Source organism: Rana temporaria, chromosome 12 (assembly GCF_905171775.1).
Source record: "Rana temporaria chromosome 12, aRanTem1.1, whole genome shotgun sequence".
Classification (NCBI taxonomy): Eukaryota; Metazoa; Chordata; class Amphibia; order Anura; family Ranidae; genus Rana; species Rana temporaria.
The window spans coordinates 57,170,558-57,242,646 of NC_053500.1; positions in this window are offsets into that span (position 1 = coordinate 57,170,558).

Sequence of the window (72,089 nt, forward strand, 5' to 3'; positions counted from 1 at the left end):
ACACTTTTTCTGGTGAATGTGTAGGGGTACAATGTACCCGATACCCTTTCACAGATGGGGGACTATGTTAAAGGGGGCTTCCAGATTCCGATAAGCCCCCCGCCCACAGACCCCCACAACCATGAGCAAGGGTTGTGGGGAAGAGGCCCCTGTCCCCATCAACATGGGGACAAGGTGTTTTGGGAGGCCTTGTACGGTTCAGGAGGGGTGGGCGCTCTCTCCCTTTTCCTGTGGCCTACCAGGTTGAGTGCTCGGATAAGGGTCTGGTATGGATTTTGGTGGGGACCCCCACATTTTTTTTTTATTAATTTTGGCGTGAGGTTCCCCTTAAAATCCATACCGGACCTGAAGGGCCTGGTGTTGATTTTTTTTTTTGGGGGGGGGACTCACACCGTTTTTTTCAATGATTTTTATCTATATTGCTGGGGTCTGGCAATACATTACAGCCGCAAGCAGTTTTAAATAAAAAAAATCCTTTACAAATGCCATTTGCAAAGGCTCCTGGTATGAGGTCGGCGGAGGAGGCGGGCACAGCTGGGGAGTTGGCGCCGGGCATTTGGTCGGCGGAGGCAGACACAGCTGGGGAGGTGGAGGAGTCGTTGGGCATGAGGTCAGTGGAGAAGGATGGCACAGCTGGGGAGGCAGAGGAGGAGGAGACATAGCTGCAGTCTAGTAAATCAACTCTCTGATCCTGTCACCAGAGTAGCCATAGGCAAGTCTAATGACACCCTTGCCTAGGGCACAAAATCGTTAAGCACCGGCCCTGGTCACTGGTCCTGGGTGGGTGTTTGTGCAGGCTAAAAGAAAGGCCTGCACAGTGGAGAGTGCCCAGTTATGGATGGTGGCAATGGGCCCTCTTGGGGATTGGTCTGCTGCCTTTTCTGTGTAACCTTACAGTCATTTGGATAAAAAGGAAGGAGTGCCCGGTGTCCAGAGAGTTGAAACTTATAAAGTATGGTTCATAGATGTTTATTAAAAAGTAGCAACATGTACATCAAGCCAACGCATTTTGAGGGAATAGACACTCCCTTCTTCAGGGCTGTTTCTGCGTACTAAAGACAGAATCCTGCCATCCTGGTTTTTAAAATCTCCATCAAATAGTATGCATGACAGCCCTGAAGAAGAGGGAGCCTTCTAAACGCATTAGCTTGATGTAAATGTTGCTTCTTTTAACCACTTAACCCCCGGACCATATTGCTGGTCAAAGACCAGAGCACTTTTTGCGATTCGGCACTGCGTCTCTTTAACTGACAATTGCGTGGTCGTGCAACATGGCTCCCAAACAAAATTGGCGTCCTTTTTTTCCCACATATAGAGCTTTCTTTTGGTGGTATTTGATAACCTCTGCGGTTTTTCGTTTTTGCGCTATAAACAAAAATAGAGCGACAGTTTTGAAAAAAATGAATATTTTTAACTTTTTGCTATGATAAATATCCCCCAAAAATATATAAAAAAACATTTTTTTTTCCTCAGTTTAGGCCGATACGTATTCTTCTACATATTTTTCATAAAAAAATCGCAAAAGGGTTTATTGATTGGTTTGCGCAAAAGTTATAGCGTTTACAAAATAGGGGGTATTTTTATGGCATTTTTAATAATATTTTTTTTTACTAGTAATGGCGGCGATCAGCGATTTTTTTTTCGGTACTGCGACATTATGGCGGACACTTCGGACACTTTTGACACATTTTTGGGACCATTGGCATTTTTATAGCGATCAGTGCTATACAAATGCATTGGATTACTATAAAAATGCCACTGGCAGTGAAGGGGTTAACACTAGGGGGCGGGGAAGGGGTTAAGTATGTTCCCTGGGTGTGTTCTAACTGAAGGAGGGTGGCCTCACTAGGGGAAATGACTGATCTTCTGTTCATCTTCTGTTCATCAGCATTTCTCAACCTGACAGGACCGGGAGCTGTGTGTTTACACACACAGCTCCCGGTCCTCGCTCTGTAACGAGTGATCGCGTGTGCCCGGTGGCGATCGCGCCCACCGGGCACGCGCATGGGAGTCGGGGGCGTGGCCTGCGCGAGAGCTGACGTATAGCTACGGGCTCTCGCACAGGGGAGCCGACCTGCTGCCGTAAAACTGCGGCGGCTGGTCGGCAAGCAGTTAATAAACATTTATGAACTATATTTTAGAAGTTACAATTCTCTGGACACATAGGGCTAGAATCAGGTAGATTGGCGCATCTTTACACGGGCGTAGCGCATCTCATTTGCTCTACGCCAACGTAACTCAGAGAGGCAAGTACAGTATTCACAATGCACTTGCTCCTAACGTTGCGCCGGCGTAACTTAATTTCGTCGGCGTAAGCCAGCGTAAGTGTAAGTGGGTGTGAAGTCCAGAGCGAGTGACGGGGTCAATTCCCAACCCCAGGATAAAGGATTTATTCTCATTGACCTTGTAATAAGAGATTCGGTTAAATAATGTTAGTGCCTCAGAGGTTGCGGCTAGGGAGGAACCCACCTTGGTCATGATCATGATAATGTCATCTGCGAAGAGACTGATTGCATGCTTCTGAGTGCCCACCTCAAATCCTGTTATGTCAGGATGTGATCTCACGTGTATAGCAAATGGCTCCATTACTAAATTAAAAATTAGGGGGGACAGGGGACAGCCCTGCCTTGTGCCGTTGGAGATTGTGAAGGGGGTGGAGAGAATACCTGATATAAAAACCCTGGCAGAGGGATTGGAGTAAAGAGCTAAGATAGAAGACAGAATCTCACCCCTAAAGCCAAAAGCCTCCAATGTCCTGGTTAGATACAACCAGTGGACTCTATCAAAGGCCTTCTCTGCATCCAAGGATAGGAGCAGAGAAGGCCTTTGTCGCACCTGAGCCAGGTGAATAAGATTTATCATGCGTCTAGTAGCGTCTGACGTTTGCCTATGCTTTGTGAAGCCTGTTTGATCTGGGTGTATTAGTAGCGGTAGTATATTCACCAAGCGCAATGCTAATAATTTTGCATAGATCTTGATATCTATGTTTAATAAGGAAATTGGTCTAAAATTTGCAGGACAGGTGGGCTCCTTCCCGGGCTTTGGCAAAGTGACAATCAGGGCCTCCAACATCTCTCGTGGGAAAGAGGCCGAAGCAGCAGCAGAACGGAACACTTGTAATAAGTGCGGAGATATGACTGATTTGAACGTTTTGTAGTACTCACTACCAAAACCATCTGGTCCTGGGGATTTGTTTAGGGGGAGTGAATCTATTACTTTAGATAGTTCTTGGTCATCAAAGGGTGAATTTAAAGTTAGTAGGTGCTCAGGTGACAATTTAGGTATATTTAGTTTATTAAGGAACTGATCAATGATGTTCGGAGTGGGCTGAAAGGTGGATGGGTCATCCTTTAAATTATATAAGGTGCTGTAATAATGACTGAATGCGTCTGCAATTTTCTGGGGATGATATTCTTTCTGATTGGATTGTGGGTGGATAATGTACGGAATTTTAAGCTTATATCTATGTCCCCTGAGGGTTTGTGCTAATAATTTCCCTGCTTTATTACCTGTGGAGTAGTATGTCATCTTAAGTTTTTTTGTTGCACGCTCGAAATTTTCTAGGAGTAGGAGTCTAAGGTCATACCTAAGTTTCATCAGCTGATCAGAGACGGTAGGGGATGTATTCTGTTTGTTCATTAATTCTAGTTGGGTTATTTGATCAGTCAGTTCAGTGACCCGCTGCTGCCTCTGCCTCCTAAACCGTGCCCCCAACTGAATCCCAATACCACGCATGTATGCCTTATGGGCATTCCACAATACAAAAGGACTGTCAACAGAACCAGCATTATCAGAAAAATAAGAAGTTATGTGTGACTCAAACACCTCCTTCGCATCACGTTGCTGTAAAAGAAAGGTGTTGAGCCTCCACACAGGGCTCCTCTGGGGAGGAATTGAGTCCTCAACAGTTAAGACAATAGACGCATGATCAGACCATGTTATGGTATTAATGTCCACTGATATGGTCTTCAACAACACTTGTTGGTCCACCACAAACAAATCGATCCTGGTGTAGACCCTATGAGGTGGAGAAAAATAGGTGTAGTCCCTTTCGGATCCATGTAAACAGCGCCAGGCATCATACACACCCTGGCTCTGCATACACGGAAGCAAGGTAGGCTGATAGCGGGTAGAATGGGAAGTAGAGTCCATCCCGGGGTCGGGTGCAATATTAAAGTCCCCGCATATAATCAAATGACCTCTTTTCAGTTTGAGAACCTTCTTCATCAAGTTGTTGAAAAAACGGATTTGGTGGGTGTTTGGCGAATATGCCGTCACTATAGTATAAGGAACAGAGTCTATTTCACACAGTAGTATGAGAAATCTTCCCAGCGGATCCTGAACTTGGGATTGTAAAGAGAAGGCCACTGAATCCCTTACAGCAATCAGTACTCCCTTCGTTTTTGAGTCTGCATTCGCCGTGAACACATGGGGAAAACATTTATGGGAACACTTAGGAGGAGCCTTGCTACTAAAGTGAGTTTCCTGGGCGCATAATATGTCCCCATTATGTGAAATGGCTTCGCTCCACATTGACTTCCTTTTCACCGGGTGGTTTAAACCCTTAACGTTCATAGATATTATTTTAAGTGGCATATTTTGTAGGTGGGGTTAATGCTTGGGAAGATGAGAGATGACATAACAATCCAGTGTAGAGGGTGCCAAGTGTGGTTATTTGGTAACAATACAGACCAAGGGCCAGCAAATAATACTCACAGCCAGAAGGCCAGCAGTCCACAGGATAAGCATGGGTGCATTTTCGGGTCAGTTGGCATCCTGGGCCATCCTTGATAATATTCCGGGTACAGTAGTGCACTCCGATCCGTCGACATCCATAAGGGCGAGGTATAGGTGAAGTGAGAATATCATGAAGAAGAAAAATAAAATAAAATGTGAAAAAGGATGTAAGAAAAAAAAGAACAACATGAACATAGCAACGTAGTAATGACCCTGAGCCCAGGGTCATATCCCTAGAAAGCGACAAGTCACTTGGGGCAGCTATCTGCTGCAACAGAATTGGGGTAACAATGTCAATGGCGACAACTTAGTGGCATGTGGGAGACAAAGTAGAAATTGAGAGACCCACCATGGACAGTATCAGGTATGGGTTTTTGCATTCCTGGAGGTGACTTGTTTCCAGCCTGACTCCACATGAAGCGGAGTGCTGGTCAAGGCCTGCTTCACAGCCTCAGCAGGGAGAAGCCCCCACTCCCTGAGGAGGGCAAGGCCCTTCTCCAATGCTGATATTGTGTAGGTGCGGTTATCCTTGGTTACAGAAAGCTTTGTCGGGTATCCCCACCTGTATATTATTTTGTGGTTACGTAAGATTTTCGTGACAGACGTTAGATTTTTCCTTTTCTGCAGCGTGTACTGGGACAGATCTGCGTAGAACTGTATGTTCTGGTACTGCTCTGGGATTTGTTCCCTTTTCCTCATCGTAGTCATAAGCCGTTCTTTGACATGGTAGAAATGTAGACGTAGTAACACATCTCTAGGAACTTGCTCCGACAGGTGTGGCGGCTTTGGCAGGCGATGTATGCGATCAATAGTGACATCTAAGTCAGAAAGTTCTGGCAGCATATCTTTAAACATGGATGCAGCATATTGGTTCAGGTCATGTTGTTGAACCGATTCAGGGATCCCCCTAATTTTAAGATTGTTCCTTCTGGACCTATCTTCCATATCTGCCAACTTTGCTTTAATCCACTCATTATCTGCTTCTCTATCTTCATTAGCGTCAACTAGTTCATTTATAGTAGTAGCATATTCCTCCATTTTGGATTCAATATGACTCACTCTGGTACCAACCTCCTGTATATCTCCTGTTAAGCGATGCATACAGGCTGCCAAATCCGACTGCAGTGTACTCCTCAAGGATATCAGCATATCCTTGAGGACAGTATCAATTACAGGCTGATTTTGTGTGGGGAACGAGATAATGGATTCCGGCAGGTCCCTGGTATCCTCCCCCGAGTCAGAGGCCTGGCTGGCTGCCGGACTCGTGGACCGGCCCAATCCCTGTCCATCCAGCCTGGGCTTAGACTTTACCAGGCTGCAGGATGATGGCGTGGGTGGAGGGGAAGAGGATGCATCATCCGATGCTCTTTGTGTGGTGCGAGTACCTTGATGAGAGGTCCGGGCTCCGTTGGAGGTCGGCTGCGGGGAGTAGGCCTCGGCGCCATCTTGCCTGGTGTTACCTCCGGCCGGAGCGAAAAAGTCCGTCAAACGGTGAGGATGCTTAGCCATCTGCCGTTTCCCGGTCATGGCTGGAGTGCTGCGGGGTGTAGGTGGTGGATGATCCGTCAAAATTTGCTGTGTGCGGGTCGGGTTGTGCCGCTGGTCTCCTCGTTAGTCCGGAGCTCCGGGCTTAGACGTCCATCCGGCTCACGCGCCAAGCCACGCCCCCACCCACTGTAACTTTAACTGACTAGCCTGCCTGCTCTATCTACCTAGAAAAAATTACACTGTCTCTCTCTCTCTGTCTGTCTTTAACCACCGCCGCAACACACTACACAAGGCCGACCTGCAGGCGGCCTTTTATAGTGTGGGGCGTGTACTAAACCCCCTGAGCCATAATTGGCCAAAGCCACCCTGGCTTTGGCCAATTATGGCTCTCTGTTTTTTGCGCGCTGTGATTGGCCAAGGATGCGGATCATAGTGCATGCTTGGCCAATAATAAGCCAGCAATGCACTGCAATGCCGCAGTGAATTATTGGCCATGACGCGCCACTCGATTTTGGCACGAACGGCCCGTAACGTTCGTATTTCGACAAACGGTCGTACATATGATGTTCGAGTTGAACATGGGTTCGACTCGAACACAAAGCTCATCCCTACCTGAAGCTCTACATGCTTGTCAAAGCACACTGTATTCTACTTCTAGCAACAATCATTTTGTGGCGATTTTATGTTTACCTCAGACTTCTCCATCATTTAGACTTTTTTATTTGTGTCCTCACTCATTATATACAGTACATGAGGTTAGATTTGAGATTGTTTTTCAAGTTATTATTTGTTTATTAATAATTGGTACATTGCAACATTGTAAACTACTCTGGCACTACATTTACAACTATCCTTTACTGTATAAATAGGCTACACGGAATGCAGAGTAGATATATATGTGTATATATATATAAATATTTATATATACATAAATATACACACAACACCACTGAATTTATTATATAGTATACACTACAAATGCAATGTATATATGGCTAGATTCAGAAAGACTTACGACGGGCGTATCAGTAGATTACACCGTCGTAAGTCCGAATCCCCGCGCAGTCGCAACTTTAAGCATATGCTCAAACTGAGATACGCTAAATGTTGCTAAGATATGGGACCGGCGTAACTCTCCTACGCCGTTGTATCTTAACTGCATATTTACGCTGGCCGCTAGGGGCGTGTACGCTGATTTACGTCTAGAATATGTAAATCAGCTATATACGCCTATTCACGAATGTACGCCCGGCCGTTCGCAGTAAAGATACGCCGTTTATCGTAAGGGATTTTCAGGCGTAAAGATAAACCACCAAAAAGATGGCGCAGCCAATGTTAAGTATTGGACCTCGGAACCGCGTCAAATTTTCAAATTTTTACGTCGTTTGCGTAACTCGTTCGTGAATGGGGGCTTTCCGTAATTTACGTTCACGTCGAAGCATTGACGATTTGCCGATGTCATTTGGAGCATGCGCCACTGGGATACGTCCACGGACGGCGCATTCCGCCGTTCGTTAGAAACGTCAAATACGTAGGGGTCACTAGTATTTTGCATAGAACAACGCCCCCAACCAGCGTATTTTGAATTAGGCGGGCTTACGCCGGTCCAGTTACACTGCGTCCGCCGTAAGTTACAGCGCAAGTTCTTTGTGAATACAGGACCTGGTGCTCTAACTTACGGCGGCGTAGTGTATCTGAGATATGCTACGCCCGCCAAAATCTACCTGAATCTACCCCATAGTCTACACTCAATGCGGAGTATACAGTGCTGTGAAAAAGTATTTGCCCCCTTCCTGATTTTAATTCTTTTGCAAATTTCTCACACTTAAATGATTCAGATCACCAAACTAATTTTAATATTACACAAAGATAGGAGTAAATCCAAGATGCAGTTTTTAATTTAATTTATTAAGGGAAAAAAAGCTATTCAAACCTGCGGGCCTATGTGAAAAAGTAATTGCCCCTCCAAGCTGAATCATGAATGAACTATGATTAACCACAATTTTTTGTAAGCAATAAGAGTTTAAATTTCACTTGACACACCCAGGCCTGATTACTGCCAGACCTGTTGAATCAAGGAATCACATAAATAGAAGCTGTCTGACAAAGTGAAGCACACTAACAGATCACAAAAAGCCACACATCAGGCCACAATCTAAAAAAAAATCAAGAACAGATTAGAAACAAAGTAATGTGCATGTATCTGTCTAGGAAGGGTTTAAAGTACATTTCTAAGGCTTTGGAACTCCAGTGATCCATGGGAAGAGCCATTATGCACAAATGGAGATAACTTGGAACAGTGGCGAACCTTCCCAGGAGTGGCTGGCCTACAAAAATTACATAAAAGAACCCAGAACAACATCTAAAGAACTGCAGGCCTCACTTGCCTCAGGTAAGATTAGTGTTCATGATTCAACAATAAGAAAGAGACTGGGCAAAAATGGCATCCATGGGAGGGTTCCAAGGCCAAAGCCACTGCTGATCAAAAAGAACACAAAGGCTCATCTCAGATTTACCAAAAAAACATCTTGATTATCCTCAAGACTTTTATGCAGCGTACACACAGTTGGAATTTTTGACAAGAAAAGTTTGATGTGAGCTTTTGGTCAGAAATTCTGACCGTGTGTAGGCTCCATCGGACTTTTTCTGTTTGGAAATTTGAGAGCTGGGAAAATGGGAAAAGTTGTTGTCGGAAATTCCAATCGTCTGTATGCAATTCGGACGCGCAAAAAAACACGCATTCTCGGAATCAATTTGACGCATGCTCGGAATCATTGAACTTCATTTTTCTCCGCTCGTTGTAGTGTTGTACTTTACCGTGTTCTTGACGGTCAGAATGTTATGTGACCGTGTGTATGAAACACAAGTTTGAGCCAAAATTCAGTAGGAAAAAAATCCAAGTTTTTCTTGTCAGAATTTCCGATCATGTGTATACAAATCATAATCATAAAGCAAATATTCTGTGGACTGATGAGACGAAAAATTAGCTTTTTGAAAGATGTGCGTCCCGTTAAATCTAGCATAAAACAAATACAGCATTTCATAATGCTCCCAATTGATGGTGGCTTCACATGTGGACTCTCTGATCAGAAGTGCATTCTTTGATCAAAAGTGCGAGTTAAAAACCAGGAGTTTGAAACAGGAGGTAAGACAGGAGTCTTCATTATTTTTTTTTCAATCACTGATTCAGAACAGCTTGCAGCTAATAAAGTTGAAACTCTTGCTATATAGATTCAGCGGTGCAGCAGACGCTCTCATCTTAGTCTGCTCACCCCAGGGATAGTGAGAGCAGGACGCTCTCAAACGAGTCGGCTCTCCCCAGGGATAGTGCAGCCAGGCAGGGTCCTCCCAGCTCTCGGCTGCTGCAGACACAGCACAAAAAAAACAGGACTAAGACACCCCCCCCCCACACCCCCCTAGCCAATTGATCCAGGGTTGCACCGATCGCCGTTAAGGGGTCAGGAAGGAATTTTTTCCCCCGATCGCTGCAGATTGGCACAGCACGCCTGGGGTTTTTCGCCTTCCTCTGGACCAATCGGGGAGAGAAGACTCAACGAGTGACGGCTCACTTGGACAGTCTTCACCCATCACGTCCGGCGTCTCGCGGCTCTTCCCGCATCCGCGCCAGACCAGGCCTCATTCGCGGCCGCCGCAATTAGGAAAGACTGACGACAATGTGACAGGCGACAATGGCTAATCTGCGATACTCTGCGGACTCTATTCGGGGTCTGAGACAATTCGCAACAGCATTACCAGCCGTCACCAAAAAGGCCTTAAAAATAGAGCAACTTTTGAGATTCGATCGACGATCGACCATCAAAAATGTAAACTATTTAACCCAGCTCAAGCACATATCATGTGCTTTGATCAACACAAGATCGGCAGTAAAACACCGATTAGAAATCCACGATTTCTTACTACAAAACGATCTAGACTGCCTCTTTATTACAGAAAGCTGGCTCTCAGACGACTGCAACACCATTCTCGGATGAATTGGTGCCAGAAAACTATCGCATTATAACGGAAAACAGAATAGGGCAAAGAGGAGGAGGCCTGGCGGTGATCCATAAGTTTCACCTTGCAATCACTAAGCCGGTCCTTCAAAATCCTCTTCCATTCATGGAAACCCTTACTCTTCAACTTCAAACTTCCCCCCAGGAGACTGTTCACATTCTCCTCTGCTATAGGCCACCTGGGCCAAAAATCGCAGTTTTTGCCATCTTAACGGAGTTTATATCCACTTATACCCTTAACAGCAAACACCTTTTGCTGCTCGGGGACTTTAATCTGTGGGCCAACTCCGCACAGGATCCCATTGCGGACGCCTGCATCGATCACCTGGAGGGATTAGGGCTACAGCAACTTATATGCGGGCCAACACATGCTTCAAGTCACACACTCGACCTAATTTTCAGACAAAATCTGAAAATAAGCATTTTAGAAAATGAACCATTGCCATGGACAGACCACCATGCAATTAATTTCATAATCTCCAAAATTCCCCCAGTGATAAAAGCACCCAAGCCGGTGACAATACACTGGGCTAGATCTCAGAAGAAGCTCCATTCGGAACTCTTCAAATCTACCTTGGGAAACAGAATCAAAACAATCCATCCACATCAAACAGCCGCAGATACACTGGAGGCCATAAACGCAGCCCTGCTACAGTCAGCCGATTTAGTAGCACCGAAACGCAAAGCCTGCATCCGAAAAAGAAAGTCCGGCTGGTTCAACAACCAGCTGTCGCTTCTGAAGCAAGAGCGCAGAAGGGCGGAAGCCGCCTGGAAAAGAAGCCCTGCAGAGGATAACCTCATCATCTACAAGGCAATAACAACACGATATCATAAAGAAATCTTCAAAGCCAAGAAACATCATTTTTCTATGGCGATTAACAGCGCCCTAAACCGTCCCCGCAAACTCTTCAAGATGGTCACCCAGACCATGAATCCAGGATGTCTTGAAGTCCCCAACTCAGACACCCAAGAGTTCTGTAATGAACTATCGGATTTCTTCATCAACAAAATTGAAAGAATCCGGGAAAGCATCTAGCAAAACAATACCCCCCTCAACCCCACCGTCAATCAACCACAAAACACCCACAGAAACGCTCTACAATCAACTAAGTTCACTCTGGAACCGATCTCCATCGATACCACAAAAAATATCATTGGTGCTTTGCGGAACAGCACATCGCCCAATGATATCATCCCCACCAAACTGCTGAAGGAATGTGCCGACATCCTGGCACCACCCATTACACAGCTTATAAACCAGTCATTTAAGGAAGGCACAGTGCCATCCCCGTTGAAAGAGGGCACAATCCAGCTTGAAAAAACCTAACCTGGATCCCAAGGACCCAACTCACCGCCGTCCCATAACAGGCCTAAATGTTCTCTCCAAGATAATGGAGAAAGTAGTGGTACAACAGCTGCAACAGCATCTAGATACCCATAATCTACTGGATCCATTACAATCAGGCTTCCGTCCCGGACACGGGACAGAAACGGCCTTACTCAAAATATGGGACGATGCCCTCGAGGCCGCAGACGAAGGAGAATCTTGTCTCCTGGTTCTGCTGGACCTAAGCGCAGCCTTTGACACGGTAGACCACAAACTGTTACTGATGCGACTAGCCAAGGTAGCAGGAGTCGCAGAAGGTGATTTACCATGGTTTTCTTCCTTTCTTGAAAACCGATCACAAACAGTTAAACAGGGTTCTTTCACATCGGAAAAGCGCGCGATGTCATGTGGAGTCCCCCAAGGATCCCCCCTGTCACCGGTGCTTTTCAACATCTATCTTCGCCCTCTCTTTGATATTATCAGTATCACTCTTATGCAGACGATACGCAACTGTATTTTCGCATCTGCAACAAAAAGGATCATCATGCCAGTTTAGAGAAATGTCTCTCTTTGATAGAAAACTGGATGACAAAGAGTTATCTTAAACTCAACAGTTCAAAAACAGAACTCCTTATGTTTCACGCCAGCCGAAAGAGTCAACTGGCAACAACCTGGACACCCCCGCCCATTCTGGGCCAAATCATCACCCCTAGCTCCAAAGTCAAAAGTCTCGGGGTCATCTTCGACACCTTCATGACAATGGAGGCACAAATAGGGTCAGTAGTCAGCGGAGCGCACCATTTGTTGCGCCTACTACGCAGACTTATTCCATTTATTCCCAAAGAAGACGTAGCAGTCGTGGTGGGAACAATCGTGAATTCCAGACTGGACTATGCTAACGCCCTTTACCAAAGTACCAAATCTCCCATCTGCAAGTCGTTCAGAATACGGCCGCCAGACTGGTGACTGGGAAAAAAAAATGGGAATCAATCTCACCTTCGCTGAGAACCCTTCACTGGTTGCCAGTAAAAGACAGAATTGCATTCAAAGCACTCTGCCTGACACATAAGTGCATCCATGGGAAGGCTCCGCAATATCTTTGCGACAAGATAGAACCTCACAATTCGAATCGCGTTCTGCGATCCACCGACCAAAATCTGGTCAGGGTACCAAAAACCAAATACAAGTCCAAAGGAGAAAGAAGGTTTGCTTTTCAGGGTCCTAGACTATGGAACGCTTTGCCAACCAGCATTCGGTTGGAGGAAAACCACCTGACTTTCAGAAGACAGATCAAAACTCTGCTCTTCTGATGTCATGAGACACGAACAACTAGCGCCCAGAAGCGATTCAGTTCGCATGCGCCGCGCTTTATAAGTTTTTCATTCATTCATTCATTCATTCATTCATTCATTCATAACAAGAACATTATACCAACAGTCAGACATGGTGGTCTGGACAACTTACCATAATTGATGAAACACAACAGCCACCTCCAAATGGTTCAAACAAAGCAAAATGTAGGTATTGGAGTAGCCTAGTCCAAGCCCAGACTTAAATCCAATTAAGATGCTGTATCATGACCTTACACAGGCTGTTTATGCTCGAAAACCCTCCAATGTGTCTGAATTAAAACAATTCTGCAAATAGGAGTGGGCCAAAATTGCTCCACAGCAATGTGAAAGACTGATTGCCAGTTATTGCAAATGCTTGATTGCAGTTGTTGCTGCCAAGGGTGGCACAACCATTATTAGGTTTAGGGGGCAACTACTTTTTCACAGAATTCTATATATGAATACACTGCCTGCACTGACTGAGTATAGAGTCTACACTGAATATATAGGCCCGGATCCACAAAGTACTTACGCCGACATATCTCGAGATATGCAGCGTAAGTGTAACTATGCGCCGTTGTATCTGTGCGCCGTGCCCACAAAACTAGATACGCCTGAAAATAGGCTTCCTACGACTGACGTAACTTGCCTACGCCGTCGTATCGTGGGCGCATATTTACGCCGGGCGCATTTGCCGCTCCCATAGATTTCTATGCACATATGCAAATTAGGGGAGATACGCCAATTCACAAACGTAGTTGCGCCGGAAGCATCATATACGCGGTTTGCGTAAGTCGTACGTCCGGCGTAAAGTTATTCCCTATATAGGAGGCGCAACTCATGCAAAGGTATGGACCAGGGAACACAAGCCGTCGTATCTTTTGTAGTTTACGTTGTACGTGAATATGACTAGGCGTAGGTTACGTTCACGTCGTAGGCAGTGATTCGACGTATCTTAGGCAGTTGTCTTGACGTGATTCTGAGCATGCGCACTGGGATGCGCCCACGGGACGGCGCATGCGCCGTTCGTTTTAAGTACTTCTATGACGCTTGGCCCATCATTTGCATGGGGTCACGCCTCATTAGCATGGCTCACGCCCACTTCCACCTACACTGGCTTACCCAGGAAACACAGCGTATCTTTAAGAGCGAGTGGGAGCAAGTGCTTTGTGAATCCAGTGCTTGCCTCTGTGCGCTGCGCCAGCATAGCGTAAAAGAGATACGCTACGGCGGCATAAATATGCTCCGATGTCTGTGAATCCGGGCCATAGTCTACACTGAATGCTGAGTATGTGTGTGTGTGTGTGTGTGTGTGTATATATATATATATATATATATATATATATATATACTGCCTGCACTGACTGAATATAGAGTCCACACTGAGACCCCCTCCTTAAGAAGGCACAGTACAGTCATGCCAATGAACATCTAAATGATTCAGAGAAGGATTGGGAGAAAGTGCTGTGGTCAGATGAGACCAAAATTAAGCTCTTTGGCATTAACTCGTCTCAAAGTGTTTGGAGGAAGATGCTGACTATAACCTTAAGAACACCATCCCTACAGTTAAACACGGAGGTGGAAACATTATGCATTGGGGTGGTTTCTCTGCTAAAAATACAGGCTGGCTTTGCCGCATTGAGGGGCCAATGGACATGGCCATGTATTGCAAAATCTTGGATGAGAACCTTCTTCCCTCAGCTAGAACACTGAAGATCGGTCGTGGATTGGTCTTCAACATGACAATGACCCAAAACATACCGCCAAGGCAACAAAGAAGTGGCTCAAGAAGAAGCACATTAAGGTCATGGAGTGGCCCAGCCAGTCTCCAGAACTTAATCCTATAGAAAATTTAGGGAGGGAGTTGAAACTTCGAGTTGCCAAGCGCCAGCTAAGAAACCTTAAGGATTTAGAGAAGATCTGTACAGAAGAGTGGACCAAAATTCCTCCTGAGATGTGTGCAAACCTGGTCTACAACTACAAGAAACATCTTGGGCCTGATTCCCAAAAGAGATACGCAGACTTAACTGCTGTTCAGTCTGTGCCTAACTTTGGAAACGATTCTCAAAAGGCTTTTTCCAAAGTTAGGCAGAAAATCTGACATGTGTAAGACACTTACACGGTCAGATCCTAGGATGCAGTACCGCATCCGCCACTGGGGGCATTTCTCATTGAAATGCAGCTTTGAGTATGCAAATGAGGACTTAAGCAGATTCTCAAAGCATTTCATCATTGTGATTTCTGCGTAAGTTCCGAATTTGCTTGCGCAAAACTAGGGCTGGTTTTACAATGTGTAAAGTTAGTCACACCTTGTAAAGGCCCATTCAAGCGACGGCATTTGGTATGCATTTCTGAGGGAGAACTCCACGGCAATTTTTAAATTCAAAACCGGCATGCGTTCCCCCCCAGGAGCATACCAGGCCCTTAGGTCTGGTATGGGTTGTAAGGAGACCCCCCCTACGCCGAAAAATCGACGTAGGGGGTCCCCCTACAATCCATACCAGACCCGTATCCAAAGCACGCTACCCGGCCGGTCAGGAAGGGAGTGGGGACGAGCGAGCGCCCCCCCCCTCCTGAGCCGTGCCACGCCGCATGCCCTCAACATGGGGGGGTTGGGTGCTCTGGGGCAGGGGGGCACACTGCGGGCCCCCCCACCCCAGAGCACCCTGTCCCCATGTTGATGAGGACAGGACCTCTTCCCGACAACCCTTGCCGTTGGTTGTCGGGGTCTGCGGGCGGGGGCTTATCGGAATCTGGGAGTCCCCTCAAATAAGGGGGCCCCCAGATACCAGCCCCCCACCCTAAGTGAATGGATATGGGGTACATCGTACCCCTACCCATTCACCTGGAGGCAAAAAGTAAAAGTTAGTAAACACACAACACAAGGGTTTTTAAAATAATTTATTATTCTGCTCCGGATGCCCCCCCTGTCTTCTTTATTAGCTCTATTACCAGGGGGGGCTTCTTCTTCCACTCTCCGGGGGTCTTCTTCCACTCTCCGGGGGTCTTCTTCCACTCTCCGGGGGGGGTTTCTTCTTCCGCTCTCCGGGGGGGGGCTTCTCCGCTCTCCGGGGGTCTTCTTCTCTCTTCGCCGCTCTCCGCTGTTGACTCGGCGAACCCCGGTTCTTCTCCAGCTGTCCGGTGCCTTCTTCTTCAGCGCTGGCTGCCTGCTATCTTTGTGTGTTAGCTCAATTAGTAACAGGCAGCCAGCGCGGTCTTCTGTGACGTCAGGTTCTTCTTCTCCCTCTTCCGATGTTGACTCGTCGCCTCTTGTCACTGTAATGATGGAAGCGCGCCTTGCATCCCATTTATATAGGCATCACCGTCCCATCATGCTCCGGTAGGTACCCACGTGGTGGGTGCACGTGGGTAGGCACCCACCACGTGGGTACCTGCCAGAGCATGATGGGACGGTGATGCCTATATAAATGGGATGCAAGGCACGCTTCCATCATTACAGTGACAAGAGGCGACGAGGCAACATCGGAAGAGGGGAGAAGAACAGAAGAGAAGAAGGTGACGTCACAGAAGACCGCGCCGGCTGCCTGTTACTAATTGAGCTAACACACAAAGATAGCAGGCAGCCAGCGCTGAAGAAGAAGGCACCGGACAGCTGGAGAAGAACCGTGGTTCGCCGAGTCAACAGCGGAGAGCGGCGAAGAGAGAAGAAGACCCCCGGAGAGCGGAGAAGCCCCCCCCCCGGAGAGCGGAAGAAGAAACCCCCCCCCGGAGAGTGGAAGAAGACCCCCGGAGAGTGGAAGAAGAAGCCCCCCCTGGTAATAGAGCTAATAAAGAAGACAGGGGGGGCATCCGGAGCAGAATAATAAATTATTTTAAAAACCCTTGTGTTGTGTGTTTACTAACTTTTACTTTTTGCCTCCAGGTGAATGGGTAGGGGTACGATGTACCCCATATCCATTCACTTAGCGTGGGGGGCCGGTATCTGGGGGCCCCCTTATTTGAGGGGACTCCCAGATTCCGATAAGCCCCCGCCCGCAGACCCCGACAACCAACGGCAAGGGTTGTCGGGAAGAGGTCCTGTCCTCATCAACAGAGCACCCAACCCCCCCATGTTGAGGGCATGCGGCCTGGCACGGCTCAGGAGGGGGGGGGGCGCTCACTCGTCCCCACTCCCTTCCTGACCGGCCGGGTAGCGTGCTTTGGATACGGGTCTGGTATGGATTGTAGGGGGACCCCCTACGTCGATTTTTCGGCGTGGGGGGGTCTCCTTACAACCCATACCAGACCTAAGGGCCTGGTATGCTCCTGGGGGGGGGAACCCATGCCGGTTTTTTCTTTGAAAATTGGCATGGAGTTCTCCCTCTCAGGAATGCATGCTGAGCGACGCTGTCATTTTTTTTTATAATTATTTGTTTTCCCGGCGCGTATATTTTTTTTCACCCGTCGCAACTTTAGTGTCCCGTCGCAATTCTCAAAGCCGCCCGGCGTTAATTACGTTCGCGCGCTGCACGTCGGGAAAATGACGTCACACGCATGCGCAGTACGGCCGGCGCGGGAGCGCGCCTCATTTAAATTTTAAACGCCCCCCGGAGAGGAGGACCGCCTTGCGACGGCGGCACTTAAGTTACACGGCCTGAAATTTCTAGGTAAGTGCTTTGAAGATCAGGCACTTAGGTAGAGATTTTAAGTCAGTGTAACTTAACTGCTGAAAGTTAAGTTAGGCAGCTTTTTTGAGAATCAGGCCCCTTATCTCTGAGGTTGCCAAAAAGGGTTTCTTGACCAAGTACTAAGTCATGTTTTGCATGGGGATCAAATACTTATTTTACTCACTGAACTGCAACTCAATCTATAACATTTGTATTGTGTTTTTTCTGGCTTTTTGGTTGATATTCTGTCTCTATCATCTAAAATACATCTATGATAGAAATTATAGACCCTTCATTTATTTGTAAGTGGGCAAACTTATAAAATCTGCTGGTAATCAAAAATTATTTTGTCCACGCCAACAACACTACACACAGCCGCTAGTGTGGGACATGGATGTAGCCCCCCTGAGCCATTTGGCCAATTATGGCTCTCGCAGAAGAGCGTGCTGTGATTGGCCATAGCATGTAGGTCAGGTGCATGCTTTGGCCAATCATCAGACGTCAATGCACTGCGATCTCCTACTGCATTATGGGGTGTTCTGCGGCGCTCAAATTTTGTGTGAACACCATATAATGTTGGACTTACGTTCGACTCGAACATCCGGCTCATCCCTAATCATGTGTACGAGGCTTAAGACCAAACTGGGTTCAACAATGTGCAGGAGAGCAGCAGCTCTCCCTGGTTTCTCCCTTCTCATTGGCTGAGATGCAAAAGCAGGAGCCATTGGCTCCCACTGCTATTAATTACAGTCAGTCAGGAGAGAGTGCGGTTGGGGCTGAGCATCCAAGCAACTTGCTATGGGCCACTTGGTGAGGGGAAGTAGCCCAGAACACTGGCGGCGAAGATCGGGCTGCTCTGTGCAAAACCATTGTACAGAGTAGGTAAGTACCACATGTTTTTTTTGTAGTAGTAGTTTTTTTATTTCCTTCACAAACACTTTAAAAAAAAACAAGAAGATGGAGCATACACACAGTCGGAATTTCCGACCAAAGGCTCACATCGGACTTTTGCTGGCGGAATTTCTGATCGTGTGTACGCGGCATTACTTATTTCTAGTCGCCAGAATCAACCACAGAATCGCCATCCGTTGTATGGCCACTCCTCATGAAATTAGTCAAGAACAAACTTAACTGGATTATGGTTAATGACAAGTTAACAAGCATATAATATAATTCACAAACTCATTTTGTAATGATATGGAATCTGGATCCAATACATTTCACCTTGCCATGGAGTCCTCTCCCTTCACTTTTGTTTTTCTTGTTTTTCCTTTTCTTTATTCCTGGCTTTTCTCTTTTTGTCTGACTGTTATATGGTGAACACATTATTGTTTATAAGTTAATATGCTTACAACTCAAACTATAACTATTTCTCCAGAATGCTATTGGCTTCACCTTACGCCCTTCCTTTGATCTAACTAACAGAGTCCTATAAGAGGAAATGGAGACGTTTTTGGAGGAAGTGAATGACGCTGTAAGGCATGAGATGCTTTTTCCCCATTTCAGGCAGTTTGTGTTGACTTTGGATGTTTGAGAATGACTACACCAGAAAGAAATGTTGAAAGTTAAACTACATTCCTAGATGGATACATATTATGTTTGATGTGTAAAACTTGGATCTTGTTCTTACTTTCATGTCTAAGGCCCCGTACACACGAGAGGATTTATCCGCGGGAACGGTCCTCCGGACCGTTTCCGCGGATAAATCCTCTGGCGGATTTGGATCCGTTGGCATGTACTCACCATCGGATCCAAATCTGCGCGGATTTCAACCGCGGTGACGTGTCGCGACGACGCCGCGATGATGACGCGGCGACGTGCGCGACGCTGTCATATAAGGAAATCCACGCATGCGTCGAATCATTACGACGCATGCGAGGGACGGGTTCGGACGGATCGATCCGGTGAGTCTGTACAGACCACCGGATCGATCCGCTGGAGCCGATTCCAGCGGATAGATTTGTTATCTTTTTATCTGCTGGAAATCTGAAATATCCGTGGATAAATATCCGCTGGAACGTACACACCAGGGGATCTATCCGCTGAAACCGATCCGCTGAGATTTTTCAGCGGATGGATCCTCTCGTGTGTACGGGGCCTGACACTTTAATAACAATTTCTCGAGAATGCTCTTGGTGTCACCTTATGCCCTTCATTGGATCTAACAAAGACCTATGAGAGGAAATGGAGACCTGTTTGGAGAAAGTGGGTGACACTGTAAGGCATGCGATGCTTACTCCCCAGTTGAGGCTGTTCATGTTGACTTCTGATGTTTGAGAATGACTAGAGCAGGAAGAAATTTTGAAAGTTGAACTTCATTCCTAAATGGATATATTTTATATTTGATGTGTGATACTTATGATCTTGGATTTTGAATGTTCTCACTTTCATGTCTTAGGCCCCATACACACGAGAGGATTTATCCTCTCGAGGATTTGCGCGGATTTCCATGCGATGGAGTGTACTCACCATCGAATCGAAATCCCCGCCGAAATCCTCTGGCGATGACGTGTCGCGCCGTCGCCGCGATTATGACGCGGCGACGTGCGCGACGCTGTCATATAAGGAATTCCACGCATGCGTTGAATCATTAAGACGCATGCGGGGGATCCCTTCAGACGGATGGATCCGGTGAGTCTGTACAGACCAGCGGATCCATCCGTTGGGATGGATTCCAGCGGATAGATTTGATAGCATGTCATCAAATATTTATCCGCTGGAAATCCATCCCAGGGGATAAATATCCGCGGAAACAGATCCGCTGGAGTGTACACACCATAGGATCTATCCGCTGAAACCCATTCGCTGGGATTTTTCAGCGGATGGATTCTATCGTGTGTATGGGGCCTAACACTGTGCTCATAAAACCAATAAAAATATTAAAACATAAATGTCTATTTGTAAAATAAGCCTGTTATAGATATACAGTATAATTGGAAATATGATGAAACAAACTTTACTTTTTTTAATGCGTTTACTTCAAATAAAAATGTAAATATAAAATCCCTAAAATTGCATCTTTGGTGCCGTTTTCATGAAAGCACATCTTCCCTGTGGCTGAAGCGTGATGTATAAAAATAAATTAAAAGCAAATTTAAAATGCATAACTCTACAACCACACTAAATGAAAAATGAAAAATTGTGAATATAGCTTGCCCAGATAGGTGCACAGATAAAAAAATAAATAAAAAGTACATATGCTGTGGCTGAATCATGTGAAAGATTGTAATAGCAGCAAGGCTCATGCACAGGGCTGGCCCATAACATTGTGCTGCCTGGGTCCAAGAATTAAGTGCTTCAACCCCCACACACCAAAAAAAAAAAAAAAATATATAATTTTATATCATGATAATTAAAACTAAAATGAAATTTATCAGGAAGTCAGATTTACATGCAACAGAACCGTATATGCAAAATTATATGACATACCATTATGTTCAATTCCAAAGCACAAACTCCAGTAGTATTTCGTTTTATATAGATTTATTTACATAAATAGCTTAAATAGTTTAAATATATTGCAAAACAGTTTGTCATGAACAACAGACAAGGACAACAACAATATTGCACTCAGCTATATATCAATTGACTCAAATCAGTGCTTTCCTTGCCTTCTTGGCTGGAAATATAGACTTTACAGAGCCTTATATAAATAGTTTAAATATTTCTATTGCAGGGGTCAGTAACCTATAGCAGGTGTGCCATGCATGGCACTCAAGGTGCCTTTGCATGGCACTCAAGCCTGCCACAGCCAAACAGGCTTGGCCTATCAGGGGTCCCCATGGAGCATCAGATATCTGCTAGTGCAAACCGAGGAGTGATTGCAGGTTGTGAGGGACAATTCTCAGTTTACTCTTTTCAGCACTTTGAGGAAGTGATCTCAGATCAATTCCTCCTATTGCTTTTGAAGCCAAGGGACTTCAACATTTTGTTTTGGCACAGTACTGCTAAAAGGTTGACTAAGTGAGATAAATTTGCTGCACAACAACATCCAACCAACAGGTTTATTGGAAGACCACCACCAGGACTAGAACAAGGGACCGAGGGGTGACGATGTTTCACACATACATTGTGCTTCTAGGGGTGCTAGGGGTTTTGAAGAAGCACAATGTTTGTGTGAAATGTCGTCACCACTTGGTCCGTTGTTTTAGTCCTGGTGGCAACCTTTCAACAAACCTGTTGGACGGATGTTGGTGTGCAGCAAAAAAATTTCACTTGAACAAACTTTTAGTAGCACTGTGCCAAAACAAGATGTTGAAGTCTGCAAGATGTCGCAACAAATTTTTGTCACTTGGTCTACGTGTTCATGGTTGCAAGCTGGAGCTAGCACCCTGCCCTTCCTTTTTGGTTGATTATGTTACTCACTTGCTTTCCGTGCCTTTTTGGGTGTAAAAACACTTCTTCCTTCAGGTGTACAGTTTGGGCTAGTTCATGTTCAATTGATATGGTCGCCAGGCTCATCAACCTTTCTTGTGACATAGTAGAGCGCAGGTATGTTTTTATTAATTTTATTTTTGAGGAGCATTGCTCTTTACTAGCAATGGTTACAGGGAGTGTTAACAGTATACACAGAGCAATGAAGGCATTTGGAAAGAGGGCAGTGAAATTTGTGCAGAGATACTCCAGCACGCCCTTTGGCGACAAGTCTGCAGGGACATATTTTGACAGAGCTTTCAGTTCATCGTTGAGATCATTTGAATCTATATCCTGCATGTTATCATGGAACAAAACACTTTCCAATTTTTCACACTGCTGGAGTAGGTCTTCAGGTATTGCTTCCTTGAGTTTGGGAATGTTATAGAGCACCACAAGAACATTGCTGTGTTTGTGGAGCTGTAACAAAACATTCTTCTAGTGAATGGATAGCAGAGTCTAGAACTTGGAAAAAAGGAAATTAATTTAATCTGTTTGGTATATATTTTTACATATCTTAGTACTTGTATTTTCTATTTGCTGGCACCCCCAAAAATTCCCCCAAAATTACCCTGTTTATATTTCCATTTTCAGGGATGTTGGTGCCTCTTTGACATTGTCACCTACCCATATCACTATCCCTTTCCTATCTATTCCAGGTGTTGTACCACACCATTTAATTGTTTATGGGTTGGTGACACTGTTTATTCATAGCAAGGTTTATGTATTTTTTTTTTTTTGCTTAATTAAGCTGTCTATGCACATTGTACTGTTTTTCTACATTGATAGATATTTACCGAATTGTATTCATATATTTTTTCAAATGTTTTACTTATTTTTTCTTTCTTTCCACTGATTAGGAGCTATTCCTACTTTTTGCATCAAGACAGACTTTTGTGAGCAGGCATGGGAGAGTTTAATGAATAAGATCAAACTATCCCACCAGACCTCTGGTATGTTTGCACGTAGACTTATGTTTAAGACTCTCTATGACAAACCTATACAACCTTGTGAGCCTACTAGCTCTAAGTGTCCAGATGTAGGCACTTACTCCTACTTTACAGGAGCTTTGTGCAATTGATGATCTTATGGAGCTATGGGAGGAAGGCCACACAGAGCCGGACATGTCCTCCGGCAATTCGATGGCGGACGGCCCTGTTGGTGTGACCTTCCCTCCACCCTTCTCTTTTAGGTCAAAGTCTCGTAATTTCACATTACTCAACAACAACCCTAATATTTGGGCCTTTGTCCAACAAACCACTAAGAAAATCGAAAAAACACACTTGGTTTATAACCAAGCTCAACAACCTTACTAATACTCAAAAACAGGCACTAATCACTTTACAAACAAATCGATCAATAGTTATAAAACCAGCCGAGAAGGGTGGTAATTTGGTAATCATGGATAATAAACAGTATGAAATTATGTACAAATTATGCAAAATAGAAACTGGTATGGACCCATTACTAAAATTGTGATAGACCACTACAACAATGAATACTATAACATCGTTCTGAAGGCTTACCAACAGGGCACTATTGATAAAAACACATAGAATTTTCTTCATACTAAGGATCCAAAAATTCTGACGTTCTTTGCTCTTCCAAAAAATTTTAACGTCACCTCCCGGCAGACCTATAGTGTCCAGATGTGAATGCTTAACAGAAAACGCTAGCAGCATTGTGGATGATTATCTTAATCCGCATGTGGTCGCCCTTACGTCCTACACTAAGGACACTATAGATATAGATATATAGATCTGCTTATAAATCTGGAGGGCGTAACCCTCCCTCCCAATACCTGGTTGGTGACCAAAGATATTGAACGTTTATACAACACCATCCCTCATGAGAAAGGATTGGCAGTAATTGAGAGTCATCTCAGAAAGAGAGGCAAACTAGCCAATGGTTACAACAAATTTATAGTTGACCTTTTAAGGTTTATTTTGACACATAATGTGTTAATTTTTGGAACATCCCACTACCTTCCAGGTGCAGGGGGTTACGATGGGGACACAATCTGCCCTGTCGTATGTCAACCTGTACCTGGGGGGGGGGGTGAGAGAAGGAACTCTTCACCAGGGACAATGTGCCAAACTTGCTTGGGCACACCGCCTTGTGGCATCGTCATATTGATGTGCTGTTGTTTTGGACCGGAACAAGAGATGAGTTGGATTTGTTTATGACCACCATTGGTAGTAATGAATACAACTTCAAATTTACAATTACATGTGACCTGCAAAAAGTTAGCTTTCTAGACTTGGATATTTTTGTTAAAAAGAATGGCTTTCTGGGCTCTTCCCTGTTCCGGAAGCCATTGGCAGTAAATACCCTCCTGCACGTGACAAGTTCACATCCAGCACATTAATAAAAAGCATACCTTACAGTCAGTACCTTCGCAAGAAACTATACCAATGAGGAGGACTTTGTTAGGGCAGCTCGAGAACTATACTCCAAACTGCGTGACAGGTGTTATAGCCATAGCCGTCTTAAGAAGGCCTATAATAAAACCAAAAAACATGAGAGAAGTTTCCTGATCTACTCAACCAACACCAAAAGTGATAGTAAGCAATCTGTCAGAATAATCACTCCCTACTGCAAACAACACAAACAGATCCGAGGAATTCTGACAAAATGTTGGCCATTACTTTCTGCAGACCCTTTAATCAATAAGCACATCAAACAACATCCAGAAATCATGTATAAAAGAACAAAATCCATAAAAGATCGTCTAGTGCATAGTCACTTTAACAAAATAGCAAAAACTTCAAATGCTATCAGAACAGGGACATTCGACAAAAAGTAACTTTCCAGACACCAGGAGTGGTATATATTACGAAATGCCTGTGCAGCTGTTTCTATATTGGCAAAACTAAACGCCCCTTCTTTAAAAGAATCAGGGATCATGTAGTCCCTATTCTAAAAAGAAAGATGTAAACGCGCGTGAGTCAACGCGTGCCTTTACCACAATTTTTACCCACATATGATTTCACTCTTTGCCCTTGACCATATACCCCTCAATATCAGAGGTGGCAGCATGGATCGTGTGCTGCTACAGTTGGAGACCCAGTGAATATACAATTTAAACGCTATGGTATATGCCGGGCTAAACAAGACTGTCCGTTTTAAACCCTTTCTCTAAAAAACAGTCATTATCTTCTTTCTTAAAACCCAGTCTGTGCAGTCTGGACCTAATTAGATCCTCTACTACCCTATTTTTGCAGCATTTCTCATCATATGCTTTTACAAATTAGGCTACGTCTTATAACTTGGCACTCTTGGCTTATCTTCATCTTAGCAGCTGTTGATGGAAGTATGCCATACTTATGTATGGTTCATATCTACACATTTATGCAAACAAGTCATATATTTTTGTCTTCATTTACATGCCTCTTTTTATATTTCTTTAAACTGCTATACTCTTTATTGGCTATTTTCTTAGTCAAACAATTAATTAAATTTGATTAATACACTATAATAATATACACACAGATCCCAGCCTGGTCTGATCAGGCATTGATTGCCCTATATGTGTGCTATCTAGTGACTGTCATCTTGCTATCTGGCATCCAGCTTTTTGGAGAGGAGACCTTATGTGAGTGAGCGACAATGAATTAGCATGGCAGCTGAAATTATAATTTACTATGTTGTATAATGAGTTATTGCACTGTTTCTAATTATGTTTTGTTCTATGCAGTGCTACATCTTTTGTCTTTAAAAAAATACCCTGAGGAAGCCTTGGGTGGCAAAACATGTCGGGATAATCACTTTACCGCTATCTTGAATGACTAGTTTTTAACTTCCTTGAAGACAAGATTTTTTAACCATGTATTGTATGTAATAATAAAATGGTTGTTATGTTTTTTTTAACATAACTTAGTACTTGTATTTTCTATTTGCTGGCACCCACAAAAATCCCCCCCCCCCAAAAATTTTTTGTTTCTACTTTCATCTGTTGTTGAAAATGGGTTCTTTTGCGGCAAGCCCAAATTTCTGCAAAGGGAAAACCCGGCTCAATGTCAAGTTCCTCTGCCATCTTTTTGGCACTTTTCAAAACCTTTTCCAATTGCTCATCTGACTGATAAGTCTGGGGGAATGACTTTGTCATCTGAATTTGTTGAACTTCTGCATAAATATCAACATCAATCCCTTGAAGTCTTTTGCTTACAATATTTACATGGAAGAATACTAGACCACAAAGAAATGTATTTGTTGGAATCAAAGTTGTATCCCGTTCATTGAAGTTGGATGGAAGTCGGACATGAAGTTGCAGGGAAAAGTCAGATCCACAGTTGTACAACTGTTGTGTCGTACCAGTGTGAACCCGGCCACCTCATACCCTAATAAAAAAACATGGATGGAGCAACTCATGAGGTACTGCCCACAACTCCAATAAGTGTGGGGAGCAGAATCTTATAATGTCCCTAGATTTTAAAACAGTGCCAAGATAATAAGGCACCACCATGAATGTACACAAACATACCAAGACAAGAATAAACTAAATAATCAACAAATATACACTGTCTACTACTGTATATAATGGAAAATAAGTCAATCTGAGAAGGAGCACCCTATAATCATGTGGCTGGTGCTTTATTTTTAGCTAGTGCCATCAGAAAAATTCTTATTTTTTTTTGCATTTTGGCCATCCACATTATTGTAACAGGTTTGGAGGTAAGACTGGGCATTTTTCAGGCGCTTTTGTGCTAAAAAGAGTGCCTGTAAAGCGCCAGAAAAACTGCTCCCTTGCAGTCTCAGTGTGAAAGCCCAAGGGCTGAGGTGATGCGCTGGCAGGACGTTAAAAAAACTCCTGCAAGCAGCATCTTTGGAGCGGTGAAGGAGCGGTGTGTACACCGCTCCTCCACCGCTCCTGCCCATTGAAATGAATGGGCAGTGCGGCTGAACCACCGGCAAAGCGCCGCTTTGCCAGGGGTTTTAACCCCTTTTCAGCCGTTAGCGGAGGTAAAAAGCGCACAGCTTGCAGCCGAATAGCTCCGCAAAAAAGGCAGTAAAGCACCACTAAAAAAATTGGCGCTTTACCGCGAACGCCGTCCCCGCCCCAGTGTGAAACTGCTCTTAAAGTATATCCAAAGGATCAGGAAGTGATATTATTTTTCAGACTGGAAAGGATGTGTTGGGGAATGTCTCTTCACTTATTCACTAGGTCATTTGCTGATGTAGAGGTTTGAAAAGACAATTATAGGGAACAGTAGCCTTACCTCTAGTGGTTAAAATATGCACTCCTACTCCTACACCTACTGGTGTCTGGGGTGACAAATGAGGTATCTAGAAGTGTTTTAGTATTTATCTATTTTTGTCTGTTTCTATAGTTTTACTATTTTGTTAGAGCTCTGATAACATTAATAACAATGAGAATAATAATAGTAATATCAGTGTTAAAAGGTTTTATTTAATTAAAACATAAAGAAAATCACATAAATGTACATAAAAGTACATAAATAAATCTAAATGGTGCTATAAATTTATTAATAATAAAATAGCAAAGATGATACAATACATTCTTTCCCAAGTTTTGTGTCAGGGATGGGCTCCAAGTATGAGAGGGATAGTAAATGGCCTGACTTGGCATTTTATAACACACCCAAAAACCACCCACATCGACACCCCTCACTCACCCCCTGGATAGTCCTCTGTCTAATCTGTAACTGTGTATAAAAATAAATACTGCGCAGGTCTAAACAATCTAATATAGTGAGAAACCACTTGAATTGGTTCAAAAACAGTGAAAAAAAAAATATTAAATAAAAATAAAATGAATAAAAATAAAATAAAAATAAAAAATAATAAAAATAAAAAATGTGAAACAAAAAAGCTGCTGCTGCTCAAAATGTCAGATAAACATAAATTGCAAGTAATAATAATAAAAGCTGCGCTGCAATGTGATGTGAGAAATCGATATAACAATCAGATTATAAAGAATATATTGCACACAAAACACTAGTGCAATGTGAAATGATCAAGTGAGGGTGCAAAGTCCATATGAATGGATGTATCTCAGGGAAAATCAGGATGACAGAAAGTTCTCCGAGTATGTGAAAAGGTATCCAAACTTATCCAGTGAATCTGTATAGCAGATAGAAAAGTCCTCCACCGTTAAATCCTAACTGCTTACCACAACGATAAGTAAATCAAGCATGTAACCGTGACTGCCAATTCCAAGATTCCAGGGGAAATTTTTTCACTTTATCTTTGTTTCAGATATCAGACTATTCACTTTCCAGAGTATGACCCAAAAGAGAAAAGGCTGACATAGCGTGATACCGTAATAAAATTCGTTTATTAGTAAAAGTGTTGCACTTACAGTTATGCAGTAAAAACAGTGCGTGTGTAGTAATAGCCGGCCGGCTTAACTGTCCGCTCGTCCTTCCGGGTAGACTGCGCAGTACAATTCGTAGTGACGTCAGCACGCCGCTCCTCCCTACGCCGTTTCGTCACAACAAGGACTTCTTCCCGTGCCCCTGGAAGAAGTCATTGTTGTGACGAAACGGCGTAGGGAGGAGCGGCGTGCTGACGTCACTACGAATTGTACTGCGCAGTCTACCCGGAAGGACGAGCGGACAGTTAAGCCGGCCGGCTATTACTACACACGCACTGTTTTTACTGCATAACTGTAAGTGCAACACTTTTACTAATAAACGAATTTTATTACGGTATCACGCTATGTCAGCCTTTTCTCTTTTGGGTCATACTCTGGAAAGTGAATAGTCTGATATCTGAAACAAAGATAAAGTGAAAAAATTTCCCCTGGAATCTTGGAATTGGCAGTCACGGTTACATGCTTGATTTACTTATCGTTGTGGTAAGCAGTTAGGATTTAACGGTGGAGGACTTTTCTATCTGCTATACAGATTCACTGGATAAGTTTGGATACCTTTTCACATACTCGGAGAACTTTCTGTCATCCTGATTTTCCCTGAGATACATCCATTCATATGGACTTTGCACCCTCACTTGATCATTTCACATTGCACTAGTGTTTTGTGTGCAATATATTCTTTATAATCTGATTGTTATATCGATTTCTCACATCACATTGCAGCGCAGCTTTTAATCTGTAACTGTCATGGATTCTGCTGAAGTCATTAATGTCCTCCAGCAGATGGCATTGTCACACTGTGGGCAAATTCCTTGATCAACATTTAAGCAGCTCATAGATTTGATTTTATTTTATTTTACTACAGGTGGAAGGAAAGAAAATCACTTGATTCCCCAACCAACGCAGGCAATGGTTATAGGGGAATTTCTCCTGCATCGTTATTGTGTTGTGTTGGCATGGGGGTATGGGGAGCCTTCCCGACCACCGGCACACAATGTTTATTGCTAATGGCTATAGCTGCCGGCAGTAAACAAATTGTCCATTGATGAATACAACCAGCCTTCACATACATGGATCAAATCTCGGTCGGTACCTGATCGAACTTTGATTCATATATGGATGAAAAAGACTTTATAACCATGGCCAACTTATTATTAGCACCACATCCCTTGGTTAGATAAATAGAAGATGACAAATTGGGATTTTTAAGGTGCAGAATGAGATGAAATAATATCAACTATGATAGGTAAAAAAAAATATTTAAAGAGCAAATAAATTGTTAAAAAGGTAACAATTGACAAGTACATATCAACAAAAGTTTTATGGATACAGCATTGTAGAATGGAGTTCCCAACATGTTTTGCCCACATGTCTGGCTTCTTCAGGGGATGCTGTCAAATTAAAGGTACAAGCCTTATATTGAGAAAAAAAACATATACATATAATAATTACATCAAAAATCGATTTAGGATCACATACAATATACATAATTCTTTATTTATTCCTAGAGAAATATATTTGAGTACATAACAGTTCCTTTATATACATGTGCAAATTTAGTCCTGCAGCAATGCTACTTACCCAGGTCTTTTGAGATGTTAATCAAATTACTAGGAAAGGTCACAGGTGTCTGTCTGCATCAAGAGAACCGTGTGCTATGGGTGACCATAGGAGGCATTCAAGGACCAGCTAGGGTAATGATAGAATATAACAAGGAGTCCAGAAACTTGTTGAACTTTATACACACACACACTAATTACAAGCAAACAGATCACAGGTGCATTTGAATAGCCATTCAAACCCATTTGTGTAAACTTGTGTGCATGTTATCAGGCCAAAATCATCAGGGTATGTAAACTTTTGATCAGGGTAATTTGGATAGTTTCTGTTGTTATTATGATTAAAAAAACAAAAAAACACAGTTTATTGATAATAAATGGCTTCAGCCAAACACTAACCATGAGTGAAAGAAACGTTTTTGTTATCATTCATATTCTCTGAAAAAGGCCAAGAAATCATAAATTCTGCCAGGGTATGTAAACTTATGAGCACAACTATATACCGGTGTATATATATATATATATATATATATATATATATATATATATATATATAGATGACTTTAAGCCACGGCTTACTCTTTGATCTCCCAGTAATGGACAGTTCATCAGGTGTTCTTATCTATTTTAAAAACTTTCTTCTAGGAAATGTATCTTTATTTGCAACCTTTATATATAAACACCCTGACATGTAATTCTGTTCCACTGGTTTTTAAGATGTAATTCCACAGTGACCAGCAGTTATAACAGTCCAGAAATGTCTGATATAACCAATGCTGTACAGTCCTATAGTGCTCAACATAAAATAATTAAGAAATACATTTTAAAACATCTTCCTATTCTTTTTTAAATAATGTGCCTATCATTTGGATACTGTTCTATTCAAATTAATGAATGCAAAGTAGAAGAAAATTAGATTGTGTGTGCAGAATGATGATCAGCTATAAATCTGATTGAAAATCTATATTAAAAATAATGCCCTGAAGTAATTTAGTAGATGGAATCCTATCGTTGCTCGTTTTTTAGTCACTGTTCATATCACATTCCATCAGAGGTTATTTATTGTGTTCTTTACATTTGATATATATATATATATATATATATATATATATATATATATATATATATATATATATATATATATATATATATATATATATATATATATATATATATATATATATATATATATCCCTTTCAGTTTCCTGACAGAAATGTCTTTGCAGGTGATTTCTCTTCTGTCACTTTTGTGCTAATAACCCAATTTCTTTTCCTGTCAATTCAGATTGGTTATGAATACCTTCACAGTGATTGCCTCTTGAATAAAGTGGTTTGGAGGTTTCTTCAAGCTCCTAAGGTTGCATGAAAAAATCTATTTCAATGTGTTCTAATTTTACTGAGCTGAGAAAATTATTCTCTTTTTGAGAGATTTCCATTTAGGGTGAAGAAATAACGTACATACAATATATTTTTAAATCTCTATTTCATACAAATTATATAAAGTGTATGTACAACATGCATACACACACATATACACACATTGGGGTTTATTTACTAAAGGCAAATCCACTTTGCACTGCAAATGCACTTGGAAGTGCAGTCACTGTAGATCTGAGGGGGACATGCAAGGAAAAAATAAAATAAAACAATTTTTGCTTGCACAAGATTGGATGATAAAATCAAAAGAGCTATCACTAATTTCAGAGCTTCCCCTCAGACCTACAGCGATTTACAGCGACTGCACTTACAAGTGAACTTGCAGCACACTTGTAGTGCAGAGTGGATTTGCCTTTAGTAAATCAACCCCACTATCTTGCTTAAAGCCCCCTAGGTAGTTCCCCCTAAATTAGACACCAGTTATGGGGGTTTTGTACAGTTAAATATACACCGATTAAATACAGGGAAGCCGCACAGAAACTTTTCTCCCTATATGGTACACAGGAACTGCCTGAACTACCTGGTGATGGGGCAGAAGAACACAGCGGCTCCCAGTCAGATGCAGACGATACCGTACCACTGGAGGATCTGATGGCGCCAATACTGTCATGGGACACAGTGAGTACTACCCCTGAGACTAACAACCCACGGGCAGCCACATCCTCAGGCTCGAATGGGCCTGAACCCACATTAAGAGATATCCTTTCTGTGGTTACATCCTGTAATCTGTCCAACACTGCCCTGGCATCAGAGGTTAAGGGGATAAAAGCTGAAGTGTCCTTTCTGCGCCAGGACATGCAAAAGTTGAGAGACCGCACTGCCGCCATTGAAGGGCGCATTAGTACCATTGAAGATGATTGGGCACCCATGCAGAGGGAGTCACACACTCAGCAGATGTTGGTAGCTAAACATGCTGCGAGACTTGACGATTTGGAAAACAGACTTTGCAGAAATAATATTAGAGCTATTGGCATTCCTGAAAAGATGGAAGGAAAGAATCCTGTCCATTTCATAGAACAATGGCTGTTTGACAAGTTTGGAAAGGATTCGTTTTCCACAATGTTCGCAGTTGAGCGTGCGCACCGGGTCCCCTCAAGGTCCCTGCCCCCGGGTAATCCCCCAGAGCCTTTTTGTTTAAACTGATTAACTACAATGTTATTCTTTCTAAGGCCTGTACTATGGGGGATGCCCTTGTGATGGACAATTAAAACATTGCCCAGTTCCCAGACTTTTCAGCGGAGGTGCAAAAGCAGAGAGCCCAGTTTAATGATGTAAAGAAAAGGTTTCGTTCCCTGGAGTTACAATATACCATGCTTTACGCTGCCCGCTTACGGGTGGTGGCCAGGGATGAAGTGCATTTTTTTGATGAGCTGTTGGAGGCACTGGCCCTTTCCTCTCATGGTAAGTCTCTGGGTTCGGATGGCTTGCTGGTGGAAGCATACAAACGAAACTCTGACATACTACTGCCCCATCTCAGGGTGGTATTCGTGGATGTGCTAGCCACTTCCAGACCTGCGCACGACGATGTACGTCCATTTTTTAAAGATTGATATCTCGGTAACGGCAGCAGCTGCTGCCACAACCGAGGTATCAATCTTTAGTGTGCGCGGTCTGGTAAACGATAACGGCGGTCTCCGCGGCGGATTCGCCGCAAGATTGCCGTTATCGGTGGCGGGAGAGGGCCCCCCCCCCCTCCCGCCGCTCTCCCGCGCCCTCCGCCGCTTGCCGGAGCCGTCGGTAGCGGCGGAGGAGATCGCGACTGTTCGGCAGCTGAGCGGGGACGAGACTGAAGGAAAAATCTCCTTCGCCCGTCCCCATAGCTCTGCTGGGCGGAAGTGATGTCAAAACGTCAGTCCCGCCCAGCCTCTTAAAGAGACAATTTTTTTTTTGTCATTTGAAAAAATGACATTTCCAATTTTTTTTTTTTTTTGCATTTAAGCCCAAATATGAGATCTGAGGTCTTTTTGACCCCAGATCTCATATTTAAGAGGACCTGTCATGCTTTTTTCTATTACAAGGGATGTTTACATTCCTTATAATTAGGGTTGTCCAGATACCGATACCAGTATCGGTATCGGGACCGATACCGAGTATTTGCGGGAGTACTCGTACTCGCGCAAATACCCCCGATACCTAAATAGAATACTTTCCCCCCCCCGCCGCTGCCGCCGCATCGCGCCGCCGCATCGAGGGACATGGCTAGAGGGACATTGCTGCATATGTGAGGGACATGGCTAGAGGGACATTGCTGCATATGTGAGGGACATGGCTGCATATGTGAGGGACATGGCTAGAGGGACATGGCTGCATATGTGAGGGACATGGCTAGAGGGACATTGCTGCATATGTGAGGGACATGGCTAGAGGGACATGGCTGCATATGTGAGGGACATGGCTAGAGGGACATGGCTGCATATGTGAGGGACATGGCTAGAGGGACATGGCTGCATATGTGGGGGACATGGCTGCATATGGGGGGGACATGGCTGCATTTGGGGACACATTTAAAAAAAGTATCGGTATTCGGTATCGGCGACTACTTGAAAAAAAGTATCGGTACTTGTACTCGGTCCTAAAAAAGTGGTATCGGGACAACCCTACTTATAATAGGAATAAAAGTGATCAATTTTTTTTTCCAGTGTAAAAAGTAATAAAATAAATAAAAATAAATAAGAAAACAAAAAAAAAAATGTTTTAAAGCGCCCCGTCCCGACGAGCTCGCGCGCGGAAGCGAACGCATACGCGAGTAGCGCCCGCATATGAAAACGGTGTTCAAATCACACAAGTGAGGTATCGCCGCGATCGTTAGAGCGAGAGCAATAATTCTAGCTCTAGAGCTACTCTGTAGCTCAAAAAATGCAACCTCTTGAATTTTTTAGATTTGCTTTCCGGTTCCCAGCTGGTGATCGTTTCAGCACCCTTTTACTTATTGGCCATTTTCCTGGAAGGTGTGCAGTTGGAATATTTTGTGACTCTAGAATTTTTTAAACATCGCCTATCGAGATTTTTAAGGGTAAATGTTTGACGCCATGCCACGAGCGGGCGCAATTTTTAAGCGTGACATGTTGGGTATCATTTTACTCGGCGTAACATTATCTTTCACAATATATAAAAAAATTGGGCCAAATTTATTGTTGTCTTATTTTTTAATTAAAAAAAGTGATTTTTTTCCAAAAAAAGTGCGCTTGTAAGACCACTGCGCAAATTCGGTGTGACAAAAAGTATTGCAATGACCACTATTTTATTCTCTAGGGTGTTAGAAAAAAATATATATATAATGTTTGGGGGTTTTAAGTAATTTTCTAGCAGAAAAAACTGTTTTAGTCTTGCAAACACCAAATCTGAAAAACACCTAAGGTCTGGAAGTGGCTAGAGAAGGGAAATCTTCCCCAGTCCATGAACGAATCGATAATTGTGTTGTTGTTGAAACCTGGTAAGGAGGCCCATTCTCCAGATTCCTATAGGCCTATCTCATTACAGACCACAGATGTGAAATTATTGGCCAGGGTTCTGGCTACCAGACTAGCTAATGTCATTTACAAAATAGTTCATAAATGCCAATCGGGGTTCATTCCATCTAGATCCACAGCCCTTAACATACGGCACCTATTTCTCAACCTCCAGATCCCCGTTGACAACCCAGGACAATGAGCGATTCTCTAATTAGATGCAGCTATGGCCTTTGACAGCGTTGAATGGCCTTATCTGTGGGAAGTGCTGAAGCATTTTGGGCTAGGTGAAAACTTTATTAATTGGGTTAGACTGTTGTACGCAGCCCCCACGACTAGGATCCACGTGAATGGGGACCTCTCAGATCCTTTTCCTTTTTTCAGGTTACTAGACAGGGGTGCCGCTTGCAGCTATTATACAGTCGTCCCCATCCATTGTGGGCTTTAATAGAGAGCAGGGCGGTGAGAAGATCTCCCTTTACGCAGATGACACTCTACTGTATCTGGGGGATGTGGATACTTCCCTAACTATTGCTATGGTGGTAATTCAGCACTTTGGCTCTGTTTTGGGTTTCTCCATTAACTGGAGTAAATCTGTCCTTTTACCCTTAGATGATCCAATGATTTTGTTGCCAGTTGCTGCAGAATCCCTCAAGGTAGTTTCCTCCTTTAAATATCTGGGAGTACATGTGTCTGCGAACCCATTTTCCTACCTAGAAGAGAATCTCCTGCCCCTTGTCAAAAGATTCCAAACGACGAGTAACACTTGGTGTAAACTACCATTGTCAGTAATAGGAAGGATAAACCTAATTAAAATGGTCTGGTGCCCCCAATTGTTGTATCATGCACAATTCCCCAAAGTGGATCCCCCAGTAGATAGTTCACTCATATTGACACATGGTTCAGATCCTTGATAAGGAAGAAACAAGTTGCTAGAATCAGTCTTTCCACTCTGCAATATGGCTAAGATCGGGGGAGCAACAGTCGCTATCTCTAAACTTTATTTTTATGCATCCCAACTTCAACACCTGTGTGGTTTTGGGCTATTGAACGACTCTGACTCGATAGAGAGCCTATTGCGCACTGGAATACATAACACCTCAGTGCTAACAAGTCTGGAGGCGGGGTTACCTGTGTTGCCACAAGAGGCTCCCACTGTTGTCCTTCTAAAAAAAAACTTTGGACTACTGTCAGGTCTAGTTTGAGAATCGTGGGATTTCTGGAAGAAACCCCACTGTGATGTAATCCCAATTTAGCAGAAATATACAAACTGGAAGGTTTTTAGCAGTGGAGGTGGGCTGGTATTCGCAATATTGCCCAATTGTATAACCAAAGCGTGTTAAAATCCTTATTGGACCTGCAAAACAAATTTAATCTCCCTAGAAGTCAATATTACATGTACCTCCAATGGAGCCCAAATCTCCACTCTTTTACTTGCCAGTCATTCTCTGAACAAAGAAAGTTTTTATGGACTGGAGTAAAAAGGGCTTGATATCTCATATTTACTCGCTTATCTTAGCTTACTGTCATCCATGCAGGACTCAGAAAATCTACCAAGTAGACAGGGTTGGACACAGGACCTGGGGGAGATTACTGATTTGGGATTTGTGTTTTCAATCAGGTCCCATCACTTCTGTGTTACAATCTCATAGGTTGTTTAATTTGTTGTTATAGCACAGGGCCTATCGCACGCCTATACAATTGCATTGTTGGGGAAGAAGAGACTCCTCTATATGCCCCAAATGTTGTGGGGGCGAGGGGTTTCTAATTCACCTAATTTGGCGCTGTTCCAAGTTGCATCGATATTGGGGTGATATCACTGAGGTTATTTCCTCAGTGTATCAGGTTAATGTCCCCTTGGATCCCCTGATATGTGTCTTGGGAGCAGTATATGAAGAAACATTTCCCCCTCCTATCAATAAAGCGGTAATTCGATTATTATACCTAGCTCGAAAGCTGGTGGCCAGGTTATGACCAAAAATCAATGGATGGATCAGGTCAACTACACCCTTATCCGGGAGCACCTAACATATCAGCATAGAAATGCAGCTCAAAAGTTGTATTATATATAGCAGGCATGATTGGAGACCCCTAGGTTGGCACTGATTTTACATTGGTTGTTACAAGTATAAGCAGCTTCTGTGGCTGAGGGGATGGTAAACTCTATGGCCCAGATTCACAAAGCACTTACGCCGACGTATATCAAGTTACGCCGACATAAGTGCAAATGTGCGCCATCGTATCTGTGCGCCAGACCCACAAACAGACATGCGCCTAAAACCAGGCTAAACCCCGCCGACGATTATACAAAAAAATCCCCCCAGATAGCGCTACACCATGCAACAGTGACATACAATGTGATGTGTTAGGAAAAGTACAAAAAGCCTTCCGTGCAGCTGTCAACCACTTAGAAAAATGGGCAATAGTACAGAAAAAACAAAGGATACAGCGCACAGAGGTAAGTTGATGGCACTTTATAGTCTAAAAACTAAAGGATGAACATAAACTGATAAAAATGTCACAATAATAGCAAAGAGTTAAATGAATGGATAAAATCTGATTACAGTCCACAATGCATACACAGAAGTGGTATAGTGGGAACCAAAAGACCACTGTGGGGAGATGACTAAATGTACTTCCAAGTAGTGAGCACACTGTAGTGTAGGGAGATGGTACAATACCTCCACAGCGGCTCTCATGAATCCATACAGGGAGATGGTTCAGGCAATTGAAGAAGCACTTCCACGCTGGGAGCTGTCAGTAGCGCCGTGATGTAGTGCGGCTCCGATGCAAGGGGGGTTGCAAATTCACCCAGATGATGGTAAAGGGCCAATGGGAGCGGGATCCTCCTCACAGCCACGATGAGGAGCGGCGAGGAAGCCTGGACACGACGCAGCCGAGCCGATGACGCAGCCGCAGGCAACGAAGGGCGGGATCTCCACAACGTCACAGAGAAGGAGGAAGGAAGCGGTGTCCGGACGCTGTCCTTCAATAGTCATGTGACACCAGAGGCCAATCGGGAGTGCAGCACCCAGGCAATGGGGAGACATGCACTGGCGTCACTGTAAGGATTCCCAAAACGTCAGTGTATGGTAAATCACAACTAGGAACTTCTGTGGGCATCAGAGGACATCAGAGATGGTGGGAATGAGCCGTGACTGACATGCTTCGCGTCCCAGACGCTTTGTCAAAGTCACGGAACGGCATCACCACCAAACTAATAAAGGCATAGTAACCTTATGATTGGACAAGGGCAGGTGGGAAGAGGGATTTTGATTTTGACCCTACAATCACTAAAACCTTGACAATAAGTAACATGTAGTAAGAATTATATATATCTGAGATGAACACAAACAAAACATGTAAAACAACATTTAGCACGCCATTATGCAAAAAGACAATTTTAAATGAATAATAAATGACAAAAAATAATAATGATAAACTAATAAAAAGTCCTTGTGTGTGCACACACTAGCTGCCCATGTATGTACGTACGATCACCTATATGCATATCAACAATGAAGTAGATAAATGGAACTGCTTGAAGCATAGTAAACAGAAACCATAATATATATATACATATATATATATATATATATATATATATATATATATATATATATATACATATAAAGATAAGGTAAATAGTAGATTCAGAATTAATTAGTAATACTTAAGATATCAAGCTCCTCGTTTAAGCCGCCTGGCGACAGGGATCCAAGCCGAAAAATCCAGAAAGTTTCCCTCTTGCAAAGGAGGGAAAATCTTTCATTCTCAGTCAGGGTCTGTCAGGGTCCCTGTCGGAATTGACTCTATGGCCAGTACCTTAAGGGCCTTAAAACCCGCCGACGTAGCTTGCTTACGCCGGCGTAGGCTGGGCACATGGTGCCGCTTCCATTGTTTAGCCATTGAAATATGCAAATTAGGGAAATACGGCGATTCACGAACGTGCGTGTGGCCGGCGCATGCTACGCGAGATGCACGTAAGTTTTACGTCCGGCGTAAAGTTATTCCCCATAAAGGAGGTGCAACCCGGCAACAGACATGCACAGGTCTGCACCAGGGAACACAAACCGACGTATTGTGCGTCGGTCGTGTGTCTGGCTGGGCATACGTTATGTTCATGGCGTACGTAGTGATCCGGCGTAGCTTAGGTAGTTTTGCCGGCGTGGTTGTGAGCAGGCGCATGGGGGTGCATCCACTTCACGGCGCATGCGCAGTTCGTGATATGTACCTGTCTGGCGCTCATCCCATCATTTGCATGGGGTCACGCCTCATTTGCATGGGTTCACGCCCACTTCCACCTACGCCGGCGTGCGCCTTCGAAACCCACGCCACGCTGGCGCAGCGTTGGGAGCACTGGCTTGCTGAATGCAATTCTTGCCTCTCTGTGCTGCGTTGGCGTAGCGTACGGTGGTTACTCTACGGAGGCGTAATGTGCGCCTTGCTCTTTGTGAATCTAGGCCTATGTTGGCTATTCATGATTAGGTAATGCGATCTTTGCATACACCCTCTGCTGCAGAGGGGGAGATTCGATATGTGCAGGTAGAATATTATGGGTATGGGTAATATTGATTATTTGTTGGCCCATTGGCCATTTGCTTTGTAGTGTTGGGTAGGCGGGTTTGCGCCTGTCTGCCTTATTTAAATTTTCTTTCCTTTTCTGTCGAGATAGGCCATGCGAACTTCTTTGGTGCCACTATTTTATATGTCTTTATCGGCGTAATGTACTGTTCTCAGATGTAATGTATCACATGGATATGTAATGTGTGTTTTATTTTGCTGGCACAATAAAAGTTTTTTTCTGAGTTAAAAATTGAATTACCCTCTTATTCCGGTAGCCCTGTACACAAATCACCCCACTTCAAATTGGACATATTCCTAGAAGGTATACTATAACCAGGGATGGACTGGCCATTGGGACTACAGGAAGTTTCCCGGTGGGCCGTTGGCTCAGTGGGCCGGCTTCAGTGACAGCAGACTGCCTCTCCTCTGTCTCTCCCTTCCCGCAGCGCTCACCTCCTCTCCCTCCCCGCAGCGCTCACCTGGGGGGAACAGAGAAGAGGGGGAGGACCAGAGGAGCAGGGGGGGACGACAGAGGAGCATGGGGGAGGGGACAGACAGCTGACTTAACAGCTATGGCCTGGGAGTTTCTCACTTCTGCCTAATCTTGTCCTGTAAGGGGGAGCACTGAATTGATTCTTTGCCCCGGGTGAAATAATGTCTAGCTTTCCCACTGGTACTGCTTATAAGAGTACCAGTACCAGCCGCTCTACTCTAATAAAGTAGAACGGCTAGTGGCTAGTGAAGGGGAAGAGGAGGCTTGGGGGGGGGGAGTTGTCTGGCCGCCATGGGAGAGACCTGTCAAAGTGGGCCAGTCTGGGTGAAGTCCAGGGCCAAATTTTTGTCCCAGTCTAGCCCTGACTATAACCACACCTGATTTCTATTTACATACAATATATTATATTTCGTTCATCAAAAAGATGCAATTTACTTAATGCTACTTAAAATCCATCATGGCACTTTATTTATTTTTTCCTCATAATTAAAGTAGGACTTAAAGAGTAAGGAAGATTTATAATCCTGTTTGTTTTTCTTTTGTGCAATATATGTCCTATTGGGGAGACTTCACCTCAAAACCTATAGCCAAAACAGGAAGTGAGAAAAAATCCCTCCAAAGTGAAGAAACCCCTGGTTGTTACTAGGGATGAGCTTGATGTTCGGGTCAAAGGGTGCCTTTGGCCAATCTTGGCTCAGGGGGACTAAGTCCACGCCCCACACTATATAAGGCTGCTTACACGGTGGCCGTTTGTAGTATTATATAAATATATATATATATATATATATATATACTCTGCATTTAGCATAGACTATGGCCCAGATTCAGATAGAATGGTCTATCTATGGGCGGGCGTAACGTATCGCAGATACGGTACGCCGCCGTAACTTAGGGCGCAAGTTCCGTATGCAGAAACAACTTGCGCCCTTAGTTACGGCGGCGTAACGTATGTGTGGCGGCGTAAGCCCGCCTAATTCAAATGGGGATGATGTGGGTGTGTTTTATGTAAATTAACTGTGACCCCACGTATTTGACGTTTTTCATGAACGGCGCATGCGCCGTCTGTGGAATTTCCCAGTGTGCATTGCTCCAAACTACGCCGCAAGGACGTATTGGTTTCAACGTGAATGTAAATGACATCCAGCCCCATTCACGGACGACTTATGCAAACTACGTAAAATTTTCAAAACTCGATGCGGGAACGACGTCCATACTTAACATAGGATACCCCTCATAAAGTCTAGCGTAAACAACGTAAAAAGATGCGCCGGCCGGACGTACGTTTCTGAATCGGCGTATCTACCTAATTAGCAAATTCATCACGTAACTATACGGAAGCGCCACCTAGCGGCCAGCGTAAATATGCAGCCTGAGGCCTTGTACTCACGACCGGATCTGTGCGCTGGAAACTGTCTGCCCGACAGTTTCCGGCGTACAAGGCTGATTTGTGTTTTGTTCCGCTGGCGTGTACACACCAGCGGACCAAATTCCCGTCGTACCGGAACGCGTGCACGTAAACTACGTACGACGTCACTATAAAGGGGAAGACCAAAGTTAATGGCGCCGCCCTCTGTTCCTCTTTTGCTAGTTACGGGTTTGCTCGTGTTAGTGAAGGTTTGGTTAGAGCTGATTCGCGCTTCTCGGTCTCCAGGCTTTGACAGCGTGTATTCACGGGTTCAGTGCGTGTGCTTGCGGTAACGTAGTTGTCATTCGGCTATAGGCAAGCAGGTTGTTTCTGCTTTAGCAGTTGCATCCTGTGCGCTCGTATCTGTTTGTCACGCGTTTGTCGCAGGTAGTGCTGGATTTGCGAGTGCTTTCTGTTTCAGTGTGTTCTTGACTGACCAGCCGGCCGGTTTGAAGCCATGATGGAGCAGCAGCGTCAATTTTCGCGAGTTGGTGCTGTTTATGGGATGGCTGCTGGATATGTTCATTTGTCCAGTACTTTGGCCAGAAACAGGGGGCGGAGGCGTTTCTGGACCAAGAATTGGTTGCGCCAGCGTGACCAGTTCTCACATATGCCTCTGCTTAGGGAACTCCAGGAGAATAATCCTAATGACTTTAGGAATTTTCTCCGCATGACGGACCCCGTATTCAACAGTCTGCTGGAACTTCTGTCCCCCTATATCACGAGGCAGGACACTGTGATGCGCCAAGCCATCACGGCCGAGCAGAGGCTTATTGCCACGTTGCGGTACCTGGCGACTGGGAGGAGCCTGCAGGACCTCAAGTTCTCGACAGGCATCTCTCCGCAGGCGCTTGGGGTCATCATACCGGACACGTGTGCTGCCATCATCAAAGTTATGCATGAGGAGTATATTAAGGTAAGTTTCCTGGCTGTAATAATGTTGCTAACTAATTTTATTTTTAATTTCCCAGATATGCTGTGTGTTTAACTAACGTTACCATTTCTCCCTATGCATGTTGATATAAGCTTTACATGTTTTATTCTTGGCCTACCTGCATATTTGTCCCTTACCCAATATTAACCTGTCCAGCATGCTATCCTAGGGACAAACCCACCTTGCCATTTTTTCAAACAGGACTTTTTGTTTTTTGTGTCCCCCCCCCCCCCTTCAAACTTTTATTGTCCCCATCAGAGGGCTGTGGAGTCTCTTAATGAAGTGGCCCTATATATTTCATTTCCCAAATTCTCCATGCACATTTTTCTAATGCAATTTTAATACTGTGAACTGTCACAAGGATGCTTGTAGGATGTTTTTGTTACAAAGTACTAAATCTCTATTTTTGTTTGTCCCCACAGCTACCCTCCACACCACAGGAATGGCAGTCTGTGGCTTCCCAATTTGCCCAGCGGTGGGATTTTCCAAACTGCGGTGGAGCAATAGATGGGAAACACGTCCGCATTGTGCCCCCACCCCGCTCGGGGTCCTACTATTATAATTACAAGGGTTATCATAGTATTGTGTTGATGGCGGTGGTATCGGCACAGTATGAGTTTCTATATGTGGACGTGGGGAAGAACGGCCGGATGTCTGATGGGGGAGTGTTCGCACGGACTGATTTCTATGATCGTCTCCAAGCTGGTGGTCTGGCATTGCCACCAGATGAAGATAATGTGGAAGGACTTCCGTTTGTGTTCCTAGCGGACGAGGCTTTCGGGCTTGGTCCTCACCTCATGCGGCCTTTTCCCCAGAGGACCCTCACCTCAGAGAGGAGTGTGTTTAATTTTCGGTTGGGCAGGGCTCGGAGGGTAGTCGAGAATGCCTTTGGGATACTCACCAACCGGTTCCGCCTGTTCAGGACATCGATACATCTGGCGGAATATAAATTGGACACCGTTGTATTTGCCTGCTGCATTTTGCACAACTTTTTACGCAGGCACTCCCAGACGTACCTACCCGACATCGGTTCTGAGGCAAGACTACCCTCAGATCCCCTTCCCGGGCTGGACACTGGTCGCGCTGGCTTGGCCCCCCAATCAGCTCGTGAGGTACGCGACAAATATGTTGAGTACTTCATGGGTCGGGGGGCCATTGCTATGCCAGATCATATTTCTTTCTAATTCGGCCCCCAAAGAAGGGAATATTCTAAAAAATAATAAATAATTAGACCATTGGACTTTATACAGTTGTTTGTCATTAATGCTTTTTCTCTTTTTCTGTCTTCCTGGTTCTCTAACTAACTTCTTCAATTGTAATGCATAATTGATTTCTCCACTTTTAGTAACTAACCACATTTTGCACAGTATTCACTCATCTACAAACAGGGTATTGAGTCTAGAAATAAGAAGCAACTCCATTTGTAAATTTTGAGGTCAAGTATTTTAATTTTTGCTTGTTCATGACCCCAAAAATTATTTTATAGTTTTTTCATTACTCCCTGTTTTTGTACTTAGGAGTCTACAACATTTTTTTAGAAATTTTTTTTTTTTCAGGTAATTCAACCAAAAATATTATGCAGATTATACATTTATTAACAAGTTCACTTTTTTTTTTAGCAAATATAGTTAGATTTATTGTTTACATATATATATATATATATATATAGATTATTTTTGGTGGGGTGTTTACCGCCTTAATTTTTTTTTTTGGGCATATTTTTTATGCACAAAAAACAATAATTTTTTGACCATTTTTTTTGTTTTTGGTGTGTTTTTCTAAAAGTAAATTTTTAGGTGAGATTTTGGAGTCAAATCTCTACTTCACTAAATTCAGTGATTAGAGAGATTTATAATTCTATATATATATATTTAAAATTTTTTGGCGTTGTTTATTCTTTATGGTCTAAACTTTATAGTATCCCAAAATGTTCAACATGGTCAAAAAGTAACAAAATCCAATTCCAAAAATATAAAAACTCACAACAGCAGTCAGTCATGGTGTGCTTTCACACTGGAACACGCCAAAATTGGAAGATACACACATTCAGTGCAAACTCGCCAAATGTCATTGGTTCAACAGACAAATGGCCACATGTGCTATCTGACATCATGGGTGATCAATGTCTGTGTTCTGTGGGAGCAAACCCTTCCTCTCAACTACTTGAGGATGGAGGAGGGGGTTGGACCCACAAAGCACAGACATTAGATATTCTGTGATGGCAGATAGCACATGTTGGCACACTGTGTGTGTATCTTCAAATTTTGGCGTATTCATTATTCAAACTGTAAAAATGTTTGTGGGGGCGGGGGATGGGCGGGGGGTGTTTCAGTCTTTGACACGGCCCATCATGTCAATAATGTTTTTAAAATTAGATTCGATCACCATCATTCTTTGCCGCATATTGTCCATTTCCGTGCTGCATTCCAAAAGGACATTTGTTACATTCTGTTCCATGAGAAACATCCTTTCACGCATATTGTGCATTTCAGTGCTGCACTCCATTACCTGCTGAATAATTATAGCAGCACTTGCACGTGAAAATATTGGCACACCATCCTCCTCCCCTAAAAAAAAAAAAAAAAAAATGGCATTTACAACATTATTTTTCGATGAGGCCTATCTACATATGTTTTTTTGAAGCAAGCTAGGGTGACACTGACCTGATGGGCTTCTCCTTTCCACCTCTTCGACATCTTCTATCACTCCTCCTTCTTCCACCACCTCCCCATCATCTTCTATCACTCCTCCTTCTTCCACCACTTCCCCATCATCTTGGACTCCTCCTTCATCCATCAATCCACCTTCTTTCAATTCGCCAAATTGTTCTTCCGCCACTTGCCCTTCATCTGCTATAACTTCTAAGTCCAAAATTACTTCTTCCTCCTCTCTTCCTTCCTCCTTTCTTCCTTCCTCCTCTCCTTCCACATCCTCCTCTCCTTCCACATCCTCTTCTCCTTCCACATCCTCTTCTCCTTCCACATCCTCTTCTCCTTCCACATCCTCCTCCTCCTCCACATGTTGAGATGGCAGATTTTGGCCTTGTCTGGCCCTCTCTGCCTCCTCCAAATGCTGGCGACTTCTTTCCCCTGAAATAAACCAAAAAAAATGTAGACTCATCAGCACACAGATATTGGAGAGCATAAATCGCACACATTGCTTAGAAGATGCTTTCATTTAGTTACTTTTATCTTTCACCAAACCTACATTTTGCAATTACTTCTATATGGCAAGCTCTGATCCTGCCCCTTTTTAGCAAAGTGACACACATGGATGTCCCCCCTAAACTGTATTTCTGGGAGACCCTACCAAAACCCATTTTTGATTTGGGGAGACACAGGTGCTCTGCATTGCAGATGTGAAAACATCTGCTTTATTACCACTGTTTTTAGAATGAATCCTGTTTGCCTTTCCCATTCTCATACTTTTTTTTTCTAGAACTAGCTTTTACACAATGTTTACAAACAAAGTTTTTGGCCAGTGAGCCATGTCCAGGTGTGTTGTTCCTGGAATAACCGAGCCTTTCTGAGAAACTATGTGATGTTACGTTGTTTACTAAGAACACTATTTGTAAATATGTAGTTATTTATGTCCTAAAAAATAAATGACAACATGTCTTTAAAATTACAAGCAGGCCAAGGAGGCAGATGGTGAAATATACATGGCAACACATTATTGCAGACAATCACCCCCCCCCCCCCCAACCCCAATATATATTTACTTACTTTTACGCAGAATTTTAAGTATTTTCTTCATCTTATGTGGCTCCCTCAATTTTAAGTCTGACCATCGTTTCCTCAGCTGTTCCTTGGACCTGGTGATCCCAAACATCCTCTGCATTCTCCTCGCCACCTTGTCCATAATATGTGCCTTTCGGCGGTTAGGGGTCTTGTATGGCCCTAATTCACCATCATAGTCCTTCTTTCGCATGATGTAAACTAACTCCACCATTTCCTGGAACCGCATATTAGTGGCTTTATATCTTCTTTGCCTTGATCGGGACGTCCCTGCCTCTGTCCCTTCACTTGTGGCATGAGAGCATCGTGCCCGCTCGTGTGACATCGCCATCTTTCCTTTCCCACAGAGATTATGGGCGTGGAAAAGATGAATTCTTACGCCATGGGCGGAGAAGAGGGCGGCGTTTAATACATACGCGGAGTGTAGAGAATGCAAACAACGTGTTTACGTCGGTTACGCGGAGAATCTTTGAGCGCATCCAGAACATACACAGTTAACGCCATATTTCCTAAACTCATTGATTAGGGGCCTCGCAAAGGTGACGAGGGCGGGGTTTAATAAATACGCGGAGTGTTTAAAAGGTTTACGCCGTGATTACGCATCTTACGCGGTAATTAGGCGAGCGTGAGAAACGAGGAGCGAGAGACAGGAAGGTAAGGAAATTAAAAATGTGATCAGCAGAGGCCTTGAAAATGTAGACACATGGGATGGGGGTTTGGGCTGTTGGTTGCACCCTTTTTAAGCTATTCTGTCTATGGGGTACCACAATGTTATTTTGGTTTCCAAATGCTTTTGGACACCTCACAAAATAGAGATGTGAACAATGCTGTACCTCATTGACAAGTTTTTGAATGGTGTATTCAGATCAGGCAAAGTATTGTTCAAGTGTTGGTTGTACAGAGGTCATTAGGAAGTGTCTTTTATGTCATCCATTGTCAGGGGCAGGAGATCTACACATGAAAGAGTGTCTAGATGAAAACTGTCATTTGTAAGCATTGTTTATTTTTCTATATTTAAAATATTTACTGCAATGTGAACAATGGCTCTGCATCTAGCAAATCAATGTTTGGTACAAGCAATGCGGCCGAGCTGCCAATCATTGTTTAAACAAGAGAGACTGTGTTTGTAATTAGATATAGGTAATAAATTTGAAGACACATATTAGATCAAGGTCAACGCTGATCCTTTGGAATATTTATTTTTCTGTGGTTTATGTTTTTGTAATCTAGACTCAAAAAGAAATATAATTTTTGAAAAATTACAATGGACCTCCTACAAAGCAAGGAATCTATAGAGGCCTTACTCCAAAAATATCAGGAGACGCCCATCCTGTGGAATTCCAAGCACTCTTTATATTGCAATAAAGAGGTACGAGCGGCAGCGCTAGAAGAGCTAGCAAATTATATGCAAACTTGGGTGCCAGGATGCACTGCCAACATGGTGAAGGATAAACTTGCCAACCTCAGAAGCACATACAGGAGAGCATACAAAGCTAATAAAAGCAAAAAATCGGGAGCAGCAGCAAGACAAGCAAAGGAACCCAAACTGTGGTATTATAAACAGATGGCTTTTTTTGCGGGACGAAATGGAAGGCAGGAAAACGATGTCCAGTCTTTCTTCCAACCTTTCCTCCATGCTACCTTCCAGCGGACCTTCCCCAGATGACCACAGCCCTGCAGAGTCGGAGGAAGAGGGCCTGGCTGACAGAGATGCAGATCTGCCACCCTTCGATGAGGAGGTATAGTAGTTTCCTCTATATTTCTGGCGTAAATAATTCTTGGTGGATTAATGATTAGATATTGTAAAAAAAAAACCAAGCTGGGAAAAAGCAAAAAAAAAGGTGTTCAGACAAATAGGTGTCAGAGATGACAACTGCAGGGGTCAGAAGTAGAGTGTATTAAAGTAATAATGAACAGAAAATACAAAACGAAAAACATGAAAATGAGTGTGGTTTTATTAAGCGAAATTGTAAAAAATGTCCTTTTTTTTCCACACAGGAAGAAGAGATCAGCCAGGAGGTGGCAGATCCTCAGGTGTCTGTCAGCCAGGAGGAGGCCGGGGTCAGTGGCAGCCAGGAGGAGGCCGGGGTCAGTGGCAGCCAGGAGGAGGCCGGGGTCAGTGGCAGCCAGGAGGAGGCCGGGGTCAGTGGCAGCCAGGAGGAGGCTGGGCCCAGTGGCCTGCAGCAGGTCCACCCGGCCAGGAGAACCACCACCAGCCAGTCTTCTCCCCCCCAGGTGAGGCCATCAGGCCGAAGGAGGCAGTTGAGGCCTGTGGAGGAGGCAAGCCTCCGCATGATCCAGGAGGCAAGCGCCATCATGAGGGCCCCCCTCAACCCCACAGAGGCCTTCAGTGCCTCATTGGCCCATGATTTAAATGAAGGGGAGGAGGACCAGAGAAGACTGGCAAAGGCCCTGATGAACCAGGTCCTTTGGTGGATGCAGAGGGGCCTGCTGACCCCAGACACTGGGCTATGTGACCCGGCCCGGCTTGCGGAACACCATCCTCCTGCTGCCACATCAACCCCACCTGCAAGACCCCGTGTTCGATCTGCTGGAAGGCTGCCTGGAGGGAAGGCTGGAAAGAGGAGGAAACGTTGATTTTCTGCCTTCCATTTCCTTCCACATAAAGGACATCTTGTTTGTACTACCACAGTTTGGGTTCCTTTGTTTGTGTGCTGCTGCTTCATATTTTTGTGTTTGGCTCCTGAGGCTTGGAAGTTTATCCTTCACCATGTTGGAAATGCAAGTTTGCATATAGTTTGCTATCTATTCTAGTGCTGCCGTTCTTTTTATTTTTTGTGATGACATTTGCCTGAATAAAAGGCTTTTTGCTTTCATTTGAAAACATGTCTATTGTTTGTTATACTGTGGGGATTATTAGGCAGCAAACCTTTAATAAATATACAATGGGTAATTTACAAAGGACACACTCCTTGGGGGGGGGGGACATTTGGTGTGCCAACATGGTTTAATATTCTCTAATGAAACACCAAAAAAAAAAAAAAAAAAAAAATTTGAAAAAAACATGTAAAAAAAAAATATTTTAAATGGTGACATAACTAGAAACAACAAAAAAAAAAAAAATATATGCACATTCCTTTACAAAAATGACTACTATAAATTATGGAGGACCACCAACCAAAACACACGTCTGGCATAGAAAACATTATTAAAGGATTACATCACAAGCAAGAAATGTGACATTTCAGTATGGGACAACTCTATTGAAATTGCATCAGCAAGAGAACGGGGTTATTCTAGCAAGAGAAGAATTAATAAAACGAGGCTTGAAAATGTGGTTTAGTGCGCCTTTTTAAGACATTGTTCTCTTGCTAGAATAAAAGGTTTCTAATGACGAATGTGCCATATCCCAAACAAACGCGAGTTTTACCTGAACGAGCGCTCCCGTCTCCTCATTTGGACTGAGCATGCGCGGGGTTTTTGTACGCTGCTTTTGTGTACAGACGACCGAACATGTCTGACGGACACGATTCCAGCAGACTGTTTTAAAGCAAGACCAGGAAACAGTTGTTCGTTGGAAAACGGTCTGGCCGACGATTGTTTGCTGGAATTCTGTACGTTACTGCCTACACACGAACGAACATGTCCGCTGAAACTGGTCCGCGGACCAGTTTCAGCAGACATGTTTGGTCGTGAGTACGGGGCCTTAGATACGACGGTGTAAGACACTTACGCCGGTCGGATCTTAGGGAAATCTATGCGTAACTGATTATCTGAATCAGTCGCATAGATACGACGGCCCGCACTCAGAGATACAACGGCGTATCCGGAGATGCGCCGTCGTATCTCCTATCTGAATCCGGGCCTATATATTCAGTGTTTACTCTATATTCAGTCAGTGCAGGCAGTGTATTAATATTATATATCTATATCTATATCTATATATATATATATATATATATATACACACAGTCTCGTGTATATATATATATATATATATATACTCTGCATCCAGTGTAGCCTATATCTACAGTGCATTCTGTGGTGTACTGTTTCTAATACACTTCAGGCGGTGTACACAGTGGCCCAGATTCAAGAAGCACTTGCGCCCGCGCAACCATAGTTGCGCGGCGCAAGTGCTTACTTGCTCCGGTGTAACGAGTGCTCCTGATTCAGGAACCTCGTTACACCGAATGCAGCCTAGGATGTGACAAACATAAGCCTCCTTATGCCTTCACATCCCAGGCTGCATTCTTGCGTTGGCCGCTAGGGGGCGCGGCCTTTGTGATCGGCGTGTAGTATGCAAATTGCATACTACCACCGATTCACAAAAGTTGCGCGGGCCCTGCGTACGCAAGGTACGGAGTTTCCGTACGGCGCCTTTAGCATAAGGCTGCTCCCGCTAATAGCAGGCGCAGCCAATGCTAAAGTATAGCTGCGCCTCCCGCCCGTGAAATTTAAATTTCATGTTGTTTACGTAAGTGAACCGTGAATGGCGCTGGACGCCATTCACGTTCACTTAGAAGCAAATGACGTCCTTGCGACGTCATTTGCCGCAATGCACGTCGGGAAAGTTTCCCGACGGAGCATGCGCTGTTAGCTCGGCGCGGGAGCGCGCCTAATTTAAATGATTCCCGCCCCCGGCGGGATCATTTACATTAGGCGCCCTTACGCAGGGCTAATTAGCATAGCGCCCGCGCAATTTACGGAGCTACTGCTCCGTGAATCGCTGGGCAAATGGAAATATTTGCGTGGGCGCAGAGAAAAATCTTTGCTCTTTGCCCACGCAAATATTGCTCCATTCTACCTGAATCTGGGCCAGTATCTAATCTATTGCATCACACCGCAGCACTCCGCAGGTGCAGGACGCTGCTTACTCACCGCTGACTTTTAAAAGTTCCTTGGTGTGGGCCTTTTTTTGACACTTGTGCAGCAGATCGCACTGTTGCTTTTCTTTGATTGTCAAAGTTTATTTTCATGTGTTATCTCTCACCCATTTATTCAGCTAGTTATATACCATTTAGGGATGGGCCGAACACCCCCCGATTCGGTTCGCACCAGAACATGCAAACAGGCAAAAAATTTGTTCAGGCACAGTTAAAGTTTATGGGACACGAACATGAAAAATCAAAAGTGCTCATTTTAAAGGTCAACTGTACCAGGCCATATGCCCTCAACCCTTTCCCGGTGGTTGTGAGGGTCTGCGGGCGGAGGGCTTATCGGAATCTGGAAGCCCCCTTTAACAAAGGGGACCCCCAGATGCCACCCCCCCATATTAATTGGTAACGGGGTACATTGTACCCCTACCATTTCACCCAAAAAAGGCAAAAAAAAAACACACAGCTTGGGACAACGTACTTCTACGACCCGTACCCGCCGCTACGAATGATACAGCCTTCTCCAAGGCTCCCGGACGAATGACGCGCTACTTTCCTATATAACCGAGGGCGGGGCCTCCCCTGTCGGGGGCCCCCCGTGACACAACAGGGATTCTAACGCATCACGGGGGATTCCTGTGACACGTCAGATGGGGGCGAGGTCACCCCTGACGTTTTTTTCAATGACTTTGATCTGTATTGCCGGGACCAGACAATTCATGAATAGCCACGAGTAGTTTTAAATTACTTTTTTTCCTTTAAAAATGACATTTTGTGCAGGGACAGTTCTAAACACGGGAAACATGCACTACTTTACATATTTAATTTACACCCCCAGGTACCAAATTTAAAGGAATATTTAACTTTTATTGTTTCACTTTAAGCATTAAAAAAATCATTGCTCCCGAAAAAAACTGTAGTTTTTAAAACTTTTTTTGCATTGATACATGTCCCCTGGGGCAGGATCCAGGTCCTCAAACACTTTTTATGACAATAACTTGCATATTAACCTTTAAAATTAGCACTTTTGATTTCACTCATAGACTTTTAAAGTGTGTTCCGTGGCTTTTGAATTTGCCGCGAACACCCCAAATTGTTCGCTATTTGGCGAACAGTCGAGCATCAGTCTCATCCCTAATACCATTGTGTGCTGATGTAAAGTAGGGCCAGGAATACGGAAAATGGTTATCAAATACCATAATTTTTCTTTCCTGACCTATTCTCATGTCAGAAGAGGACTTCCTCCCTAGTGGCCTGTCGCAGGCTAGGTTATCGAACACTTCAGTGGGGGAGGGTCTCTCTTTTATTTAGCTAAGAAGAGGTGGTCATTTGGGCTCCAAAGGATAGGCCAGGAAAAAAAAAAAATTTACGAGATGGGAGACCTGACAGCCACAGAAATTTGCTCAAGACATTTTTTTGCAATGAAGTGGTTTTACCAGCATGAGTCTTTATATACCCCTGAATATCAACGCCTGCCAGAGACCAACTAAAATCTTTAAGTTCTGGTGGTTTGGGTTCTGGTTTCCTTGTCCCTGTATGGAGAGTAGATGTTTTCCTTTTTTCACTTATGCCTTCTTTCTCTTCCCCTTTCTTACTACCCTATCTTGCAGCCTCATATTACAGTCAGTGTAGAATTACCCCCCCCCCCCCACTAGCTTTAACCAGACACTGATATAAGTCATACAACTGCTCTAACTACTGATGATAAAAGATATTTAGCAGTTTATATTTACTAAAACTATTGCATTTCCATGTTCTGTGTACTGTGGTAGATCATATATAGTGAATGCATGGTCCTGGGTTTAGTTACACTTTAATGCTCATGATGACCTAGTGATCATGTGATCACAAAGTCCTCACGGCATTAGGGACCACTGGGATAGAACGAGGAGGGGTTAAAGTGGGTGAGTAAGTGAAAAGATCCAAACTTTTAAGAACAATTTAGTTGAGAATTCTTAAAACTGATTATATTATCCTCGGGCCTCGTACACACGATAGGTTAACCAGAGGACAACGTTCTGATGGACCGTTTTCATTAAAGATGTTGTAAAAGTAAATGTTTTTTCACCTTAATGCATCCTATGCATTAAGGTGAAAAAAACATCCGATGGTACTGCCTCCCCCCCCCCCCGAGCCCCCGTTTTACTTACCTGACCGTTCGAAATTCCCGGGCACGTCCATGTGATGTTCTTGGGTTCCCAGCCTGGCCGTTGATTGGCTAGGCTGGGCGGATTGATAGCAGCACAGCCATTGGCTGGCGCTGCTGTCAATCACAGCGGATGACGTGGCGCGCTGGGGGGTGGGGCGGAGTGATACAGTCGACGGCTATGGCCGCCGCTGTATCACGGGAACGCGCTCGCAAAAGCTTTCCACCATGCGAGCTCGCTCACGTGAAGGTAGAAAGCTTTTGCGAGGAGGAGCTGAGACAGCCATCGAGGGACCCCAGAAGACACGGTTCGGGGACACTCGGTGCAAAACGAGCTGCACAGTAGAAGTAAGTATAACATGTTTGTTATTTTAAAAAAAAAATTTGCCTTTAGTGTTCCTTTAACCATAGGTTAAAAAAAAGCCAACTTGCTTTAAATTTAACCTATGGATTCCTAACCGATAGGTCAAAAACGATCGTTAGTAGGCACGACCATCAGTTAAAAATCCACGCAGGCTCAGAATCAAGTCGACGCATGCTTGGAAGCATTGAACGTGATTTTTTTCAGCACGTCGTTGTGTTTTACGTCAACGCGTTCTGACACGATCGGTTATTTAACCGATGGTGTGTAGGCATGACAGACCATCAGTCAGCTCCATGGGTTAACCTATCACAACGGTCCTTCAGACCGTTCTCATTGGATGGACTGATCGTGTGTACGAGGCTTAACATAAAGTAATCTAAGATTTCCCATCAGAGAAGACTGGCATTATTAAACTAGTTGTCCACCTCTTGTTACTGAATGCAATTCTTTCTTCTGCTCTGCATTAGATTATTATTATAGCAAGGTACTGTTATGGTATGGGAAGTTATTCTTGACAGCGTTCCTGCATTGCTGCACCACAATAAAGACAGCTGGTTATTATTTATTACCTCCACTGTTCTCCATACACCAATGAATACAGTATTTTGTAACCATGAACACGTCTCTGCACTAGAAAGATTAAATGTAAATTCTATTTTTTATATTCTAATGAGCAGAATATATAACAAGCACAATGTTAAATTATGATAATTTAAGTATTCCATTACTCAATGTAATTCTTTTCTTTTTACTTTGAAATGCATATGTTTTTATTAGGAATTTCATTAACTCAAGTGCTACTAGGAAACTAAAAGATTCACTTTACATTCATCAACCAAATAATTACAATATAAGATGCTATTTCTATAAATCATTCCAAGTCACATCAGACCTTAGAGAGATTTTGGAGACCTAGAAGATATTGGAAGTCAGGATTGGATTTAATGTGCCAGCAAACACACAAAAGTGTGCTAACAGTTGTAGGCAGTGTTGGCCTTTAAAGGGGTTGTAAAGGAAAAAAAAAATGTTTTCATAATAAGCATCCTTTACCTGCAGACATTCCTCTTTTCTCTTCCTCAGTGTTAGTTTTTGCTCAGAAGTTGCTCTATTTTCTTCTTTCTTCTCGGTTCTGTTCACTTCGGCTTGTCTGATTTTACTGACCACCGTGACGGGAGGGTTTACTGCGGTGGTCAGTAACGTGCTCACCCCCTCCTGGGAACTACATCTGTGTGGCAGGAGGTTCTCTAAGTGTTAGAGACTTCAAGGAGGTGTGAATTACTGGGCGTGCCTCAATTCATACTGGGAAATGTAGTTCTTACATGAACAAACGATGCAAACCAGGAAGTGACTGAGGAGAACAGAAACTAGATTCCGGAGGTGATATAGATGAAGGAATTTTAATAGGTATTTACTTGTTTTTTAACAGAATCATTACACTATTCTGTCTGTCTACCTTGCAGACATTAATTTTAGGCAAAAAACATTTTTCCTTTACAACTCCTTTAAACTTTTTTATGACAAGAAGTCATTGATGCCTAGTTGACTAGGCCAAATTTTGGCAGAATCGGGTAAGTAGAGAAGGGGACCGGAGGATAGAAATGGTAGCGGCTGCTAGTACCCGCATGCACCAATGACTATCACCAAGAAAATAATTTTTTATATGACTTTCCTCGGTACTGAGGAAACAGATAGATACAGTAAACAATTCATTTATTATACAATAAAATAATACAAAGTTTTAAAAAACAAGACCATATAAATCAACCTCACACTGATTATAGCAGTATATCATTAACGGAGAACTGTATAGTATCTGTTGTTGTGAGGAAAGATCAGAGGAGACCTCTACCGGTTTCGCGGAGAGACAGCTTCTTCAGGAGGTAATCTGTATAATGAATAACATCATATCATAACTAGCAAAAACAAGGTAAGAATAATAACAAAACAACATTGATAAATTGCAGAGATCAATTGTGCAGATGAGTACAGGTCTGCTTACCACTAGGGGGCCGAGGACCACCATGGGGCTCGCCAAATAATCCCCCCAAGGCGAACGCGGGGGAAAATAGTTTGTTCTCTGGTAGAATAATAATAGTATTTTTTTAGAAAAAGAACAATAATTCATGTTACTTTATAGAAGACGGGAGACCGCGTGAATGGAAAGGGTAAATGGAGACAAACAGGGAGGAGGAATGGGGGGGGTAGAAAAGGAAGGTGGTTTGTGAGGAAGTGGGGTTATGTGTGTGGGGGGGGGGGTTAGGGTGAGGGATGGGAAAGGGAGGGAGGGGGAGGGGAGGGGGAGGCGGAGGAGGAAGGGGAAGGGGGGAGGGGAGGAAAAGGAGAGGGGGGGAAAGGGAAGGGAGGGGGGAAGGGAGGGGAGATGAGAAGAGGCGAACGGGGGGAGAGGGGGAGGGGAAGGGAGAGTGGGGGAAGGAGGGGAAGAGGGGAAGAAGGCAGGGAGGGGAAGGGAAGAAGACTCCCTCCTTTTCCCCTGTCTTGTTCTCATTCCCTCCTTTTCTCCCTTCCTAACCAGATTTGATAGAAAATATCCATTGCCATTATGTAATTTGCTGCGATATAATCATAGCTGGTTGACTGTGCATATGGCCCTTTAAATGCCTTGCTTTGAGAGTCCATGGTATTTGTCCTCCATTCCGGGGTTTTGGACACCCAATCTCCCATGTTTTTTATCCCATTCAGTATGTGGCGATCTTCAGGCTGTTTCCTAGACCTAAGGCTATTTAACTTTAATTTGTCAATGTACTGTTTCTCATGTTTATATATTATGCTAAATGCTCGATTGTCATTATTGTGTTGAGGTTTTTCTGTGCAGTATAGCCTTCTTCCTGCAAGGGGCTTCGTGGGGCTGCTGGAGCCTGCTGTCCTTTTTCCCCCCCAATCGGCGGACGTGTACACCCCCCTGGCTGGGATGGGTCGGTCTCTGACCTATCCCAGCTTGCCTCTATAGACCAGGCCTCCTGGCCAATGGTCTTACTTGAGGCGCACAGGCGTAGCAACCGAATTGGTGCTTTCGCGCTCTGTGGACGTGTTGACCCCGTGACGTCACACGCGTCTCCGTCGGAGTGGCGTGTGTTGACGGCGGGGTTGGGGATCGCATTTAAGGGCTCCTGTTGGAGCCTGCAGTGTGAGCCGTTTGTGACTCCTGGGGCTAAACTCCTGTGATCCTAGCGTTGGGTAAGCTGCCTCTATTTTTCTGTAATCGGTTACATCTCTAGGTTCTCAGATGATTCCTCTTACCTGGCTGTTTTTTGTCTTATTGACTGTTTTTACCCCCCTAGTGTGGTCATCATTTACCTGGTTACCAGCACTGTAAACCTGCATATACCTGTGCTGGGATGATATGCCTCTGGTTGTGACCAACTGACTACCCTCTGCTGCTTACTAACACCAGAGCCCCACACATGCCTTCTGCAACTATCACAACCCACCTGCCCCACTCTATTGCTGTTTTTAGTATTGGTAAGATACTTTAGTGATTTATTTTACCCCCCCCCCCTCTCCCTTCTTGGCTGTGGAGTAATGGGATACCTCACTACAATGTGTCCGTGTCATGGTTCTGGTCTTTGCACTCTCATCCACCTGCCTTTTTTCATGATTTCTCCAACTCCCTCACCCCCTTGTGTCCCACTCTTCCCTTCCCTCACTGTGTCCCTTCCTCTCCCCAACCCCCCCATCTTATTCCCTTCCCCCCTCCCTTTCCCCTCCCTGCCTTCTTCCCCTCTTCCCCCCACTCTCCCTTCCCCCTCCCCCTCTTCTCATCTCCCCTCCCATTTCCTTTTACCCCCACACTCCTTTTCCCGGGTAACCTGATTATAATGGCAGTTAAAGTGGATCTAAAGTATTTTTTTTACCCTAATATATTCTGTGCATTAGGAAAAAAGTGCCCTACTGCTTTTCCTACCCACCCCAGTTCCTTTATACCTACCTGACTCCTGTCACCAGCTGCAGCACGGTTCCCCTCACTTCCCCTCACTTCACCAAAAAAAGAAAAACAAAACTTGATCCCCTAAGGAAGTCACATGCAATGCGTAGGCAGAGCGGAGAAATACCGGAAGTGACGCACCAGTACGAGCTCGCTACTCGTGGAGTATACACACGTTTTTTCTGTTAAAAAGTAATTATGCAGTTTTTAAATATATTAAAACCTTCAAATGATACTACACTATGGGGAGTTTTTTTTTATTGCCAAATACTCAGACCACACCGGGAGGGACCCCCAAGAGCACAGTTGAGGAAACACCCACTACAGCATGGACCCCCTAGAGGCAGGAGGAGACACATCAAGGAACAGGAAAATATACCATTATGCTGTTACCTTACAGTAGTAAGGTGATAGACTTATGAAGCACTATAGGTGTCACAACCCTAGAAAGAAAAAAAAAAATACAAAATAATTACAGCGCACACTTGCAAAAAATTTGCATGGGTTCCAAAGAGGGACCCGACAAGAGGAGGATCTGGGCTGCTCTATGCAAAACCAACTGCACTGAGCAGGTAAGTATAATATGTTTGTTATTTTTATAGAAGAAAACTAAGACTTACAATCACTTTAAAAGTGGATGTGCCACGGGAAAATAATATTAAAAGCCCAGCAGCTACAAATACTGCCGCTGCTGACTTTTAATATTAGGACACTTACCTGTCCTGGAGTCAGCGCCGGATCGCAGCGAAGCACGAGCGATCGCTCGTCTCTCTGCTGCTCCCCCCGCCATCCACGCTGAGGGAACCAGGAAGTGAAGCGCTGTGGCTTCACTGCCCGGTTCCCTACGGCGCATGCGCGAGTCGCGCCGCGCCCACCGATTGACTCCCGCTGTGTGCTGGGAGCCGAGTGTTCCCAGCACACAACGGGGGGGCGACGGGATGTGACGGAATGCCCGTCTTTTGCCCATGAATGCCGGGCCGGAAGTGGGTGCAAATACCTGTCTTTAGACAGGTATCTGCACCCCCTCCCCCCTGAAAGGTGTCAAATGTGACACCGGAGGGGGGGAGGGTTCCGATCAGCGGGACTCCACTTTAGGGTGGAGAACCGCTTTAATATAACCGTTTTTAATGTCATAGAAAAAACAAAAATTTTCTCAATATAATTTTTGTCAATTCTTGTCAAGCCTGCCTTGCATACACACGATCGTGAAAAAAAATGCTTGAACAAAGCGCGGTGACGTACAACACGTACAAACGGCATTTTAAAGGGGAAATTCCATTTGGATGGTGCCACCCTTTGGGCTGCTTTTGCTAATTTCATGTTAGTAAAGTTTGGTGAGAGGCGATTCTTGCTTTTCCGTCTTTGTGCTTTTCAGTCTGTTACAGCGTGACGAATGTGCTATCTCCATTACAAACCTTTTACCAGAACTAGTGCTCCCGTCTCATAACTTGCTTCTGAGCATGCACGTTTTTTCCCGTCGTTAAAACCTACACACGACCGTTTTTCACGACGTAAAAAACGACAAGAAAATTTAGAGCATATTCTAAATTTTGAATGCCCATTTTTCACGTTGAGAAAAATGCTCTGCCCTGCCTCCAATCACACCCTCGTAAATGATCTCATGAAATTACAGTTAGTAGTTAAATGTTTTATGCAGAATTAAGTTACAAAAATAAATGTATAATGTATAAAATAAATAAACAACAACTTTAACAATATTAACATAAAGCATATTTAATTGATCTGACTGTGATCAATGAAATAAGGATACATTATGATTGGCTACTATAGGCACTGTACACATAATTACTGCCTTGTTAAGTAAATATAGCATTAAAAAGATTAAACCCAATGAATGACACTTTTACTGATTTAGGATGCAGAGGGACTTACAGCAGAGCTGTTACTGTATATTCTCTGAGTTGTGAGAGACACAAGACTCTGGTCTGGAACAACGGATGTATATTTCAGGTCACTGTACACTGCAACATTCATCTCAGGACAGTACATCTTATTTTGCTTCCTTGCATGTGCTCTAAGATGACTACTATACCTCTTGACCCCTGTCATCACTCTTGGGTGGAGCCAGACTTAAATTGACAATACATGTGGAACCCTTCAGGTATAACAAGAGAACAGCACTGGACAGGGGAGCGGGAGCTGCCAACGTGAACTTTTTCCATTAATAAGCTGGTGATTGGTTGCTAGGTGGTCTGAGCAACCTGTCACCAGCTTGTTAATAGGAAAAGTAAATTTTGCGCCCCACCTCCTCTAGTTATTTGCTGACTAGAGCTGTATACAAGGCCCTGCTAAGATAATGACAAGGGGCGGAGGCTGGGAGGAAAAACAGCTTCCGTTCAACCCCGCCTGCTGGCTGGCCCATCCCCACTCTTTCCACTTGCCTTATGAGAGCAGGCGAGTGGAAATTGTGAGGGCTGATCTATGATAATTTTTACTTTATATGTCTGGAGATATACAGTAAAGAACAGAGGCATAGATGAGATAAAGACATTAGCAGATAGAGGAATGAAAAAAAAAAGAAAAGGAGGACGGTAGGCAGGGAGAAGCTGGGAAGTTAAAAAGTGAGAAGGGATGCAGGGCCCAGCATCCCTGTACCCTGGTCAAAAATAATACATTTGGTTGCAATATATATTTTTTTCAATTCTTCTATCCATCCTGATAGCCAATCCTTTTTTCTATTTTCTCAAAACCCTAGTTGCACACTGATGTAAAATGTACAGGTGAAATATTTTTGGGGTTGGTTAAAATTATGAGGAGTGGTGAGGGGTTAGAATCCCTGTCAGGTTTTATACATATTTAAGTATAATATAAGTGTGTATATATATATATATATATATATATATATATATATATATATAAGAAGGCCAGTATGGTGGTCTGAGTTTATGGGAGGAGCCCGGAGGGTATTTAAGCAGCCCACTCACACATGCTCTTTGTCGGTTCAGTGTGCGGTACTACACGTCACTGGGCCGACTCTTCCAAGCTCACCTCATGTCTGTGAGTCTGCGCATTCAATCGCATTCGACAGCAGTCTGATACCCTTGCTGAGACCCTTGCAACACATGACCCTTACAAAATGCAAAAAAAAAACGCAAAAAGGAAAAAAACATATAAAACGCAAAAAAAAAAAAACAATTGCCGCCACGTAATCTCAGTCCAGCAACCTGACACCTGTTGAGACCGTTGCAACGACGCAAAATTCGTCTCCACAGCCTGACACCCTTGTTGAGACCCTTGCAAACGCAATACCGTCTCAGCAGCCCCACACTCATCGAGATTCTTGCAACCACACAAAATCGTCTCAGCAGCCTGACACCCTTGTTAAGACCCTTGCAACACATGACCCTTACAAAAAAAAAAAAATTATATAAAAAAAAAAACTCAAAAAAAAAAAACGCAAAAAAAAAAAAAAAATTTGCCAAAACAAAAAACGCAAAAAGAAATCGCAGCCTGACACCCTTGTTGAGACCCTTGCAAACGCAATACCGTTTTAGCAGCCCCACACTCATGGAGACTCTTGCAACCACACAAAATCGTCTCAGCAGCCTGACACCCTTGTTAAGACCCTTGCAAACGCAATACCGTCTCAGCAGCCCCACACTCATGGAGACTCTGAAAAGCACGCAAAATTTGTCTCTGCAGCCTGACACCCTTGTTGAGACCCTTGCAAACGCAATACCGTTTTAGCAGCCCCACACTCATGGAGACTCTTGCAAGCACACAAAATTGTCTCAGCAGCCTGACACCCTTGTTAAGACCCTTGCAACACATGACCCTTACAAAACGCAAAAAAAAAAAAAAAAAAAGACGCAAGAAGAAATATTCGTCTCTGCAGCATGACACCCTTGTTAAGACCCTTGCAATACATGACCCTTACAAAAAATAAAATAAAAATTATTATAAAAAAAAATAAAACGCAAAAAAAAAAACGCAAAAAAATAAATAAATAAAAAAAACGCAAAAAGAAATAAAAGTGCAAAAAAATTAAATAAAAAATTGTCACCACACAATCTCGGCCCAGCAACCTGACACCTGTTGAGACCATTGCAACCATGCAAAATCGTCTCAGCAGCCTCACACCATTGTTGAGACCCTTGCAAACGCAATACCGTCTCAGCAGCCCTACACTCATCAAGACTCTTGCAACCACGCAATACCATCTCAGTAGCCTCACACCATTGTTGAGACCCATGCAAACGCAATACCATCTCAGCAGCCCTACACTCATCAAGACCCTTGCAACCACGCAATACCGTCTCTGCAGCCTCACACCATTGTTGAGACCCTTGCAAACGCAATACCGTCTCAGCAGCCCCACACTCATGGAGACCCTTGCAACCACGCAATACCGTCTCAGCAGCCTTACACCATAGTTCAGACCCTTGCAAACGCAATACCGTCTCAGCAGCCCCACACTCATGGAGACCCTTGCAACCACGCAATACCGTCTCAGCAGCCTTACACCATAGTTCAGACCCTTGCAAACGCAATACCGTCTCAGCAGCGCCACACTCATCGAGACCCTTGCAACCACGCAATACTGTCTTGAGCAACCTCCCACTCGTCAAAGACCTTTGTGACCATGCAGTCTCGCCCCAGGAACCTGGCATTCATTGAGACCCTTGCAGCCAGACAAATCATCTTTGGCCTCATGTACACTGCTGTTGGTAAAAAAAAAAAAAAAAATGGGTTCAGACGGATGTTCAGAGGCATTCGAAACGCATTCGAAATGCCAATGCCTGTAACAGCTTGTAAACACTGCCAGATGCGGTAACTCATGTTTACCAGGGTTTCATTCACAGTCGTTTTCATAAAAAAATAAAAATAAAGGGGAATATTGTCTCAGCAACTTGACACTCATTTGAGACCCTTGCTAAATGTAATATCATCTCAGCTACCCCACACCCGTCTAGACCTTTGCAACCACACAATCTCATCTCAGCAACCTGACACCCGTTCAGATCTTTGCAGCCATACAAAGTCGTGGCAACCACACAATGCCATATCAAAACAAACCTCATAATCATCGCGACCTTTGCCACCACGCAATATCGTCTCAGCAAACCAGACTGAGACCCTTGCAAACACGCAATGCCGTCTCAAAACGAACCTTCATACTCAAGGCCCCTGCAACCACACAATATCGTCCCAGCAACCTGACACTCACTGACACCCTTGCAACCGCACAATATTGTCTGCAGTAGTATAAAACACTTTGCGGCAGGCACCTATGTGCAAACCCGAATACAAACTAAACTTGCAAACACACCTCAGTGACAAACAATCAGCCACACAAACACACAGTGGCACCCAGTTGGCCATTCATCTTCAGTGGCACGTGGGCCACTCATCTTTTCTCTGTGTTTTTTCCCTGCGGTTAGTTCAGGTTTTCATCCAGCACCAGCGAGTGCACGTTGGCCTGCGAGTGCACGTTGGCCTGCGAGTGCATGTATATCGTCTTGTTGAGCACCTGTGTATTGTCTTGATTTTCTCACACCAATGCAAGATCTAGTCCAAGTTCTCAAACTAGACCAAGCATCAGTAGCAGACGTAGCTATGTGGGACAACTTCCCCACCTGATAGAACAGCATTTCAATCTTCATCCCGGCAGTGTCAGCCGAGCCACCAAAGGCTTTTGCAGCCATTTTTAGGCCGCCACTGGTTCTCCAAAACTTGGCCCCCAGAAATTCTCTTAAATTTTTGCTTCACCCAGTCTTCATCACACCTCGTGCTGCACCCCATCGTGGCAGCTGCCCAGGTCTGGGACCACACTTGAACAGGACAGACACTGTTCTTCACCACAGACAATCAGGCCACAGCCGACATCATCAATTAAGGTAGATCTAAATCACTCCCCATCACTTCCTGGGCAGGCTCGCGCAGCTGTCACTCCGTCACCAGTTAATATCTTATGTAGACCTTTTCCAGGCAAATGCAAAAAGCAGCTGATGCGCTTTCCTATTCCAACCTTGGAATGGATGTTTTTTCCATCAAGAGCCTGGAGCCGACCCAACAACTATCCCTGTCCCAACATGGACATTGCTGACGATGGACTGAAGTCACATCTCACCAACGCAATCCAACTTATTAACCACTCCTTGGCACGCAACACACTGAAGGCCTATCGCACTGCTTGGAACACTAATCGCAAATTTTTGGCCCCTTGCCCCGGAGCAGCAATAGGCAACGTTGGACACATCCTAGCCTTCATATCGTATTGTCACATGCAGCTGACCATTTCTCAATACTATCACGCCATATCTAGATGGCATCCAGCATTTCCTGTCCCTGCAGGACCCCAGTAAACCGTCAGTATTCTCGAGCCCATGCAGTCAAGTCCCTCCTACAGGGCATACAGAAGCACCTGTAGTCAGTGGCAAGCGCCTACCTTTCAAGAGTCCCCTCTTTAGGGACATGTCTAAAATCCTTACTCGTTCCCTGTTTAGGGCTTTGCCCAGACTAGTCACCCAAACAGCCATCTACCAGGCCTTCTACGGTTCCCTACAACCTAGTGAATTTAGTCAGCGGCTCCGGCAGTCACACACTGCTCCGACGCCACCCGACTCGCTTTCGAACCACTACACTCTCACAGTCTGCAAACGCAACAAACCAGCCCCTGGGGTTGACATCAACCTGTTTCAGACTGACGACGCCTGACGCCCAGTGACGGTGCTCGACCCACTACTGCTCCATCTACCCAGCCAATCTGATGGTAGCTCGTTGCTACCCTTTCTAAACCAGCTCCCTGAGTGTCAGCCAGTGTGTCAAGCAAGTCAGAATCCTCCTAAGTAACTTGGGCTTCAAACCCCAGTCAGTTCTCTGGACATTCTTTCCGAATTGGAGCAGCCTCAGTTGCCTCCCAACAGGGAGTACCAGACTACGTAATCAAAATACCAGGCTGATGGAAGTCTCCTTGTTTTGCCACATACATCCCAAATCCTCATGAAGGAATGGCACAAGCCTTTACCAAGCTGGCTCAATAAATACAAGAAATCAATATAAACTATTTCCCTATCTGAGTCTTTTGCCCCCTTTTCTTGGCATACTGACCAGACCACCAAGGCACACTTCAGGTCTATTTATGTTGTAAGTCTTGTCGTGTGTTTATGTGATCCACATCTCTCTCTCAGAGGGTAACGACCATAAATAAGAAGGCCAGTATGGTGGCCTGAGTTTATGGGAGGAGCCCAGAGGGTATTTAAGCAGCCCACTCACACATGCTCTTTGTCGGTTCAGTGTGCGGTACTACACGTCACTGGGCCGACTCTTCCAAGCTCACCTCATGTCTGTGAGTCTGCGCATTCAATCGCATTCGACACCCTCCCGCCCTCCCCTTTTTCAGGGCACTTCTCAGCATATCCTTCTTCAATTAACTACCCATTACTTACCTTGGGTATGCCCCCTTTTCTTGGCATACTGACCAGACCACCAAGGCACACTTCAGGTCTATTTATGTTGTAAGTCTTGTCGCGTGTTTATGTGATCCACATCTCTCTCTCAGAGGGTAACGACCATAAATATAGATAGATAGATAGATAGATAGATAGATAGATAGATAGATAGATAGATAGATAGATAGATTTAATATATATATATATAAATCATATATATAATTATTTATACCTCCTCACATCAGCCTACTATGGGTCAGATATGCCTATCTGGCACCTCCAGGACCACCCATAACTAGACCATAAATTTGGACTTAGCCCCCCTCAAGCATTCTTTTTCTGTCCTTAGTCCAGACACTCATGAAGATATCGTTTTTCAAAACCTGATTTCTTGCTCAGTTTCAGCCAGGAGGCTCCAGGTGGGAAGACCAGCTGCAAGTCGAGATCCTCTAACAGACTCAAGATACACCATTACTAAAAAGAGTCAGACTTTTTCTCTCAGACAAGGTCCCCGCCACATCCACACAAAAATTTGTGTAGGGCTTGTGCAGCCCTGGCTTTGCCAAAATAGTTGCTATGTGGTTCTGGCTTTAAGGAGGCAGCACAACAAAGGGAGGAGTCATGAAACATCACATCATGTATTAAAGAGGCGGTATTGGGCAGTATTCGGAAGCTTTCCAAAGCTGCTTATAAAACTATGAGAAGACATTCATCTGATGAGATCTCATTGTCCCCTGCTCCTGCATCCCAGCAAAGGCTCAATTCAGATGTTCAGAAGCAGGTTCGGTCCCTGAAATGCACTCTTTTGGTTTTGCACATTTACTCATTTGTCAATGGAGGCAAGCAGGCCTTAAATTGGGAAGAAGATGAGGCTTCTCCTCTGAGGAAACAAAAAAAAAAGTGTTATCAAGATTTAAAAAAATTTAACTTCCATTGTTCCTTTGAATTTTTGAAATGTGAAAAATGATTGAGGAGGAATAGGCCAAGCCCAATTGCAGGTTAACAACACACAATAGGGGTGCTTAGTAGTTAAACCCTTTCAAACCAAGACTTGTTCAACATGTTACGTTACACCTCGTTACATAGACTGAGTGTCCTTCAGAGACCCTATTGACAGAAAAATCAATAAAGATTTTAAGATAATCTTTACACTGGCAGGGACAGCTTGCAGACCAGCAGTGGTGTTAATAAATAACAACCACCCCAACCTATAACTAGCCTTTGCAGCAAGGAGCACATGGAAGGGCGACACACATCAAACAAACAAATAAAAATTCCCAGCTCATTTACTAGCTAGCCTGCAACAAAACCAAATTGACCAAGTTTAACAGTTCAAATGAAAAACACAGATTTGCAAATGTGTAAGCTGCAGTGCCCATGTGAAGGCACCCCAGTTATACTACGGTCCTAACTCTATAATTTTGACAGCCTCCCAAATTGGAACACATATATAGCAGTTGGATAGCTTAAGGGCAGGTTTGCCTGGAGGGAGCCCACGCCTCCTTAAAGGTATAGGGGTGCACAGAACAAACAGCAAGGGCACAATAGCAGCTGAAGGTATCCCGTGCGTCCAGTACCAAATCACAAACTATGCAAACAAGTGGCAACCACCCCAACCTATAACTAGCCATTTTAGCAAGGAGCATATGGAAATGCAAAGCATATCAAAACAATAAACAAAGATTCCAAGCTGATTTACCAGATAGCAAGCAGAAAAACCAAATTGATCCTATCTAACAGTTCATGTTAAAAACAAGGGTTTTAGTCGCACACATTTACAAACATATGTATAAGCCACAGTGGCCATGTCAAGGCATCCCAGTTTTACTGCGGTCCTTACTTTAGAATGGTTGTTTAGAGGGACGCCATGCCTCCTTAAAGGTATAGGAACACATGGGATACTCGGCTTAAGGTGGCCAGTGCGGCTTACACAGAACAAGTGGGTACATCCATGCATCAGGAGATTGAATGATTTCAATGCCTTGAAAAAGTATTCATACCCTTTTTTTTTATATCAAAAAAATCTTTATTGTGTCTGAAGAGGTAAACAGGTAATACGGCCACCCAGGTGTACTTCAGGTAATGAAAGAAGAGCTTCAATGACCCACAGATCCGGAGAGACAAATGACACAGAGATAGATGTGCTGTTCATTAGATCTCTAAGGTTTATTCACTCTCAGGAGTGGCTTATATGCAAAAGAAAGATAGGAGGGGCTGCGTGTTAATGCATATGTCTCTAAATATTATACAAACTCAGTATATTCTTATCATGATTTAAACTTTGCTGAATTTAGTTTTAACAAGGGCTAAAAGATGACTTTGCTTATACAATCAGGCTGTTCCATGAATATGCTTAACCACAATGACTAGCAGTAGCAGGGTGTGACTCTATGCAAACTGTTAGCTAAGCTAAGTATGTTAAAACACATATAGAAAAGTTAATTTCTACTTACAAATGGAGTCAGTTATTTTATACATTCTATTACAGTGCCATAGTTATACATCACAGTTTACATATAATGAAGAAACTTTTTATCAACACCAGCAGGTATGTAAAGTATCAATGCAAGGAATAAGATTACAGCACAAAATAGAATACCTCGCACAAAATTCATAGGCCTCGTACACACGACCGAACATATCTGCTGAAACTGGTCCGCTGATCAGTTTCAGCAGACATGTTCGGTCGTGTGTACGGCCAACCGGACAAATGTCCGGCGGATCGGACAGGTTTCCAGCGGACAAATGTTTCTTAGCATGCTAAGAAACATGTCCGCTAAAAAAGCCTATCTGTCGGACATGTTCGGTCGTCTGTACGACTTACCGGACATGTCCGCTGGGCCGCCATCCCTCGCATGCGTCGAAGTGATTTGACGCATGCGTGGAAGCATTGACCTTCCAGGGTCGCGCACGTCGCCGCGTCATCGTCGCGGCCACGTCGCCACACGTTACCGCGTTTGTTTTCCGCTGGGATTTTGGTCTGATGGTGTGTACAGCCATCAGACCAAAATCCGGCAGCGGACATGTCCGATGAAAATGGTCCGCGGACCGTTTTCATCGGACAGATCCGCTGGTGTGTACGGGGCCATAGAAGGAAAGACAAGGCGTATTATAGGATTAACATCCTACTACTACACGCCTATGGCCCACTACTTAAATATTGTTGGTTAACAACTACATCAAATAACAGGCATCTATGCTGAGTGGGCAGGAACTAGCCCAACCCAGAACAACAGAAGGCCAACGGGCCTGGAAATAAACACAGTCGTCCACATCCCGCCTGCACATAGTGGCCCGGATCCACAAAGATGCGCGGCGTAAGTGTATATATGCACCGGCGTAACTATGCGCCGTATCCACAGAACTAGATACGCCTGAAAATAGGCTTCTTCCGACCGACGTAACTTTCCTACACCAGCGCAGCGTGGGCGCATATATACGCTGAATGCATCTGGCACTCCCATTGATTTCCTATTCAAATATGCAAATGAGGGAGATACGGCAAACCACGAACGTACGTGCGCCCGATGCGGGCTACGTGCGCCGCGCGTAAGTTGTACGTCCGGCCTAAAGTTACCCCTCATAAAGCAGGGGTAAGTCAGCAGCAGACATGCACAGGAAAGCCGGAGAGCAGCTGCAGCAGCACCGTTACGGAAGAGCTGAGCATCCACACTTGCAGGACAACAATCTGTATGCCAACATGCCAGTGGCATCCATGGTCATAGCTATACTACTGGCTTCACAGCCGCATAGGAGGGGTGCACGGGAGAGGATATACCGACCGCGCCTAAACGTCTTTGGCATGGGGGAATCGGAGGTGTATCGCATCTTCAGATTCAGCCCTGATGCCATCCTGGAAATAGCCACAGCCCTGCAAGATGACATCGCCAGCCAGACAGATCGCTCACAAGCTGTGGAGCCACTGGTCAAGGTACTGGCAACACTCCATTTCCTTGCCAGTGGCTCGTTCCAGCGTACAAGTGGAGTTGTGTCTGGGATGGCACAATCCTCCATGAGCAGATGTGTGCACCAGGTTGTCCCCGCAATCCTCAGATGCATGTCCCACCACATCATCAGGCCCACCCAGGAGCATCTGCGGCTGAAGGCAATGGCGGATTTCTTCAGAATTGCAGGATTCCCACGCACCGTGGGGGCCATTGATTGCACACATGTGCCACTACGGCCCCCCCGTGACACAGAGCACATATACAGTAATCGTAAGCATTGGCATTTCATCAACGTACAGGTGATAGCCGATGCCCAATGCCTCATATGGCACGTCCGTGCCAAACACCCCGGGGCCAGCCACGACAGCTACATATACCGTCAAAGCAACATTCCAACATAATTTGAACAGAACGTGTACGGGAACAGCTGGCTGGTTGGTGAGTGACATGGGTGTCAGGCATGACTGTCAGACCCCATGATGCAGACATCACGGTGGGCACATGCACGGCACGACTAACATCCTCCTGTCTTTTCCCTTTCAGTTGACTCTGCATATGCACTTGGGCCCCATCTCATGACTCCATTCCGGAATCCCCAAACCAGAGGAGAGAGAAAATACAATGCTGCACACATACATACCCGTGCAGTGGTGGAGCACACATTTGGCATCCTGAAGTCCCGTTTCCGATGCCTGGATAAGTCCGGGGGGACCCTGTTGTATTACCCAAACTTTGTGTGCCAGATCATCGGTGCATGTTGCATGCTGCACAACTTCGCCAAGAGAAAGAGCCTGGAGATTGACATACATGAGGACCTGAGCCCCGAACCACACAGTCCCCCCCTAACCGAGGCTACCCCGTCTGCTGAGGGAACAGCAGTCAGGAGATGCCTCACAGTAGGCATCTTTGCACGTTAAACACACACATTCATCATGGCACAAGGAGAATGCACGCATGCACACCACTGTGGTCCCTAGCTCACACACACCACATCCACATCACATTGGATTAGCCCAAGTCCACCATGCAGGACTTGGGAGCAGCAACGCCACGCCAAGGCTCCAATTATGTCGCTGTCCATTCATACCACATTCACACGGCCGTGGGGATAAATTCTCCCCGACGAGCCAGGGTGACACCCCTTACTGGCAGGAGTGTCACCCCCACATTCACACACCAGTCAAACTGTAGCCTGCACTACTGACCGTGTGCTGGGTCTACAAAACCAAAAAAACTCAGTAAACAAAAAAAAAACCACTCATCTGCGCTGTCGTGGCCCACGCCTGGTGCCACATCCCCTGGTCTCTCCATGGCTGGCTGCCTGCCCTCCAACGCCAGGGCGATGCGGGTGAGGACCGCATTGGTCTCGGCCTGCAGCAGCCTTGACTGCCTCCCCTCCGCCTGGACGGCAGCAGTGTTTTCCCGTACGGCCTCTGCCAGGGTGTGGACCTCTTCCACGAGGCCTGCTGTGGTGGCCTGCAGATCCCCCAGGCAGGTGACCACAGCAGCACAGTTGGCGTTAACATCCTGGACACTCTCATTAATGACGGCAGAGGAGGCCATGCTGTCTGCCACTGGCCGCATCTGGATGGCAACCTCACCCAGATGGCGGGTCTGGCGGGCCTGTTCCCTCTTGAGCTGTTCCGGGAGGAACTCAGGCATCCCCCTAGTCTTCCTTGTAGCCTTCCTGGGGCCAGGAGAGGCTTGGGGCCATCTAGAAGGGGAGACCCTTGAGGGGGTAGACCTGTTGGGGGAGGACCCAGAGGGGCTACCCCTGATGGAGGTGGAGGTCTGAGTGGTCCCGGCCAAAGGGGGAGACTCCTCCAAGTAGAGGGAAACCACATTGTCACTGGTCACCGTCTCCTCCTCAACCTCCTCCTGAGGAGAGGTGTGGCCACTCCCCTCCACCGATGACTCACGGCTTCCCAGGGGGTCAGACTCAGACTGATGCTCAGGGGATGGTGTGGAATGGCCACCGGCATCAGATGGCCCAGCTCCCTCCTGCACATCTGTGGATGACACAAAACATTCACATGTTGGTGGAGCCACACACTTGTCACATGTTCCCTTCCACCCCCACACATGCTACACACCAGATAGGAGATAAAACACACTTACCTGTCCTCAAGGCATCCTCAATGGAGTCAAAGCCCTCCACTCCCTCCACTTGATGCCTGTGGAGACATTGGGCAACCACCTGCTCATTAGGAGTGAGCGTCTGAGTAGTGGCTGGTCCCCCTCCAGTGCCACTGGCATGAGTCCTGATCTTGGCCACCTTACCTCGGACCAGGCGACGCAGGTCATTTATTTTTTTCAGGATGTCGTTGGAGGACCTGACCTCATGTCCCTGGGGAATTGACCTCTGTCACAATCTGCATCAGGAACTCCGCCTTCCTGGCCTTAGTGGTGTTGCCACTCTCTGCACCATGGAGGTACACATCATACCGGGACATGGCCCTGATGATCACATCCTTCTCCTGGTCCGAAAAGTTAAGCTTCCTCCTCTTCTTCCCAGAAGCTGGAGAAGACATGGCTCAAAACCAAAGAGCAAAAAGTACCTTGCTTCAGGGGGGGGAAACAAGCGGATGTACTTTTGCGCTCGACGGGCGCATGTCTGGGCGTATTTAAGCCCTGGGCGTATCTCAGGGGCTACGCCGGGCCGAGTTGTGAGCATGCACAGAGGGGAGCGGGACAGACGTCCACGTCACGGTGCATGCGCCGTTCGTTCGGCCCTTCATTTGCATGGGGTCACGGTTCATTTAAATGGAACACGCCCACTTTCTTCCTACTTTGAATTACGCCGGCTTACGCCTACGAATTTACATTGCGCCGGCGCAAGGTTGGAAGAAAATGCTCTGAGGATACGGTGCTTGCCTCTCTAAATTGAGCCGGCGTAGCGGAAATTAGATGCGCTACGCCGGGCTATATATGCGCCGATGTACGTGGATCTGGCCCAAAGAAGTTTCCTCTTCAAGTGCTCCCATAGAGTATGTTTAATAAATAAAATATTGAGCAACTGTGGGATTCAACCTGTTAACCTTCTTGAGAGTTAGCGTTACCCTTTTCCCCCTGAGTATTCAAACTGCTCATGCCTGTAGCAACCGATACAAGACCAATTGTGGGGGGGCCAGCCCGTGAGTTCCCAGCCAGGCTTGCCATATGGAGTGTAATTTACAATTTGCATTTCTATGCTGATATGTCAACTGTTCCCTGATTAGGATGTAATTAACTTGGTCTACCCATTGTTTCTTAGTCAGCACACTTGGGTAAAGCCAGAATCTAGCCACTAACTTACAGCTATATAGAGTAGTCTAATCACTGCTATATTAGTAGGGGTATATATTTTTCTTCATCAATAGCTCCCAACACACAGATTAGGGGTCCAACGGGACCTCAACATGGAATACAGTAGAGATGGCTTCAGTTATTTCCCCCCAATACTGGTGCAGTTTGGGGCATCGCCAAATCTGATGGATTAAAGAGCATTCCTCCCTGTTGCATTTGGACACACGGAAGAGTCCCTCCTACCCCAGCGATATAATTGAATGGGAGTGCGATAAGCACTATGAAGTATTCATTCCCTTTTAAATTTTACACATTGTGTCA